Genomic DNA, 72,089 nt, shown 5'->3' on the forward strand with positions numbered 1-72,089 from the left:
AAATTTCAAATCTGAAAAACGACCTTTACCATATCGCTCATATCTCCGTGACCGTTTGTCTTAGAGACTTGCCGTAACTTTCCTCTGAAAGCTGGGGATCTTGGATTTTCAACGAACCTAGAACCGCATTCCTATTCCCTATACTTTTGCTGCAATCGTGGAAAACGCACTCGCGAATTTGCCGCGATTTGCAAATTTCTCCACGTGTGAAAACAGCAGCTTCCTTGCTTTCCTTTGCCAAAAATTCGTTTAACCTGCCAATCATTCCTAGAACATTGCTAAAGTAAGCCTGAACTTATTTAAACCAACTAATCCTCAACCTGAACCTCCAGAGGGAATTAAAATCATTTTAGCACATTTTCCAATATATTGCTATCACATTTTAAAGCATTTTGAGCCTGTGTAAAACTCATATCTATTCTCCTCTAAGCTTGCTGGGAAACTGGAACTCTGTATTACATTGTGATTGTATACCTGAACCGTGTGCTCTTCCTTCCATCTCCTTACATTGTATAGGGGGGGGTGAATTGCCACAAAGGGAAAGTGATTACCTTGTCTTTTGTGAAATCATATCAGTTTATCTTCTATACTGCATTTCATTCATTCAACCTTGCATTTCCTTGAACCCTATAAAACATTCTCTACCACATTATTCTTCTGTCCCTATTTACCAGTGTGATACCTTATCCATTTCATGGCAACTCCTTAGTGATTATAAAGAAGTGGGCTAGTGCCAGATTCTCCGTTGTTAATCTTTATCATATCAGATTAAGTGTGATGTTCAATTATTAATTTATTATAAAGTGTGATATATATATATATTGTTTAAATTCTCAAATAAACCTTTTAACTTGCAAAACAGAACTACTTCTTGGCTCAGTGGGGTCAGGGGGATTCCAAGAGAGGGGTGTTATATTGGGGTAGTCATCCAGAACGCATGAACTGGACATAGAGATATATCAATAAGGGTTTCCATTCAGTATCCCAGACTAGGCATTGACTTAGCTGTAGTGTTGAATTGAATCCTCTTACAACACGACTAATATAGTTAATGACTATGATGAGATGATGAGGCAAATCTCTGACATGTTAATGAATAAGAGGCAATATGAACCCATTCATGAACGTTGTTGTTGCAAAAAAACAAATGGGAACCAACATCACATCTGTGATTCACCCCTTGTTGGGGAGTAAAACCTATTAAAAGAGCCTAAGGCAATGGTTCGACCAACATGAAAGTAATTGTGCAAGGGAGATTTGGATGATAATTGCCATAGCGAATAATAATACTGACATCTGAGAGGAAATGCGGGAGGATAAGAAATGTGACATAACCATCAACTGTGTGCCTGAACCAGCCTGGTTGGACCACATAGCTAAAACATTAGGTGCCGTACATATAAACGATGACATTGGAAAAAAATATTGGCTATTCTGCGCACACAGTTCTATTGCTTTATACAAGCAACGTATCCCCCCATATTACAATATGTATTCGAAATACGGGGACACAGATTTCAGTCTGAACTGAGAAAGTTTTAAGCAAAGATACTTCCTTAATTGTTCAGAATCCCAAACAGCATATCAGTCATATATCTGTTCCAAGAATTCAACGTTAAATGGATTGCAGCAGAATTAATATATACAACTGTGATGTGCTATGAGACATTTCATGCCTTTATGAAAATTGGCACACCAGGAATGATTCAATAGATTCATAATAGATGGTCAAGGAGCTATTTAGGTAATTGGAATTTGCACACTATTATTCATTTTAAACATTAGTTACATGCCCTGATCAATGAGTACAGTAAAGAAAAACACATAATCCTGTAATATACCTTAAGTAATAGTGGTTCCCCCATTTGTTATATAATGAACAGATTATAATTTCCCTTGTACGCAAAAGCCTACCCATCTCCGAATTTTTTTTGCCAATATCTCTTGCTAAAATGTAACTGTTTATGAGGGTCAGAAAAAGTAAATTTGTATGTAAAAGTGTATACTATTAAACCTTTTCAACTATCCTGCTTAACAGATTATACTATGGTTTTCACAGAAAACAAAACAGAGATTTCAGCTTTACTACTTTATACAACTAAGTAACCAAACCAACTCAGAAGAGCATGGTGGATGGGCTCCAGGAAAAAATGCTTTTTCATATACTTGGACTCACTGGACAACTGGCTTACTTATTCTTAATTTGCCTTCCAGAAGTTATATTTATTTAGACCAATTCTACTGGCCATTCCCTTTCTGGTGAAATATTTAAAAACAGCTGCCCGAGCACACCCATGTGCACAGAGTGACCCTTCAGTGCTGTTACATTGTTAGGCAGTTTGGGGGTTTGGGACCAAGCCAGGAGTGAGGTCTGTTTACACTCAGTGTATCCGTCTATGTCTTGCATTTCTAAGTGTAATTTAATGTCATTTATTGGGTCACATCTGATTGTGAATCACAATGTGTGCCCCACACACACGGATAGTATATTGCTTCACTCAATTAAAATATCTGTTTATTCATATTGTACAGGTGGAGAATGTGCTGGGGATACAACTGTTATTCTTAATTATCTTAATTATTGAAATGTCTTAAGGATATACTTTAAAAACCACCATGCCAAAAACGCTTTATCGCAACAAGGGGGAAAACGTTTAATTAGACCTCTCCCTATGTTGAAGGAAACCCTTTTGAAGCATCCTTCCCCCGGAAAATGGTTGGCCGCCACTCACCAGTGATCCAAACCTCTAACCTCACATATCAGAGGCTACTGGAATAAAAACAAGCAAAGGTTGCAAGTTAAAAGTAATGTAATCTTGGTGTCTGATCCATTGGAAAGTCATGGGGATCCGACAGGTTGCAATTTTTCCCCAGTGCAAGACTTACTAAAACATTTTGACGTCATCCCTGATTCCGCCATAGTAGCAGAAATCCCTCAGATGGATCAAGGGCTTGTGCAACTGGAAGGGAATGAGGATTTAACCTTAACTTTAGAAGTCAAAACACTCTGTGGCAAAATATAACATCTGAACCCCACTTTGGGGAACTCCTCCCTGCCGTCCACCTATTGGTGATAATAGCCCAATTTCTTCTCACTGATACATTGGGCCTCATTACAAGTTTGGAGGCACCATGGTTGCCACCAAACCAGGCTCCTTTACAGGGTTCCTGCAATGGGGACTTACCGGGTCATTCCGACATAAGAGGACCCGATAATTCCTCCTTGCAGGAACCATTCCCCATTCCCATTTGAGCCCCCATAGGGCTTAATGGGAACGGGGAGGGAGGTAATAATGGGCACATCGCAAGTGACCCTTTATTACCTCCCTCTTCCCCTCGCGGGACCCGGAATAGACGTCTCGTTTTACCAGACGTCTGGTCCTGGTACCACAAAGGGAACCTCGTAATCGGCACTGACGGAATGAAGGGGCCGGTCCCGTAACGGCCCCCTTCATTACGTCAGCGCCAGGGTCATAATGAGGCCAATTGTGTCCTATTACTCCCCATTTAAGTAAGCATACAGTGATTTTTCATTATGCAGGTAAGTCTTATTATAATGTAAGCAGTGTACCTTGACGTGCTATTGATTTACCAAGCAAGGCTAACTTAAGATCTAGAGTGCTTACTTCCCTTTCTCTGCCAACCACCACTATTAGTTTCAACTCATTCATTAAACTTGTCAGGATGCCCCATACTGTATCCAGATACCTTAAATTCATCATCTAGCTTATCATATTCCTTTCTTGATCCTACTCCATGAAGGTCTTTTGGACTAAACCCGGGGCCCACTCCTGTGATGGAGGTTACGCTTTCAGTGATGAAAACAGATTTATTTGCATTAGTCAAGCTATTTGAAACACTTGATGGGACAGTCGCTGACCAAGCTGCCATTTTGTCTGCCTTGCTTGTCAAGGTAACACAAATGGAGCAGCACATAATCCAATGGGAGTTGGGATCACAGGATCTGAAGGAACATTTGAATGTGGTGACCTTAGTCATACGAATGTCCCGGGCTATCATGGAGCAAGAGGTCCAGGTTCCAATTGTGGAAGATGGTAACACAGGCTATTTCTCAACTTCTGTCCTAGAAGAGACTTCTCCTCATCGTTGTGAGAGTATCCTGGTACAAGAAACACTTGATGAAATGTTAGAGGTGATAGAAAAATCTAAAGAACCAATGTTTAATATATTTTCTAAAAAAGAGGGGGTCCAAAATCTGCCCAAGTGGGGGAAAAATACTAAAAATCAAAGATCTTTATTGATTTCAACTTTGTTTGGGTCACAAACTTTCTTGCAAATGTTTATCTACCCCCTGCATAAAACCCAAAAAACAAAGACTGTAGGGAATAAGACTGAATTCTGGAAACAAAAAATCCAAAGCCAGTCACACTATCGGATGATATTGCCCCGATCAATTTAGCATGGACTCACGCCCAGCAATTGGAAGAACTAGACACACTAAACCAAAATTCAAATCTCCTCAATTTCTCTACGCACTCTGATGAGGAGGGTTCATGTAGTGGGAGTGTCTTAATGCAAACTTAGGTAACCACTAATAAGATCCAATATTAGAGGGACTTACATTACTCAGGTAAAACTGTGCATCATAAGAACCCCCAGTCTCCAGAGATAATATTCACGTTAGAGCAAAAAAGGAATCGTTTTATAAAAGATCATAAGGAATCTGATCAAAGACAAAGGGAAGGAAGTATGCCTAGAGAGGATAGAACGTTTCAAAGAGAGGACCATCAGAGAAGATGTTAGTATTTTGAACAACAGGAGGGAACAAATGTAAGTGGATGAAAGGAAAGAAGGCTGGAGTCACAATCCTCCTTCAGGCAGACACGGTCAATTCCACCTCACTCAAAGAAAAACATTAACAAAATGCATAGTTTGTTTCTGGAGTCTAGAGGAAGATTTGAGGATGAGATTATCTTGAATAGGACCAATATTTTGGGACTCATAGCTGACAACCCGGGGTTGGAGGCTATTCAATCTTTGGCTATTGCCCAGGTTGGATTCCTCAGCATTTTTGATTTGGTCAAAGTTAGATTGGTAGTTTCGTCTCAGTCAGTCAGAAATGCTGTACTGCACAAAGGAAACATTTTTACCATCAGGACTTCATATTAAGGGAGGAGGAACAATTATCCCCTCAACCCGGAGGATGGAAGACTTCCCTCACTCTCCCCAGAGATTGAAGTGATCTACTTTGCCACCATTGAGGTTCTCTTACTCCCAGGGACCAGTCAAAAGCCCACATCATATTGAGCTTCTGCAACTATCCCAGAATCAAAAGGATTCAGATTGGTCCTGGCTACAGGTTGTACAAGCAGCGAAGAATCAGAGCTTGTCAAATTAACTGCCGGTCAAAAAAGAAGCCACAATTCTGAAAATAGCAACTTGGAACACGTGAGGTTTTAAACACCTACTCTAAAAAAAAGTATCCATTGGGGGTCTTGACATTGTCATGCTCTGGAAGACATGGCTCTTAAACCCCTAGTTTGGGACGGTTATGCCATTTCTCTGGTGCACACGATTAAGGTTATGAATGGGTGGACATCGGCAGGACTACTAACAGCTTACAAAAAAACCATCGGAGTGGCCTTAGAGCTGTGGGCATCGCCAAACCCCTTTATACAGTTAACTAAATTACTTTCTTCTATTGGCCATTATGCCCTCCTGAATCTATATTTGAATCCCATGTCAATTGCGATAACCTGTTCTTGGAGGGAGTAGAGGAAATGTTGGACTTTATTCTTCTAGACTCTAACATAAATTCATCTGTACACAATTTCAATGGGGAAGAAATACCCATCGAAGGTGTCACTGAGGTTGACATAACGATAGCGAATCATCTGATGAGACAGGAAGGGTTGATCGCCTCCATTAATGAAATACCCTTTTTCATAGGGACGAATTACCTGAGGAGGCTGTCGCCCCTCTTTGATGTGGTAAATGGAGTATTGTGTTCCTTAGCTAAAAAGCCCTTGAGACCCAATAAAATAATTACCCAACACGACAATGCCACAATGTTGCCAATCAGTTGCCAAATCAGAAAGTGCAGTGGAAGTATATCTTCAGAATGGCTGTATGTCTGGCGTCACTGTCATTCTCATGTGTCAGGATGAATTATGAAGAGAAAAAGAGAAGCAGTCTTTGGAGATTTCTTTGGACCCCAAGAAAAACTGCCAAACAGAAATAGATGGAAACACGGTGCGTTTTTATCTAAATGAAAAAGAACTCAAACCAAATGTCACTCCAGAGGTGAATAAAGAAAAACACATTTCAACATTCTCAGAAATACACATGGGTGAAGGGCAGTCATTTTATTTTATTTATTCACATTTGTATAGCGCACTTGCAGCCCATGGGCATCGAGGCGCTGTTACAAGTAAGTGTTGGATTCTTAATTCAGCAGATATGCATGAGACGAGAGGTCTTATGGATACATAATTACAGGCATAGTTGCAAGTGAAGAATGATAATCATAATACAGTGACAGAATGCAGTCAGGTACTTTTCATACAAAGAGCTTGGTTTTAACAGCTTTGCGGAAGGCTTGGTGGGATTCAATCATTCTGATGTGAGGTGGCAGTGCGTTCCAGTGGGTGGCGGCCCGCGTGGGAAAGCTGGCACCACCGGCGCGCACCTTGCGTGATTTGGGCGTGACAATCGTGTTGGAATAGCACGTTCTTAATGGTCTGGTGGCAGAGTGCTTGGTGATTCTTTGGGTCAGGTAGGGTGGAGCAAGTTCATGGAGGCATTTGTGGGTGAGGGCAAGTGTTTTGAAAACAATCCTCTCTTTCACCGGAAGCCAGTGTGCCTGTCTTCTGACTTCTGAGATGTGGTCTTTTCTCGCGGTGCCTGTGGCAGCCCTAAGTGCATTATTTTGAACTAGCTGAAGTTTGGCCAGGTTCTTATTGGAGGTCCCAACGAGTAGGGCATTACAGTAGTCCAGCCTAGATCCAATTATTGCCCTGGCAATGGTGAGGCAATTCTGGCGTGACAGGAGAGGTCTGGCAGCGTTGAGGACTTTCGAGTAATAGGCTGAGGAGGAGGCAATGGCATTGACCTGTCTATCCATTGACAAGTCGGAGTCTAGGTAGACTCCGAGTGTCTTCACATGATTGGAGACCTTGATGGGAATGTTGTCAATAGTGAAGGAAGAGTACTGTACACCGAGGTTCCCCAGCGTGGAAGGTGCTCCTATGAGGAGGAGTTCAGTTTTTTCACTATTGAGGCATAGCCAGTTGTCTGCCATCCATGATTGGATAGTGGAGTAGATGGTGGTAAGAGTTTTAGTATCCGCCAGGTAGTCGCCTGTGAGTGGGATGAGGACCTGGGTGTCATCCGCATAGTTGGTATACGAGATGCCCAGGGAGTCAAGGATGCTGAACAGTGGCCTCGTGAAGAGGTTGTAGAGCGTGGGCGCGATACATGAGCCCTGAGGCACACCGCAGGTGATGTGGCTAGGGGTGGCACAGGCTGAGTCGGAGAAGACTTTCATGGCCCTTTCTTGGAGGAAGGAGGAAATCCATTCACAAGCTTTGGGGGAAAAGTTAGCTTGGGTAGCTAGATGGTGACACAAGGTGTTGTGGTCCACCAGGTCAAAGGCGGCGGATAGATCCAGGAGCAGAAGGAGAGCAGGTTTCCCTGCGTCTCTTAGATCGTCCATTTGGTTCTTTAGGTCCAAGAGAGCCGTTTCGGTGCCGTGTCGTGGGCGGAAGCCAGATTGCCGCAGGCCAAGGAGACGGTTTTCTTCGAGGAACTTTTGGACTTGCAGGTAAGCTGCTTTGTCCAAGATTTTCAGCAGGAAGGGTACAGTGGTGATAGGTCGATAATTCCCCGGGATCGTTGGGTCCAGCGAGGGTTTTTTGAGGAGTGGGCGTACCCAGGCCTCCTTAAGTCCGGTTGGAACGTGGCCAGACTGGAAGGATGAATTAATGAATGCTGTAAGGAAAGGAGCTAGGATCTGTGCTGAGTCTTTAATGAGACTAGCTGGACAGGCATCTCCCTTACAGTTGGAGGGTTTGATGGACTTGAGCAGGGTGATGACCTCGTGCTCAGTAATATCTTTGAAGTCAAAAGATGGAGAAGGATTAGTGGTGGACGGTGTGGTGGGTTGACTATGTAGGTTAGCTATGAGGCGGGAAAGGGCTTTTTGGTGGCCACGAATTTTAGTTTGAAGAGTGTTAAGCTTGTCTAGCATTGCGGATTGAATGCTATTGCACCAGTTGTCATCTTTGATGAGAGCAGGAGGAGGAGAGGATGGTTTTTCCAGTTCCCTGAATATGGTGAAAATTTCCTTTGACCCAGATTTGGCGTCGTAGATCCTAGCGTTGAAGGAGGCAGCTTTAGCTAGGGTGATGTTAGTTTTGTAGGATTTAGAGATGGCTTTGAACGCATTTTTGGTGGTTTCTGAAGGGTTAGCTTTCCAAATGGAGAGGGCAGTCCTCTTTTGCGCCCGTTGTTCAAGGAGTTCTTTGGAGAACCATGAATTAGCGTGTTTGGTTTTCTTAGCTTTTTTGAGCGTCAGTGGCGCAACGGCGTCAACCGCTTGGGTGATGACTTCTTTGAAAGTGTTGGCTAGGGTTTCTGGGTTGTTGGAGAATGGGGCCTGCAAGGCGGGGTTGCGGAGGTAGGGTGCTAGATTCTTGGCTGTGAGCTGGCGGGAGCTCCTGGCGAGAGTAGCTGGGCAGGGGGCGGGAGGTGAGTTGGTCTCTTTTTTGGTGCGAAGGTTGAATTGGATGTAGTGGTGGTCAGACCATGGGACGGGCGTGTTTTCCGTGACAAGTAGTGAGCAGCCATGTTGACTGATCCAGTCGAGGGTGCGCCCCTTGATGTGGGTGGAGTCAGAGACAGATTGCGCAAAGCCCAGGGTGGATAGGGCGTTCTTGAGGGTTTTGGCAAGGGGGTCCTTAGGGTCATTGAGCCCCAAGTTGAAGTCGCCCAGGAGTATGACCTGTGAAGTCTTTTTGATGTTGTTAGACAGTGCGAAGATGAGGGTGTCATGGAAGTCAGTGCAAGGACCCGGAGGTCTGTAGACAATGTGCACAGTTATGGTGCAGTTAGGAGAAATATTAATTTTGAGTGGGAGGTAGTCACTATTGTGGTCAAGTTGCCCTGCCATTTCCCTAATAGCAAAGGTTTCCCTGGCGATGAGGGCCACGCCACCACCTCTTTGAAAGGTGCGGTCCTTCCTGAATATGGAGTACCCCGACGGAATAGCCAGAGATAGTGCCGGGCCTGAACTTTCATTGAGCCAAGTTTCTGTGAGGAATAGGAGGTCAAGATTGTCCTTAATGATCAGGTCGTTGATGTCGAGGGCGTGGGCAGGTACGGAGCGAGCGTTGAGCAGGGCGCAACTGAGGGTGTGGACCGGAGGAGGTGTGATAGAAGTGGGTGGTCTGGGGGGGGTAGTGGGTGGGTCAGGGATAGGGGGTAGTATGTTTTTGGGATTGGTCGTGGTGTCGGCACTAGGCATAACAGGTAATGCAGAGACAACATTGGGCATAATAAGGGCAGTAGTATCAACAGTGTCAACAATATCAACATTTGGCAAGGGGGCATCACTAGGCATAACAGGCAATGCAGAAACATCATTAGGCATAAGGGCAGTAGTATCAACAGTGTCAACAATATCAAGATTTGGCAAGGGGGCATCACTAGGCATAACAGGCAATGCAGAAACATCATTAGGCATAAGGGCAGTAGTATCAACAGTGTCAACAATATCAACATTTGGCATGGGGGCATCACTAGGCATAACTGGCGGTACATAGTCCACATGAGGTGTAAGTGCAGCAGAGACAATAGTAGCCACATTGGCCTTGTAGGCATCACTTGGCCTGGGCGTAGATGATAGTTCCGTGACAGTGTTAGTAATGGGGAGTTTGATTTGGGCGTCTGATGAGATTGGGTGGGGAAGAGGTGCAGTGGCTTCAGTGTACAATGGTGCCGTGGTGCAGGCAGGCCTGTGGGGCACAAGAGTGTCATCCGGGTAAGTCGAGTTAGAGTTGTGCCTGCGTGACGGTGGCAGACATCTGAGACCTACCTTTAGGTTACGGTCTACTAAAATCGGGGTGTAGGTGATGGTGGGGCGGGTGCGCGACCGGAGTCGTGCGTTTCTGAAGCTGCACGGCACTGTGCGCAAAGTAGTAGGAGGGGCCTTCCCCCATGATGAGTGGGACATGCGGATATTAAGGCAAGTGGCCTTACCTTGTGTTGGACAGCATAATGGCGCCTTGCGCGCCGTCGAGCAGCGGAGAGCTGCAGAGAGCGGCGTCGGCCTTTCCCAACGGCCTTCGCCAGACTGCGGCTTCGCCTGCCGGTCTGCCTCCTCTCCCTTTAAAGCAGGAGAGGAGGGGCTGGCGGGCGCGGCAGGCAGATCAGCTGTGCCTGGATCAGCTGTGCCGAGTCGCTCTGAGTGGGAGGGGCTCTGCTCCTCCATGTGCACCGCGGGCCGGGCCGCGTGCATCGTAATGGCGGCGGGGTGGGGGCTGCAGCTGTGGATCCTGGGGGGGTTCCTGGTGTGAGGCCCTCGCAGCGGAGCTGCAGAGAGCGGCGTCGGCCTTTCCCAACGGCCTTCGCCAGACTGCGGCTTCGCCTGCCGGTCTGCCTCCTCTCCCTTTAAAGCAGGAGAGGAGGGGCTGGCGGGCGCGGCAGGCAGATCAGCTGTGCCTGGATCAGCTGTGCCGAGTCGCGCTGAGTGGGAGGGGCTCTGCTCCTCCATGTGCACCGCGGGCCGGGCCGCGTGCATCGTAATGGCGGCGGGGTGGGGGCTGCAGCTGTGGATCCTGGGGGGGTTCCTGGTGTGAGGCCCTCGCAGCGGAGCTGCAGAGAGCGGCGTCGGCCTTTCCCAACGGCCTTCGCCAGACTGCGGCTTCGCCTGCCGGTCTGCCTCCTCTCCCTTTAAAGCAGGAGAGGAGGGGCTGGCGGGCGCGGCAGGCAGATCAGCTGTGCCTGGATCAGCTGTGCCGAGTCGCGCTGAGTGGGAGGGGCTCTGCTCCTCCATATGCACCGCGGGCCGGGCCGCGTGCATCGTAATGGCGGCGGGGTGGGGGCTGCAGCTGTGGATCCTGGGGGGGTTCCTGGTGTGAGGCCCTCGCAGCGGAGCTGCAGAGAGCGGCGTCGGCCTTTCCCAACGGCCTTCGCCAGACTGCGGCTTCGCCTGCCGGTCTGCCTCCTCTCCCTTTAAAGCAGGAGAGGAGGGGCTGGCGGGCGCGGCAGGCAGATCAGCTGTGCCTGGATCAGCTGTTCCGAGTCGCGCTGAGTGGGAGGGGCTCTGCTCCTCCATGTGCACCGCGGGCCGGGCCGCGTGCATCGTAATGGCGGCGGGGTGGGGGCTGCAGCTGTGGATCCTGGGGGGGTTCCTGGTGTGAGGCCCTCGCAGCGGAGCTGCAGAGAGCGGCGTCGGCCTTTCCCAACGGCCTTCGCCAGACTGCGGCTTCGCCTGCCGGTCTGCCTCCTCTCCCTTTAAAGCAGGAGAGGAGGGGCTGGCGGGCGCGGCAGGCAGATCAGCTGTGCCTGGATCAGCTGTGCCGAGTCGCGCTGAGTGGGAGGGGCTCTGCTCCTCCATGTGCACCGCGGGCCGGGCCGCGTGCATCGTAATGGCGGCGGGGTGGGGGCTGCAGCTGTGGATCCTGGGGGGGTTCCTGGTGTGAGGCCCTCGCAGCGGAGCTGCAGAGAGCGGCGTCGGCCTTTCCCAACGGCCTTCGCCAGACTGCGTCATGGATCCCTATCCTTGTGAATGTGCATCCTGAAATTATTGAAGCCGCTTTGTCGCTTGAACATGAAAGGAGTTTAATTAATGAAAAGATATTCTGGCAAATAATTGACAGGGAGGAGTTCCCAAAGTTCATAATAAAGAATCAACACATTTTTGGCCTAGATGACCCCAAGTTGGGAGAAAGGATTGTGGGAAGATGCATGTTAAAGATTACAATTGGCCCTAAGTGTATTCACCACAATATGTGGATAGTGAGTGGGACACAAACCTAATTCTATCTGGGAAATGACATCATGCACAAGATGTGTATGATATTAGACTTTCTAAATCAAAAAGTTTGGTCCAGGTTGGGTGGAGCTGCACCTGCATTTGAAGACAAAAGACAAGCTTAGCATTGTGCCCAAATGACGCCACATGCAATTGAGCTGCAGTTGAAAAAGGACCATTCCTGCATTCACCAGACAATTTACAGTGGCATTAAAATACAGGAAGGGACAACAGATGAAATGTTCTGATGCATTTGTATGCCTAAATGAATCCATAAGTCAGCAAGGGTTAGTATGTGAATATACCCCACTGATAGATATTGGGGTGGACCCATTCAAATCGCGGTGGACAATAATGGGTGTCAAGACATTCATCTGGAAAAGAAATCAGCACTAGGAATGACAATACAGAAATCTTAATACACTGCCGACTTTAGTAACCCAGTGATCGGGAACATTCCTGAAAGCTATGTGACTGCACAGGGTGAGTTGAAAGAATCATTGGTGTCTAAGCCTAAAGGAATCTTTAAAGTTCAGTCTGTCTACCCTTATGAGCCAAGTGAAATATGGTGCTGTCATCAGGATGATTGTATCCTATTTGATTTAAGTGAATCTAAACGAGAAAAACAGCATATTGAAATGGAGGTCAATATTCCAAATTATTTTAGTATAGCGACCCTCCAAAGAGACACTGCAACGCGATTAGAGAAACGCACAGAGGTTCCTCCTTTGGAGGACTTGCCAGAGTTTTCTGAAATGGTAGAGGAGCAAATTTAAGCTGCAGATGCTTGCGCGAGTGAGGAAGAAAAAGACCAATTGAGAAAAATATTTCAAACAGGTTTTTGACAAAGATGCCTATGACTGTGGGCTGCTCGATTTGCAACACTACCAGATGGAATGGTTGGGCGCCAGTATTCATGTGACATTATAGGTTACGCCTGGCATGTTAGCAATCACTAGTTGAAATAATCAAAAATGTAGAATCCAAAGGTATCATTATGCCTATTTATAGTACATCAAAAACCCCTATATTAGGTGTGCTAAAATCCAATGGCCAATGGCGCGTGTGTGCAGATCTACAAGAATTAAACAAAAGGCTACCTGTTTCAAAGTGGCCCCTTCCATTTATTGATCAGTGTCTTGCACATGTTCATGGGTCAAAGGTACTTACCACATCAGACCTTACAGCTGGATACTTGTGAGTGCCACTAGCTGAACATGTTCAAAATGGATATGCATTTTCATTTGACACATCACAATATGCATGGTCCCAGACCCTTGTAGGGTATGTCAATAGTGGAAGTGAGTTTGGGATATTCCTGAGCAAGGTACTTACTGATGCAGCTGAAAGAGGGACAATGGGCTATGTGGATGATGTGCTAATTAAAAATGAATATCTGAATAGCCACTTCAATGAGATTAGACATGTGCTCAGTCAGCTCCAGAAGGCTGTGGCAAAAGTATCTTTACAGAAAGCACAGTGGTGCAGAAACGAGTAAACTTCCTAGGTCATGAATTGACAGACATGGGTTAAAACCAAAGAAAAAGGTGGAAGCGATTCATAAACTAAAAGATCTCACTAATTTGAAAAGTTTAAGGAGTTTGAAATGTATTGAAAATTATGTAGCGATTACACAACCTTTAATGAGATTACTGAAGCATGGCTTACCCTGGAAATCAGAAAAGGAACAAAATGAGGCAGTGGCCATGCTAAAAGAGCGTCTAAAGAAAGCGCCATGTTTGTTATATGCAATGAAAAATCAGGATTTCTTTATAGAGATATGATTCACAGATCAATGTATGTCAACAGTGTTATATCAAAAACATGATGTGAATAACAAAACCATTGATTGCATATGCTAGCAAAGCATTGTCACAGGTAGAGACCAGATTTTGTGAATGTGAAAAAGCACTTTGGCCACTCTCTGGGCATTACAATATTTCCGCCCCATAATTCAAGGGGAGCAGGTGTTTGTTGAAATAAATCACCAGCCTCTGCAATCTTTGCAAAGTAAGAGAATCAGATCAGGTAATTTGGCCCAATCAAGAATGACTTCCTGAACATTAGCACTTCAGGGATTTCCTGTAGAAGTGACATATGGGCAAAATAAAAAGAACCAAGTTGCTCAAGGACTAGCAGAGTTGCATGATTGTGCAGCTGCCTGTGTGCCTGATGACCTAGAGCTAGAGACAAGTTTAAATGAATTTGAGAAATCCTCACGCAAGGCATTCAACGAAGAAACATGTAAAGATTTACCAACTGTATATTTAGAGGGATGTGCATTCCATGCAGAAAATCATACAGAAAAAGAGCTTGTTACAGGAATAGAGAACATATGGTTTAAATATGGCAACATTCCAAGAGTAAGAATGAGGATAGGTCCCAAAAGCAGTCAAGTAGCAGAATTGTCTGCTATTTATAAGGCAATATCTACAGCAGTACTAAATATACTCAAAGAATGTGTTCTAGTAACTGATTCTGATTATGTGTGAAATGTTTTTTTTGGAGTATTTACCTGGCTGGAATGTGAAAGGCATGCTCACCTACAACAAGAAACCACTTAAACATGGCAAGATGATTCAGGCTATAGACAAACTTGTGTCAGAAAATTATCTGATAATCCATTGGAGGAAAACACGTGGTCATTTGAAAACACTGGGTGAGGATAAGGAAGGAAATTACAAGGCAGATGTATTAGCCAAAATCGGAGCTGTAATGGGGGAGATATTTCCTATTGAACACCTGCTTGGTCAAAAAAAGGTAGATGCGATAGCACGTTCCAAAACCCCAAAACAGTTGAACAGCCAGTGACCCAATGGAGTTTTGATACTCCAGATCAGGACTTGATCAAGGCACAAAAGGAAGATCTTATTTTAGGCCTATTTTACAACCAGTTGCTAAATGCAGAACAACATCCTCTGGCTGAAGAGGACTACAAAGGCAAAAAGGAATTGAGAGTGCTATTAAAAAGCACCAAGAAAATTAGGATACAGGATAGATTGAGGATTAGTGAATCTGTGACAGGCCAAATCCAATGGGTAGGGCCGTTGTCATTTCGGTGATTGATGTTACATCATGCCCATGATGCCATAACTGCAAGACACAGAGGTTCACAGAAAACTTTGGAAATTGTAAAAGATTATGCCTATTGGTCACACATGTCCCAAGATGTTGAGCTCTACACCAGGGGATATTTAGTGTGGGCACAGTTTCAGCCTGCGTCACCAGCTCATAGAGCACCATTAATGAAAAGGTGCTTGACACTCCCATGGTCTGATTTACAAGTCGACTATGTCGGCCCCTGTGGAGATCAGCAAGGGGAAATAGGTACATGCTGAAAACAGTTTGTCAAATGTCTAAATTGGTAGAGAGCATTCCAGCTCCAGACTGCAGTGTGCAAACGGCAGCCACTTTACTTGTAAATCATATTTTTTGAAGATTATGTTTACCTCAAAGAATAGAGTCAGACTGTGCAAGACATTTCACTAGTACATTAATGACAAAAATATGGCAAATCTTGGGTGTGAAGAGGAAGCTACACATTTCTTACCAGCCCTCCTCTTCAGGGGGAGTAGAACGGTACAACAGATTGATAGTTGATATGATGAAAAAGTTTGTAGCTCAAGCAGAAATTTGTTGGGATTTGCGGCTTGTATTGGTACTAATGGCACTCAGGTCGACACCCTCTACATCAACAAATCTCAGCCCCATGAAATTTTGACAGGAAGAAAAATGTTTTTTTCACAACACTTTTACAAAACAAATAACCAGGTGCTTTTAAGTGCATCCACAATTCATGAATATGTGTAAGAATTGAGAATTGGAAGTGCAGCTGTCTTGTGACTGGGTGAGTACTCTCATTCTACCATAGAGGATAATTTTATATGTTCTCGTACATAATGTCAAACTTTTACAAGTGGCGGTTAATAATTTCTTTACCACACAGGTGATTATGACTCGATTCTGCTTTACAAGAAGAGCAGGTCAGTGCACTTCCATTTTTTAGTGAGTTAAATGATAGAGTCCTCTTAATACGTTCCAGGTATAATTAGTGTATCCTTATACTTTGTAGGAATTGTAACTGAACATTGATGAAACTAAAAACACATCCTGCCCTGAAGATGGATTTCCTAATCCGAAACGCGTAGGCACTGATTACCCAATAGGAGTGTCTTTAGGAACTCTGAGCAGAGTGAATGTAACTGTTCATTAACAGAGCAACACCTAGGTGGTGTAGAGCCTGCATACGAATGACCTTACCATTTTTGTTTCTTAACTAAACAGGTTATGTTTGAGTACTGGGTTCAGCTCAAATTTTGCCTTTTGTTGTTGAATTACCAATTGACATGTACAAATTGATTTGTTAAGATGACTACTGCTAATGCGCTCCCATGGAGTATTTTGTTATACATTAAAACTGATTATGTTTGGATTTATCACCTTATGGGTCTATCGTTTTATCTGTTTATTCTCAGCCTGATGCTTTCATGTTTGTAGATTCACAGATTAATGGAGCCCGTGATATACTATTTGCCCTTTGAACATTAGAGAATATGTATTATTACCTTTTTACACATTTCTGACACCTACCCTTGTACCTTAAACACTCCTGACTTGGAGTCTTTAGTATTTACAAGGCATGATCACCATTTGGGACTAGCTCCCGCTAGGAGTGCAACAGAGGGTTACCGACAAGCAACAGTCGGTGTGTGTTTTCTGCTTGAGCTTTGCTGAAACTCGAGTGGCCTCGAGTTTCTCCCTCCTGCACCTGAAGAAAAAGGAATTAATACCCTACACTAATATTGTCGACCCCCTATGGGTTATTTATTTCTTATTTGAGTACTTCGGGCCAATTGGTGTGCCTCCCTACCCAACCTCTTTCCTCTAAGAATTGAGAAAACACTTGCAATATGCGTTCGTTTGCATTTGTACAGTGAAATTTGGAAAAGGCAGCTGACGGTGCAAAGAAATATTATACTAGGAGGGCATCTGTGAGAGAATATGAAATAGGAGACCAGATATATAAGTTTAATTTCAGAAAGAATAAACATAACAACTCTAAATTCCTTGCAGCATGACAAGCTCAAGGGCCATATAGAATTGTAGATACGTTTTCACCTGTGGTCTACAGAATTTCTAAAAAGGAGGGAGAATTAACAGTGGAACAGTTTGTCCATGTTAAGCAAAGTAAACCCTTTTAGCAGAAACATGAAATGAAAAGACTAGAGTGGGTTGAAAATAGTAGGGAGTGAAAAAGTAAAGCGCTTACCTATTAGATAGAATTACCATAGCAGTTGGATAGGTGTAAATAGTACAAAGATGTCAAAATGAGATTTAAAGAGGTAAAAACAATAAAAGGGAATGTATATCAAGTTAGTGAACAAACATGTAAGTGAGTAACTAAGAGAAAGGAGTGTTGTGTTTGAGATTGTTATCTGAAACATACCGTGTGATATTAGTGTGTTTATTCATGTTATTTTCAGTTGGTCATAAGGAGATGAGATGTTATTTGGTATAATCTGCTCTTGTGTGCATAACTGAATTTGATTTCAGATTTCCCAGTGAGAAACAAAAAGTAAAAGTTTGATGTGATTGATTCTTAAGTTGTTTTTTGTTTTACTCTAGAAAATTAATTGTTTTCCCTGTCAGCGCCGGATCCTTGGAGCGGCGGATCCCTGGAGGATACCACTGAATGGAGTCCCGCTGGAAATCTCTCTGGACCATAGAAGGGGGTGAAGATGATGACAAACCCGAAATAAGTCCCATGAAGTCCCGGAATGGAGGTTCATTCCACCAAGAACGGTTTCCTGTGCGATTTTCATAACAAAATGATTTTACTGGTTTTTACATCTGACTGAAGCCAATGACACAATTTTATGGAATTATGTTTTCTTAAAGTGACAATGTTTTTCTTCAATTAAAAAAAATAAATCCCAAAAGAAAGTCCCAAACAAATAACATTTAGAAAAAACAGATCATCAATAAAAAGAAGATAAAAGATAAAGGTGATCAAAAGATTAAAAAAACAAAAAACACAACAAAAATCATTCTAAAAAAGATTTATTTTTTCTTAAAGATTTTGTTTCTTTCTTTTGCTCAAGACTCAAGCCTCTTTTGCTCAAGACTAGACATATATACATAATGTTTCTCATTTATGAATATTACCATAGGGGGCATGGCCTGGAGCTCATGGTGAGAAGAGGCTGAGTTGGCGAGCTCTGGCCGAGGCACCGCATTCTGATCCTTTTCGTTGGTTTAAAAACCACTCTTGACTGAGGAACATAGCCTCGAGGGTGGCGGAATCAGAGCTCAACACAGCTCAACTACTTTGCAGCCGAATCAGACTCCTGAGGTGGATGAAACTCCACTCGACCCAATCCCCCCTGCCTGCGGCCTTATCCAAGATTGCCGCCGCAACTCGTAACCAGCGTCGCCTGAAACTGTAAGCCCGGCTGCCTTCGCCTGTGCGCACCGCCCGCGAAAGTGAAGTTGGGTGAATCCGAAACCTGAGGGATCACTGAGCTCCCCCCGTGGGCGCTGGCACAAGCAACCTGATATGGAGCTGGGGAGAATTGCACAGGGTGGCGAGACGCCGCCGGACGTATGTTGCGGCAGAGGAGGGAAGCCCCACTCACCGAACTGCGACAAAGACAGAGAGAAGCAGACGGGAGCCTTCGCCTGTGGCATCGCTCCGATTCCGCTTGCAGAATTGGGCTCTGGCCCCGCCCGCAGAGCTGGGGGCCGGCGGACTGAAAGAGGCACCCACGGGAGAGGAGGGAAGGCAGAAGCTCCGCAAACCAGATGGAAGCAAGGGGGCCATGTCCCTCGCATAACCCGGAGATTGCTTGGCCTCGGAGAGGCGGCAGCAGAAAAGTCTGAGGTGAGGAGGGCTGTGGGGATGACCAACAACTAATGTTGGCAATTAACCTACCACACCAGACGCAACAATAGCACACGCCAACCCAGGCTCCTGAGGCCCTGCCACCCCAACCTGAACGGCCCAGAAGGGCACTAACAATAAATCCAGGAGCCTGCTGAGAAGTGGCAGCCCCCTACCGAAAAGTACCCGGCATACCAAATCAGGAGGCCAGTTAAACACTCATTGCAATCACAAGACTGAGTCACAAGTACAGGTGACCCAAGGGGCTGGCCCACATACAAGCAAGCTGCCACAGAGGGCTAACCTGAACACATTAGCCATTACCCAAAATCCTTAACTCTGAACAACATCCTGAACTGCAACACATTGCCCCTGATCTAAACCTGGGAACCACACCACCAAAGCCCTACCATGTCCTCCAGAAACAAAGGATAACTAGTCACCATGGACACATTTGTCACCACCAAGACCCAGGTCCCAGCACAACCTCACCCTTCCACTCCCGATATCACACAGACAAAGGAAGCAGAATCCAATGCCCAAGTGCTAGAAGCCATAGCCTCACTGCGAACATTTATAGACTCTAAGATTGACGAATTTAAATCTGAAATGCAACTCATTCGTCAAGATGCCCGGAACTTAACTGAGAGAGTCTCCAATGCCGAGACAGCTATAAGAGAGACATCAGACGACACAATAGACCTGAAGGCTAGAGTGGTTGACCTAGAGAGGAAAGTGGCCACGTTCGAAGCGAGATCCGAAGACGCCAAAGGACAGGCTAGACGGGGCAATGTCAGAATGCTAGGAGTACAGGAGGGAACTGAGGGCTCCAACCCAACGGCTTACATAGAGACCCTCCTACAACAAGAGATAGGTGCAGGAAAACTAACTCAAGGTTTCACGGTGGAAAGGTCGCACAGGTCCCTCCAAAAAAAGCCCCCACCTGGCTCGCACCCTTGCTCTATAATTGCCAAGATACTTAATTTTCAGGACAGAGAAACTATCCTGAAATACTCCAGGGATGGAGGAGCCATAGAACGCGGCAACTCCAAAATAACCATTTACCCAGACTCCGAAAGTCCAAAGGGAGCAAAACTCTTTCGTGCCAATTAAAGCAAGGCTCCGGCAATTGAACTTGAAGTACATGCTGCTCTACACTTCCACATTAAAGGTCATTTTCAAGGGCTGCGCCATATTTCTTGCAACTCTGGCAGCCACCAATATGTAGATCGAACATAATAACCTGTCAGATGGCAAAGACGCCCACCCTGAGGACGATTGAAGCATGACACGAAACGAAATAGCACATGAGATGAGCAAACACCCCCATCCCACACCCATAAAGCAAACACATACTAGCTAGAAACCAAAAAGGTAATTTCACACCAGCTTGCTAAATGGAAGCGGCCCTCGCTCGGCCTCCCACTGGGCACAAGGCGCAACCCCCACAAACAGACTAGGACAGGCCAATTGCCTGTGCGGCCCTGCTCGCGCCCGATACCCAGATGGGCCTAGACGGCACGAGAGCGCCTGAGCAGCGCATGGAAACTGCAGTCGCTGGGCGCACCAGTTACAGTTACGTTATCAGTTTTGTTAGTTACACAGCCTTCAAATTATTAGAACCAAAGTGACATGGAACAAGACGACCTCAAGATTTAAGATCTGGCAGACCTAAGAATACAAATGTGAAACCCCCCTGCTGGCAACAGAGGTCATCCCAGAATGCAAAAAGGGACCGAAAAGACAAAGTCATTACACCAACTAAATGGCAACACAACTCAAAGTTATGACATGGAACGTAAGGGGGATGGGCTCTTACCTTAGAAGGAATAGGATCCTTTCCTATCTCCGTAGGAAGAAAGTCTCAATTGCGATGCTCCAGGAAACCCATCTGAAGAGTCCTCATCCAAGCTGTCTGAACTATGGGGTGGAACCGGAAGAGGGGCACCCTACTCCAAATATGCACGGGCCGTCGTCACGTGGGTGAATCCAAATGTACCATTCCAACTACTGGGCCTGCAGGCTGATAAAGAGGGCAGATATCTAATAATGTGGGGAACCATTGAACACATTACAGTGTGCCTTGTGAACTCCTACTTTCCCACTCACGGAATATCCTCTCATCTTAAAATACTGTGTGCCAGAATAGTGCACCACAGAGCAGGAACATTTATATGGGGAGGAGATTTCAATTGTGTCAGCAACGGATCCATCGACAGGTCCGAACCTCCTCCAAAGCCAAATAACTCTGCCACCCAGGAACTGAACGACACACTTGAGCACCTCAACTTGGTGGACATCTGGAGAGAACACCACCCTGCCGAGAGGAACTACTCCTATTATTTATCCCCGCACAAGGTCCACACGAGAATAGACTATCTGTTTATCGACAGGGAACAAATCCCAATGGCAAAAACCACAGCATACCTCAGCAGGTCAATCTCAGATCACCTTTAATCATGCAGTTGAAGCTCCGGGGGCCGAGTCCACCTATCCCGACATGGAGGATGCCTATCGCAACCCTCACCGATCAGGAATTCAGAGAAAACCTCGGCACCAAACTAGAAGATTACCTGGCCAACAACAAAGGCTTAGTCACAAGCTGGGGCACACTATGGGAGGCCATGAAAGTAGTGACTCGAGGTGAAGTAATTTCAGGAGCAGGGGGCATCCTGAAACAACTGAAGAGAGAATTGGAAGAACAAGAAGTGGAAATTACGCACCTGGAAACCTGCACTGATCCCACACCTGAGGCGGAAACAACGCTGAGGGAAATCTGAGAGGACTGTCGAGCGGCCTGGGACAGGCTAGCCAAGTTTAATTTTGCAACCCACACTGCCAGATCACACAAGGAGGCAGGTAAGCCTGGCAGACTGCTGGCATGGCTGTGTAATCGCAAACATCCTAGATACCTCCCGACTGAGATCACGGATGAAGGAGGGAGAACGCACAAGACACAACAAGATATCAATAATGCATTCTCAGATTTCTACTCCAAACTGTACTCCCACGAAAAACAAGTACCCAGAGAAGAAATCATAGACACCCTAGACGAGATATAGCTCCCAAAATTGACTGCTGAGCAGAGAGAGGCACTTGAACTAGAGATAACTCCAGAAGACGTGTCGGAAGCAATCAGATTACTGTCCACGTGCAAGGCCCCCGGCAGCGATGACCTCCCGCCCGAATTCTATAAAGCATATGAGGCAACCCTCACCCCGATACTACATGAGGTTTTCCTGGAAGCATATGAGAATGGAATCCTGCCCAACACTATGAAGGAAACGATCATAATCCCCATGCTTAAACCAAATAAACCACCCAACGACTGCGACTCCTACCGTCCATTAGCGATGCTGAACTACAACAGCAAGATCCTGACCACTATACTAGCCAAGAGACTCGCAAGGGTTGTAGTAGCCCTGATCCACGACGACCAAAATGGCTTCGTCCCAGGACTTAACACCACTTCCAACCTGAGAAGGCTTCAGCACATCATGGCAGAAACTATCACGAGAGATGAAGACTTTGCGGTACTATCATTTGATGCCATCAAGGCCTTCGATTCCATATTCTGGGAGTGGCTGGTCGAGGTACTAAGAAGATTTGATTTCAAACAGGGCATCGTGAGATGGGTCAAGGTGCTTTACAATTCACCTGTGGCTAGAGTGAAAACTGGAGGAACAATGTCAAAACCCTGGGCGATACAACGAGGCACGAGGCAGGGATGCCCGCTATCACCGATGTTGTACATCTTGGGCCTGGAACCGATCACTATCTACTTCAGGAAACAGTACTTTGATGTGTGCATAAAACTGGGCAACAAACACTTCATAATATCATTATATGCAAACGATGTACTTTTATATCTGAAAGATCCTCAACTCAACACACAAGTTGCCCTGGACATCCTTGACAAGTATTCAAACTACTCGGGTATCAGATTCAGCAAGCTGAAGTCCTGCGCTTTTCCTCTAGCCAGACTCAGAGACTTGGAGGAAGAAGACCTGCCAGATGTCGGGATAAAATGGCATCCTGATATGTTTCGGTATTTAGGTGTCAACATAAAACACACCCCAGAGCTCACACACAAACATAATACGGAAGCTGTAATGAAGAGTTTGCACAAATCCATGACATTTTGGTCAAAACTCACACTCTCGATGATGGGCAGAGCGGCTAGCACCAACATGATAATTCTACCCCGGTTTCTGTACTACTTTGTAAACATCTGCCATTACATCAGAGTACCTTTCTTTAAGAAACTAGAAACATCAATCAGGGAATTTCTTTGGGGACCAACTAGGCACAAGCTATCTTTATTAATCCTTACACTACCTTACAAAAAAGGTGGGATACAACTCCCCGATTTCCGGATGTATTATCTAGCGGCACAGCTCACCCACGTGACTAAGTGGCTCCAAGACGAACCCACAGCAGAAACAGATCTACTTAGACAAATACCCTCCTTGTTATTCCCTAAAGAGACACTCTGGAATCCACTGAACCAAACACAAAACGTCCCCATGATTACATAATTAGGCAGGCAGATATGATCCAAAGCCTGCTCGGATCGGCACCTCAAACACCCCTAATCTCCCAATACCCCCATACTGGCAGACGCATGCAGAACTCGAACAGATCTCACAGCTGCGAGAAGCTGGGAAAGAGCTGGGTTCTACGTATGGGGGACATGTTTGACGAAGGCAAATTCAGGGACTTTGAATCACTGCAAACAATTGAAGGACTATCAAGTGGCCAGTTTTTGTGGTACCTCCGACTCAAACAGATTGCCAAGAAGAAATGAAGCGACTGGCCAGAAGAACCCACTTCAGATCCCCTTCTGCAAGAGATGCACAACCTCACAGATGGCTGTAAACCAGTGACTAGGCTCTACAGCCGACTGATGGATAAACCCAATCCCAGAAGTGCGACACTGAAGGAAAAATGGGAAACAGACTTGGAGTTCACGCTATCTGTTGAAGAATGGGCAAGAGTGCTACTCTACCCCAAAAAGGTATACAGAAACGCCAGATTCAGACAAATAGAATCTTTTATACAGGACTTACATGACCCCTCAGAGAGTGGCCAGTTTCAGCAAGCAGGCATCACCAACATGTCCCTGGTGCAGCAGCGACGAAGCAGATCTGATCCACATGTTCTGGACTTGCACCAGAACTATGGCATTTTGGTCTAAGGTCAAACAGACCTGCATAGAAGCGGGGATAACCAGATACGAATGGGCCCACAAAGAATGCTTACTAGGTGCTCACCCCAGAGTGACCAAGTACAAACACATTGTTAAGTTGATGGACATCTCCTGCATCCTGGCAAAGAGAACCATAGCAATGGCATGGAAGTCAGCGGGGGGCCCGAGATACGAGCGATGGACCAAAGAACTGGACAGATGCTGAAACTAAGGCCTGGCAAGATGGGGCCAACACAGGGGAGGAAAACACAAATGACACTTTCAAATCATGGAAGGCCCTTCTGCGGGATATTCGCTTCACCGCTGACCACAAGCCACCATGACTTGATCACTCTCACCAGAAGGGTCCAGAAAAGGGAAGCTCACCTGAACAATCAAAGACACCTGAAGGAAGTCCCCAATAATTCATGAACTGCCAGACTCGTATACGGCCAACCCAGATCGAATGTTTGAGTTCACCACGATGCAAGCAGAAGACTGTCTCAGTTCCTCTTTTATTTCTCTTTTCTTCTATTTTTTTTTCTTTTTTTCTCTTTGTTAACTGTTATTTGTTATACCAAAGGAAATGGCATTATTAACACATATACAATCTAACTCATGTTTAACAACATTTGTATGCAAATAAGAAAATGTCAATAAAATATCTTCCAAAAAAAATGCAGATTACCATTCATATGTTATTTATTTTTGACTATTAAGATGTGGTTTATTGGGATTAGAACATCTATGTTAGTTTTTCCTCTAGTGATTTCCGGTTATATCCAAGCAGAAAAAAATGAGGGGGCATAGAAAGAATCTAGGCTCCACCTTTCAACATCTAGACTCTGCATTTCAACCTCTAGACTCTGCATTTCATTATTCACATTCATATTTAATGGTTTTGAAATTTAACCAGGGTCAAGGGTGTGAGATGCATTAATGCACTCAAGAGTATGAGTCTCAGGCTGAATTTATATAGATGCCAATGCACATAGCACATAATAGAAAATGAACACTTTGCTCCATGATGCTATTTTAATGAGCTGAGTTGCACTAATATATAATACTAAAATGAATCTAATATACTAATTAACCCAACCCCATCTAACATATAACAGAGTCCCATAATAACATTTAGTGCAAATTAGTCCATGAAATAAGCTGGATGCATATTGAGGAAAATGCATGATGTTCTGAAAATGAGAATTTAAACGTGCAGGCTGGGTCTATGTTGTCAGCTGGAAAATGTGCATTGTGTTGGAGCAGGAAGCACAAGAAAAATTTAGCAAGTTCTATTCAGAAATGCAGTTAGCACAATGAGAAAGGAACAGAGGAAATTGTGTGATGTTTTAGTGGGAGAAACGGCTCGACAGTGGTGTTCTTGACTGACAAGGGGTTTGAGGAAAAGGGTGTGAGGCAGAGTTATTGAGGCATTCCTTTTATTGCACTCACGCACGGAGGAGCAGAAAGCTGGTGCTGGGCTGACTGTCTGTTGGGCTGAAATTGATGCTGTCTCTCTCCTAGGTTGGCAATATTTAGAAGAGCTGCAAAGTCTCAGGCGACCTTAGCTGTGAATGACCCTGGAACACTGCCAAGCTGAGTCAGGGAATATCGCCAGTTCAACCTAGATAATTATCTGTTAATTGAGGTTCTGGTGAAGTGAATGATACTACGTAGCAGAGATTAGATAACTCAGTTCATTTGTAGGCACTGCATCAGAGATATGAATTTAACTTTAAATGTACATGTACAACTGTGTTTATTTTTCTCAAAGTTATGCTTTTATTCAGAGTGTGTTTTTTCTGCCAGCCTTTGTTACGAAGCCATGGTTAATTTGCCAGAGCTTGGCACATTATCACAGATAGAGTGTTGAAAGCTATTTTAAGAAAAGCTTTGCTCACATTGTGAATTATAACGTGGGTGTACGCGTTACTTGCATAATTCTAGCTTATGATAAAGAACACATTTGAAAAGGTAATTTAGTTTCAGTGTATTTCTTCTGCATTCAGTCTCATTAATTTGACATGCATAGAGCGGTAGACATCTGGTAAGAAATATCTCAAAGCACAGTAGCCGCAGCAAATTGTTTTACATAGAGACGCAAAATTAATGTTTTGCATTTGATTGCTATGCTTTAGATTTGTTGAAAAATAGCCAGAAGGGCATACATGTGATGTTGTAAATAAAGCATCCCAGGAGAGCATGAGCCATTTATTCAGAGTGTATTAAGTCCAGTATCTATTTGTTGTTAGCGACCCTGGTAAAATAATTATTAGGCCGTATTCTGAAATTAGTCTCACCACTTCAAAAATACCACAAAAATACCACCATAGCAAAGTACAGCAAAATACTACAAAAATACAATGACATATTAGATCTAACCCCAATGTATATCCTACAGAATATAGCCATTAGTGAGGGAGAAATCTACTTCTGACGACACTGATTCAGCAATAAGGGGGATAATCTCTTTGAAAATGCCAAGAGGAATAGAATCCGCCAGAGAAATGGACTTCAGACTGCGAGTGGCCAAGATAACATCTACCTCAGTGAACGTGGGAAATACCTCCCATAAGACCGGTTTATGTCATACCAGTGAGACTGCCGTATCCTGCAAATTCATAGCCAGAGAATCAGAGAAAGTCTGACAAATAGTACCGATTTTATCTTGAAAATAAATGGACAATGAGGTACAGAGCTGTAATGAATTAGTCACTATGTTCACAGCAGGCATGACTGATAGAGCCTGCACCACTTTAAACAGCTCTCGAGAGGATTTGGCGGCATCTTCAATGTGCACAGAGAAGTAAGACTGCTTAGCTTTAACAATAGCAGATTGATAAACAGACGTGGCCTTGCATGTCAATTTCGCTCCACTTGTCTACGCTGCTGACGGAGACCCGCAAGAGTCTGCTAATCCAGGGTTCCAAAGACGGGCCTGAGGTTTAGAGGGTTTCAGAGGAGCAAGAAGATCGGCAGTAGCCTAAAAGGCTCCACCCATAAAGTCAAGATCCCCAAAGGGGCCCAAGGAGAAAGGCCTCTGTAAGAATAACCACAACTGTGAAGGGAGAGATGTTAGACCTAGCGACAAGCGTGACGGCGAGAAAGAGTGGTTCAATCAGGCCTTATTAGTAAAAGGCAATATCAAATGTTCCCTCCAAAGGACAGAAGCGCCAGGCTGAACTGTGACAATCAAGGAAGGAGCAAATAAAAGGTCCAAAGTGTTCCCAAATACATGTGTGGGACCAGCAATCAGCTGCGGGAAGTTGAAGTCCTCCAGACAGGAAACCAAATTAGCTGCCAGGATGTCCTTATCGTTGTCGAGGTGAAGATTGAAGTCTTCCTGCACGATAAAGGAATGACATTGCAGTCTCAGGTTGGTAAGCTTTACTACAAGGTCCACCACAAAGCTGGCATCAACCCAGGTGGATGATAGACTAACAGGGCATGCCACGTACAGGATGCCGAGGTTTCCATATGTAACAAACAGGCCTCCATACTCAGATCATGTGTAAAGGCTAGCACAGAACAGGGAAGATCCCTGCGGTGTATCAAATCAATGCCTCCACCCACCCGTGGGGAGGTTCTATCGAGTCTGACAATGTTGTATTCGCACAGGAAGAGCTTGAGTCAGAAAAGGGTCGGATGTATTCTTAAGCCAAGTTTCACTGACAAATGCCAAATCAGGCGACATATCCTGAAGGAGGTCAAAACAATGCCCCACATGTGCTACCATAGATCTGGAGTTAAATAAAAGGCATCTTACCTGGGAGTGCAAAAATAAGGATTTATCTGCATTATGAACCGGGGTCACCACATGGGACCAGTCTACCGGGAAACAAGTATCGGGGAGGGCAGTGGAGATGAGTCCCTTGCGAGAAAAGCATTTGCATGTAGAAAACCTGGCTTCGTACCATTGCGCATCCAAGGCGTGGATGAGCGCAGATGGGCAGGACTTAGGCCGTACTTCGGCAAAGGCAAGGCACTTCGGCACAGGCAAGGCATTTCCGCAGTGTCTGTCCGCTGCACCTCTTACTCAAAGAGATATTAGTACGACACATGGAACTGACAGGAGCCAATCCATGTAGAGGGAATCAGAGGCAGGGAGAGCAGACTCGCAGGGTGAATGCGTGTCTGAAACAAAGAAAACAGGCGCACATGCAGGATGAACCCTGCACATGCCAGGAGGACAGGCAATCTCACCCGCACACAGCGTGGAATACAAGGAACACATAACCAATGCACTGGCGTAACAGGGGCCCCTGCAGCCCCCACAGTGCGAGGGGGCCCCGCCAGCACATGTCCTGGGAGGGTCCTAAACTTGTAGAAAAAAAAAGAAAAATAGTTTTTGGGCAAAAAAAAAATGTTTTTTCTTCTTTTTGAATTCACTCTGCATTTATATATAAAGAAATTATTTCTGTAATAGAAATAATTTCTTTATGAAGGCAGATTGATTACAAAAAGAAACTTTCTTTTTGAAGTCTGAGGGATGCGCCCTTCCCATGACATGGAAGACCCCAGGTTGGAGGCCTCCATGTCATGGGGTGGGAGGAGCCCTATGACTTCAAAAAGAAATAGTTAATTTTTGAAGTCAATCTACCTTCACAAAGAAATTATTTCCGTTATATGAAGTCAGAGTGACTTCAAAAAGAAACAATGGGCCTCATTATGGGTTTGGTGGTAACCATGCCATTGCTACCAACCGGGTTGCCACTGGACCGTAATGATTTACCGGCGCCTGACTTCCGAGTAACAATGGGGGATTACATCCCCGGCGGTCTGGGAAGTCAGGCACCGGCAAATGGTAAGTCCCTATTTCCATAAAGTCCTATCGGACTCTATGGGAATGGGGACCACAGAAGCACCAGCACCGTTACAGTGCCAGTGCTTCTGTGAAAACTATGCGGGTGGGTGCTGTTCTTCCCAGCAGGTCTGAGATGTTACAAGTAGTTAACTCTCTCCTTTAAGGTTGAATATAAGTCGTTCATAACGCGCCTGCACACAAGTGTTTCTAGCGCGACAAGACAGGGGATGGAAGATAGAGCGAGGACAAGACAAACGGTCTTATTGGCCTTGTGTCATTTAGATCGTGCAAGTGCGTGAACGAGAAGTGCAAGAGGAAAGGGAGGGAGAAGTACAAGGGAGAGGGGAGAGAAAAACAGGGCAGCAATGCTCTGAGTAAGTGCAGTCAGGGCAGCACAGCTCTGGGTAGTGCAAGGAGAACAAGGGACTGTAGGGTTACAGTTACAGCCCCTAAGTGCATGGTAGGCCCAGAGGCAGTGCAAGGGTGACTGATCAAGAAAGAGTCTCGACTCAGTGAGGCTCTGAGGGTAGCCAAGCAACCAGTTGGTACAGCAGACAGGTAGGTCAGTTAGGCCAGAAGGGGAGGGAGAGAGAGAAATCAGAGGAGAAGAGGAAAGTTTTGAGCTGTTTCCAGAACTTCAGGTGGTCCGCTAAGGCTTGAGAGGGGCAGGGAGGCTATTACAGAGGGATGCACCTGCAGAAGAGAGAGATCTGCCCCCCACTCTCTGTCTGGAGAAGTGTCTAACCCTTAGAGAGTTGTAGGTAGCTGATCGAAGGGATTGAGAAGGAAGCTATTTTGGAAGAGAGTGTTGGATGTAGTGCAGGCTCCGGGCCCAGAAAGCCTTGTGGACAATGTAAAGGGTCTTGAACTTGATATTTGCCACAACTGGGAGCCAGTGGAGAGATTTCAGGGCTGGAGAGATACGATCCCTGTGCTTGAGGCCAAGGATAAGTCTTGCAGTCCTATTCTGGATTAGTTGCAGGGGCTGGAGAGTAGAGGAAGGCAGACTGAGAAAGACGCTGTTGCAGTAGTTCAGCCTAGAGAGAACCAGGGCTCTGGAGACAGTGAGCTTCTGGGGGAAAGTGAGAAAGAGAAGAGTCCCTTTGAGGAGGAGCAGCTGGTAGTGGGACTTCTTGGCGACGTCTGAGTGTTAGGCAGAAACCTGTGCAGTTCCCTTAGGTGTCTACTGTATAGCAAAAAGTTCATAGGCCAGGCTCACTCTTGGAGAGAGCAAGGCGGAATGTGCCCAAGATCACACAGTGGAAATGCACTCAAAGTCTTTGCAGAAAAGTCAAAAGAGGTTGGATCAGTTCAGAAAGGTACAGTTAGCAGGTCCGAGGTCACCCCAGGATAGAGAGTCAAGGACTTATGGAACACCTTGGACAATCTGTTGCAAGGGAGACCAGGCGGAACACAGTACCTGAAATGGTGAGAAAGCTCCAGCGGGGGCAGTTGTTCCTGGCAGCGGGTGCAAGTCAGGGCTTCATCCAGGGGAAGAGAAGATCTCGACATGGAGGATAGCTGGAGGTCGTTGCACTGCCAGGGAATCCACCCTGGCAGAGTCGATCCAGGAAGGTGAAAAAGGCAAACTGGTTGGTCCCACCAGCTCAAAGGGAAGAAGACTCACCTGGAAGAAGATCTCCTCTCTCGTCGGTGGAAGTGGGGATTTCGTACAGCAGGGCTCCACCAGTGGTGTCGTCGTTGTAAATGGCTCAGCACCTCCCCTCTTCAGATTCTTTAGGTCCTGTTGCGACTTCTGAAGTTCCAGTCCCCAAAGCCCTGCTTTTATGCAGCAAAACCCCCATTCATCAGCCTAGCTGTCACTCAAACATGCTAAGTGGTGAGCCGGGCGGCTCACCACTGGGCCAATCACACAAGAGTGCGACTTGAGTTGGCAAGCCAACTCAGTCCAGGGTGCCTAATCTCCCCCCCACACATCCTGTTGACCCCAGACAGAGTGGAACCATTTGGAGGGTTTCTGTGGAGAAACCCGCCAAAAAGTGGAACAAAGCGCTCGACTTGCATTAGAGTTTCAAAGGCGAACACAAATGCCATTTTAAAACTGAGTCCTGGCAAAAAGACCCAACCGGGGAATACATATTAAATAAATAACCCAGCGGTATCTTTAACATTGCACCAAAAAGTGGTGCATTTAAAATGAATGGGAAAATCCCATAGGAAATATTCTGGTTGAATATTTTGCGTGGTATCCACTGCCACCAACCAGAAGCTCAACAAGGGGGGACTGGACAGTGCCCCCTTGGAAAACAGACCCAGGGCCAATCGAATTACCCCTACCAGTACTTCCACAATATGATGGTTTGTACTGGTTCGGTTCACAATTTGACACTAGTAAAGCCAATGGTGACTTTACATGCCCTGGGAGACAGTAGCCAGTCCCAGGGACTGGAGTCTATGTTTGGGGGTCACTATGACACCTCTGTGTTACTGCACTGAGGGTGCTGTGTAACACACATACCAAAAACACATGAAGCCCTATGGAGTAAAAGACCCCATAGCCCATAAAACACATTACATAGTCAAAGGACATTCTCAAATCATGCCTAAGAGTGGGAGAAAAAGAGTCTCACTCTTAGCAGGAGAAAAAAAGAAACCCCAAAAATCCAGCAAAGATGCTGGGGGACTCACTAGGTTTGGGAAATTAGCCTTAACAGAGAATTCTCCCTAACACCGAGATGTGAGGAGAGAAAGGGAGAGTGGAGTCAAAGATGACACCAGTGTTTTTTGCCTCACAGGAAGGCGAAGGAAAAGGGCCCAAAGCGGTCGGCTAGAGTGAGAGAGGGAAAGCAGGGGCAGGAGTCCAAATGAGAAGGATCTCCATCTTACTGACATTAAGGCAGAGATCGTTGGAGGCACACCACACCTGAATCGCGGATAGACAGTCGGGAATGAGCGAGAGATGAGAGGAGTGTGAGGGGAGCCTGTAGGAAAGCGGAGTGTCATCCGCATAACACTGAAAGTTAGAGGAGAATGTAGAGATCAGGTGGGCCAAAGGGGCCACATAGAGGTTGAAAAACCAGAGTGAGAGGATGGAGCAGAGAGAAAGGGACCAAGTTGGACCTGGGAGGGGCAGTCCAAGAGGAAGGAGGTCAGCCACTCAAGGGCCTGATTCGTGATGCCCAGGTTCTCATGGAGTCGATTGATCAGGATTGATCAGGATGGCATGATTGACCATGTCGAAAGCAGAGGAAAGATCAGGAGGATGAGGACAGAAGGAATACTGGAATCAAGGTTAGAGAACAGAACTTCACAGGTGTTCAGGACAGCGGTTTCTGTGCCTCTGGCAGCTCTGAAGCCAGACAGATGGTCATGGAGACAACCAACAGATTCCGTGTGGAGAGTAAGCTGGGAGATAGCCAGCATTTCCAACAGTTTTGCCCAGGAAAGGGGTGATGGAGATTGGGCAATAGTTTGCCGCGCAGGCAGGATCGGCAGAAAGCTTCTTGAGGAGTGGGTGCATGAGGGAGTGCTTAATGGGAGAAGGGAAAGAGTGATTACAGAAATCGGTCAAGGCTGGAGCGAGGGTGTCATTATGGTTCTTGATGGTTCTGGTGGAGCAGGAGAGCACCTGTTTGGATGACACTTTCATAGATCAGACTTGTCTAGAAACCTTGTCAGGAGTTGTCAGAGAGAAAGAGGAGAAAGGAGGAAGAGAGGTAGAGATGGCCAAACAGGGGGCTGAGAGAGGAAGAGGAGATGGAGGACAGGATGGCCTGAGTTTTAGCGTAGAGATTAGATGACAGAACCATATGGAGGGCCTGGGATCCGCATGAGAGGTAAAGACCGCAACAGGATTGACCAGTTCTTTTCAGATTTTAAAGAGTATGGCTGTGTTGTTAGAGGCCACAGAGACACAGGCTTGAATGTGTGTTCTCTTCTTGATGAGTGTTATTGACTGGCATTTTCGTGCAACCATTCTAGATATGTCTAAATGTGGCCTGCAAGCTTTACTATATTGTTATTACATGTCTACACTGGTCTACATTGTGCAGCCCGTTGGACATGTTTTCATTGCGGTATGGCATTTTTAATAGCAAAGCATTAATGTTCATGTGCACTGTTGGTGACTTGCATCTATTGGATTGGTGTTACCCTACAAAACAATTGCAAACACTCTGGCTTTTTAGCCAATTTTTCTCAGAAAATGTGCTGTATATTATATTAAAACACATATTTATATCTTTCTCCTAGTGCAGTGTGCGGCATATCCCTTCAGCAGCACGTTTGTGTGTATTGCGCAAGTGTGATAATATAGGCCGGCCCAGATTGTGGCGGGACCCTTGATTTGTTGCTGAGTTGGGGGAGGGTGCTCAGCATGGCTCGCAGGGGGGCCCCACATTTTGTGTTACGCCACTGAACCAATGTAAATAAAATCAATAAAGATAAAGGAAATAAAACATACAAAGAAGTATGCTGGGTGCAGATAAAAAATATGAAAACTATCTAAGCGTCAAGTCACCCTCCCGAGACTCGAGTATAGAAGCAGACCCGCTTAAAGGAAAAAATTAAAAGCAGAAACAGGAAATTAAGAATATAACAAATGCGAGCAAGAGGTAACGGAGCTCGCATAGTCAAAGCCGACTCGCCAGTGTGGTCGAAAGCCTCAAACACAGAGCTCCAGAATAGGCCAATCCGTGTAGAGGGAATCAGACGATTACATGCAGGTACTATTTCAGGCAATAAAGGTATGCTACATGTCCTTACTGTCTTCGGGACAGAGGTGCTTCCTGTCCTTGTTCCAGCAGTTTTGGAAACAGCTCAGTACAAGGTGACACAGCATGGCAGTTCAGTGCAATCCACTGCGTCCGGGCTAGTGAAAAATAACTAAATGGTGGCAGCTGATGATGTTGGGATTTAATCTATTCAAAAACAAGTTAACACACCTGTGCTAATTGTTAGGTCAGCTCCAAGCATGAATATTCTGATCTGTGTCTATGTGGCAGTTTGTAATAAGGGACAGGGCTTGGGAAGCGTGCAATTCTACCAGGCTACTCCCCAATGGGCATAGCGCATGACAACAGACAGAACAGCGCGGGTTTTAAGACTGAAACAAATTAGCCTCATGTTATCAGAATGCGAGCTATTCTGTAAGCCCTAAAGGCAGGCTTGAATTCATTTTTCAGTAGCGATGAGCTGTTTTTCACAAAGAAGGGACTTTGATGCCTCAACAAAAAAACAGGGCATGAAATGGCAATTTACCGCTGGAGCGAGGGAAGCTCTGTTCTCGTCAAGCAAACGGTAAAAGAACCGACAATTATGTGACTTTGAAGAAGCTGCAATTGATTTCGCAAAGCGATTTCAGACGATTTGAAAAGCAAAGTCCAATTTAAAAAAAAAAAGAAAAATGTTCAAAGAATGAGAATACAATGATTATTATCATCTTCCAATTCGCTCAAGGAAATCAGAAAGAAAAGCCAATGCATAATGATATAATAGTAGACCTTTCGACTTTTCTTTAAAACATGTTTCTTATTTCTATTGGCATATTTCATATTTCTGGAAATGCATTTCTACATACAGATTCTATAGAAAGATGTCTGTCCACGTTGGTTGGCTCAACAAGCACTCATCCATGTTAAATGTCAGTGGCATTTGCAGTAGGCGCACACTGGTTCAAGTTGACTTGTGCCCATCGAATTTAAAAAACTCTGCAGTTCTGGATAACCGTGGTCCTCATTCAAAGATATTTAAACAGGAGTCAACCAGTAAATCCCTGGGAGTTATACGCTCCTGATGTCCTTACCCTGTATCCACAAAGTCTAGAACTGGAGCAGATTTGGAGGTGCTGTATGCATGCGTACGATATAATCCTCTGACCGTCTGGAACTAACCCCCATCAGAGGCTCAAAATGCCCCCACCATCCCCCAACACTATAAACCACTAAAAAAGTCTCTCCTTCAAAAGCAATTGAAGCACAAATAAAACTCCTGCGCTCTCTCTACCAACGGTACTATGCTACTGTGTACAATCCAAACCCAAAGCTGGTATCCCCGAGCCGTGCTCTGGTGCTAAGTTCGCTCTATAAGCTACACGTCAAATATGTGCTAAAGGACATTTCGGCAAAGCTCAAACAATCTCCTCTTTTGCTCCAGTTTTATGCTCTGTAAACCAGCTACGAGGAAAGGGGCAGAAGGGGGGCCGTGTTGCAGACCTCATCTTTGATCACAGTGATACCTTGGACTTTTACAGCACGATGGTGGTGAATGTCGGCATTAAACATTGTCCAATAGAAATACAAACATTGAAACAACACACATCTAATGCATTTCAATCTATTTTTGAAATTTTATGTAGAGCACAGATCAGACCCGTAAACTAAGCAACCATAACTCACACCACCACCATGCACTGCTAATACTAACACCCAGGACATCAAAGATGACATCACAAATGTCCATAAGGTCAGTTTATCAAAGTTTCTTCTTTGAATTTCATAGGTTATTATTAGTCCAACTTAACCATAACGCCCTTTTAACAACGTTTTTTAAGTGAATTTCGAAGGTTTTTATTAGTGCAACTTGACCATAACGTCCCTTTAACAAAGTTTTTTCATTGAATTTCATAGGTTTTTACCAGTGCATACTATTTTCCTACAACTTACTAATATCATACTTACCCGATATAGCAATATTTGTGTCCAATTTCCAAAGTTTCACCTTAAAACTCTACCATTTCCCAACATCTGGAATCATTTTAAACACTTTTATACACTTCTTGCAACTATTTCAACCAGTTTTGCATGCGTAGACGTCTACGAACATCTGACTTCATAGCGGACCTTCCGGACAGTGCCACATGACCATACGCTGCCGTGCGGCGTGATGACGTGTCTGAGAACCCGTCCGCACTTCACAATAAGATCTCTGCTTGGCGGACAGTTCGGAACTGCATTTTCTACTGATCTAGGAACTTCCAACTTCAAAATTTCCCTTGCACAGCTCCAACACCTATTCCTACTCATTATCCATTAACAATCTAGTACACAGTACATACTTTTAGCAAAACTGCTATTTATCTTAAAATGACATCAGCTAATGCCATCCACCCCCCCCCCAAGAGCCACCACCACTGCTGTAATCAAGGAGCATGAGAAACAGTGCCCCCTAACTTAGAAATAACACTCGCTCAACATTTTCCCTTGTCCACCTACCCTTCCATATTAGTGTTTGGTTGCTCTTCCCTCATTTCCCTCCCCACCTTTCGTTCTCAGCTCTCCTGCCAAAAAAATACATCCAAAAACAACAAACGACATATTCCTTTAGGAACCACCTTTCACAGTTAAAACATAGAAATAAAAAAAAAATGTATAGACTCCATGTACTTTATATTTCTCAGTCAAGTACATAGACTAAATAAGATTTTCCAACATTTCCATTTGCATTTTGTGTTATGCTAATGGGAATATTGTGGTGTTCATCCTCTGTTCCAGGGACTGGAATGGTGGATACCAGCCCAGCAGGCCAAGTTATCAGCCCAAGCGAAGCAAGGGTGGATAACGAGGTCTCTGGGCCATTATCCCCCCATTCCAGCCCCTGAAATGGGGGGTGAAGGTCCTTAGCACCCTAGGTTCCCAAATAGGATTTTTCTTTTCCAGGATGGCCACCATGGAAAGGGAAGGGGAGGGTTCCATACAGGGCCCCTCTTCGCTTTCCATAGCAGCCTGCAGAAGGCAAAAAGAGAACCCTATGACCATATTACCATAAGCACATTTTTCTTCCCTTTCAAATCTATCCCATTTTCGAATAACTTTACCACAAAGCCAGTCCCAGGTGAAAATGGCCACTTTAATCCTATGTTTTGTACTTGTGATCATGGCCAGTAGCCAGATTGTCCGGAGCATGACCTTATTCCATGACCCGGACAATCTGGCCACTGCCCATAGCCACAGGCTACCCCTCAGTCACTAAAGGTATACTACTATTTTTTGTAGCTACATTATGACACTTGTCAAATAATAAAACACTGACACATTTGCAAAACCATGCTTGTAGGTCCTTGCCAATGCTCCTTACGCAAGTTCGCTGGAAATCTACCAATGTTTTATTTTTTCAAAAGTGTCAAATGTTTGCACATACAATTGTCATATTACCTAGCCCCCACTTGACAAAATCCATTCAGACTTTAAGAAAAATCTAAATCTAGATCTATAATCTTTTTTGCAAACCTTTGTGTAGATTTGTCAAATGGCACCACAATTATAAGCCTTTATAATATTTTGGGACCCCCACTCTAATGTTGCTCCCTCTCGACAGAATGCCACCAAACTTTGCAAAAACGTGTGTATCATGATCTATTATCAGTTTGCCAAATGAAGTGTAGATTCGTCAAATGGCACCTCATTTATAAGCCTTTACATTATTTTGGGACCCCCCCTCTAATCTTGCCCCTTCTTCACAAAATCCTACCAAGCTTCGGAAAAACATTCATATCTAAATGTATTATCTGTTTCCCAAATGAAGTGAGGATTCGTCAAATGGCACCTCATTTATAAGCCTTTGCATTATTTTAGGACCCCCTCTAATTTTGCCCCCTCATGACGGAATCCCACCAATCTTTGCACACTCACTTAGAATCAGCCCAGGAATAGACATGCACAATTTCATGCAGTTCCAGTAAGTGGCGCCAAAGTTATAAGCCATCCAAGAACTGCATTTCACCTACCCTGTAATGCTAAGGTGTTTGCAAACCTTCACAGGACTGTTCGCGAACATCGGTACTGTACGCGGACTGTTACGACAAAAAGCAGCCATTTTTATGCTTCTTGCAGCCATATCCCATCCCATCCTCAGCATCCATCCCCTCCCCAGAGATTATTTGATAAATTTGACAAGTGGAATGCTGTGTTTTTTCATATGTTTTTACCGCGATGTGAACGGACATCGGCCACTGTCTGCGAATCCAAGACGGCGGGCGTTTCCAAAAATTTGACGCACTTCACGCTCCTCACCATCCAATCAGCGAATATGTCGCATGTCGGCAGAAATGACGCAAGCCGATTAGCCAATGAGGACACTGTCCGCGGAGCGAACAGGGAAGTGTGTCCGCGGACCGGACATAGATATCACTGATTTCTTGTGACCTACTTTTTGGTCATTTTTTAAAAAACTACTGGACGGATTTTCACCAAATTTACAAAAGCACGCTTTTGGGACCAAGCCGCTGCTCCTGCCGCAAATATGGCAAAAATCCATCCAGCGGTTTGGGCAGTAGGCGTGAGCCAAGTTATTTCCCATTCAGTCTATGGGAAAACAATTAATTTTGTGACCCCCCCTATAACTTTGCACCCCCTGGACCAAACCTCACCAAACTTTTGGTGAGGATTCGTCCAGGAAGATCAAAGTTATAAGCTGCCCAAAAAGTGCTCTTCCTATTGGATTAGCAATTTAACCATAACTACACAGCCACTACGGTGGCCGTGTAATGTGGATCAGTTTATTGTGATAACAATGCAGTCCGAGTGGACGGCCAATAGAATTAGAAAGCATGAGTACAATTGCAATTGGTTTATGGCACCAAAGGTAAAGACCTCCTCCCAGCAATAAAGAATAAGCATCCGACGAGAGGATATATACAAAAAATGGTAAGATGGGCGCTGGACGTGGTATGCTGAAGGATGCAGGAGCCTGCACTCATACACTCCCTCTACAAGTCTATTCCTTCCTTCCTTCCTTCCTTCCTTCCTTCCTTCCTTCCTTCCTTCCTTCCTTCCTTCCTTCCTTCCTTCCTTCCTTCCTTCCTTCCTTCCTTCCTTCCTTCCTTCCTTCCTTCCTTCCTTCCTTCCTTCCTTCCTTCCTTCCTTCCTTCCTTCCTTCCTTCCTTCCTTCCTTCCTTCCTTCCTTCTCCCCCGTTTCAAGGAATACCTGCAGAACCTGTAGTGGGAATGGATAAGATGATCCATTGTAGAATGTGGCCTCTGTTTCTTTTTTTTTATTTACATTGTAACAAGAACATTGGAACATTCCATCATACAAAACAACAGGAATACTAACTTAAATTACATAACGTCTCCAAGTAAACACCCTAGCCCCCCAAACCCCATCCTGCCTTAACCCCCTGACTAAGGTAACTGCCACTCCAGATGTCAATGCAGAGTTAAAAATCTTTTCCAAAAATGTTTAAACAGTTTAACTTCTTCCAAATCCTATAGAGTACCCTTTTCAGCAAAGACATTCTGTACATGTTCTGTATTCATTCTTCCACCATAGGGCGGGTTGTAGACTTCCAGCCCATGAGAATCAGCCTCTTAGCCACTGGAGTTGATTAGAACAGCCATCTCATGTGTTGCCTGGAAAGATCGTCTAACAGAGAATCTTCCCCCAAGAACAAGGTCTCAAAATCTAAATCTAAGGACAACCTCAAAACTGAATTAAAAATCGCAATGAAAACCTCACGCTCGTGCGCTCCCATAACATATGTTCCAAAGAACCTTTCAAAGGTGTGCATTGTCAGCAGGCATCCGAATCAGAGAGCCTATGCTTATACAGTCATTCAGGCATACACCCTATGTGAGATTTGAATCTTCCTAGCTCTCTCACCCAAATTTAATCAAGAGACGGCCACATTCCCACAAATCCGCATCCATCACCTCATGCAGTCTCTTAGACCAACTCTTTAATAAATGTGTATTCCCTTCTTTGGCCCCAATGAGAGTCCTCTGTGCTCTATTTCTAAACATTGGAACATCTCTGCCCGCTACCGGCTTGAGCAGTAGGGCGCATGGGCAGAATCGCGTACCAGACACCATGGTCATCTTGGTGCAGCCTCGTCACGAGGTGGGTGCTAAAGTAGCAACCTGCCCTGGATTTAACAGTGCCAGAGGGCGGCACAGGTGGACGATGCCTTGCAACACTATGCAGGGGCAAGCGTTGGTACCGTCAGCCTGTGTTCTACTCCCTAGGGCCATTAGCACCGTGCAAACCTCGAGCAACAACGTAGTAGAGGGCTGGCTGTCTACAAAAGGAGCTTTATTACAGGCAGTTCCCATAGTGCCGCTCCCAGCTGTGACCTACACATTGACATGACTGCTGTTTCATGTGCTTGCTAGTGCACTATGGAACAACTTGTAGGTGTGCTTGTCTGCATAGACAGAGTCGTCCCACCCTGGAAGCGGACCACACCTGGCTGCCAGATGCAAAGAAGCAAGTGCTCATGTTATGCAAGACTCAAATCCTGATAATTTATGCACTTATGAGGCTATGAGCTAGCTCGAGTCAGAGCAACTGCACACGTAATGCATTCTGTGTTCACTGTATTAAATCCAGCTTGGTCATTGGCTATAGCGCATCATATGGAGCATGTTCATCTTTGTTTTGTGAATATATTGAAATCTACACAAAGGTTTGCAAAAAAGATTATAGATCTAGATTTAGATTTTTCTTAAAGTCTGAATGGATTTTGTCAAGTGGGGGCTAGGTAACATTAATCACATGCAAAAACACAAGTTCAAATGCTTACAGATATCTTTGAGTCCACCGTGGTTAAGGGGATTGCTCAGTGAGTTAAGTACTTGCTGCAGAGATCTGTGTTCATATGCACTACAACAGTATCCAATCCTGGAATGTTCAACGTCTTCCCCTCTCTAAGACTGGCATTTGAGAACATCTGCATTTGATGTTGATAATAACACTCACTGTCCTGCCAATAAACATGATTTCAACGAAAAGCACTAGATATAAAAGTTAAGACAGCAGAATTATGGTGCACATCAATTTGCCACACCTAATGACGGGCCTATTGTCTTAGTTGGGAGAGGCGGTTAGCTATGAAACTAGAGACAGTAAAACCGTAGTGATGAGGCCATACCCTGGCTTCGACACCAGACAATACTTCGAACCTGGGTAGATCATCTTCATTGATTGTACAGTGCTAGACTATCTTCAGTGAAAAGGGTTACCTTCTCAGAATGTGGTTGCAATCTTTAGCCCATATCCTGCTCTTTCCTGAAATCTAATTTATTGAGAGACGAGCTATCCAGCCAAACGTCAAAGGCCGCTGGATAGCTTATTTGAGACAAACGCTGTGTCAAACAACGACTGTAAGCAAGTGGCCTTGTCACTCATTTGTTAGGTGTATTTAAAACTTCAAAATTGCAACAAGTAGGACTGCTTACGGATAACATGCTTCTAAAAGGATTTTTGAAAAACTTTTCATATTGGTTTATCATGTGATCAAGATGGGGATAAGGAGTGGAGAAAAGATATTCTTGGATGCCTACATTTTAATTGTTTGACAGGGGTCCCAAATGTAATTGGTCCCAAAGGAGATGTTCAGTCTTCCATGGTATCAAAACTGCAGGAGCAAGGTTTTATGCACATCTGCAATCATGGTTACATGCATGGTTTTCTATCAATTCAGAAATGTCGGAGGAGGAAAATATCTAAAGTTATTTAAACAACATTTTTTTCTCCCGCTGACATTTCTTGATAACCCAAACCCCCATCCCCTTACTTAACTTTTAGCAACACACTTCTCTGCGTGCCGCCGACTCCCTGTCTCCCTGCGATGCCGTTCCCCTTCACTTCTGTAGATGGGAACCAGCGCTGCTGGGTCCTTTGTTTTCTTTTTTTTTCTTCAAAAATTATTATATCGGGTGCGGGGGACAACCCTGCAACCTTTGCTCCCCTTGTTCGCTATAATGCCACAAATGGTATATTTGTTTTAAATGTTCAGCTGTTTGACATTTGTGAATGACTGAATTTTGAACAAATATACCATTTGTGTTTTTTTTTTTTTTTGGTCATTTACCTTCAACAACCAAATCTACCGCTAAAAACAAGGCACTGCTATGGGGGCAAAATTGGCACCCCAATATGCAAACCTCTACATGGACCACTTCGAATTAGAATTTGTTTGGCAACACCCAGCTTTCACATCTCAAAATCAAATAGCCTATTGGGGGTGCTATATTGATGACATCTGTAACATTTGGGACAGAAACAAAGAACCCTGGAGCAATATTTCCATTATCTCAACCAAAACAACTATAATTTACAGCTGACAATACAAGAGAGCACTAACATGATCAATTTCCTGGACCTTGAACTCTACATACAAAATAACACCATTCTCACAACTTTATATGTTAAACCAACAGTATTCTCCACGCAGGAAGCAACCACCCTAAAAATATCACTAGAAATAGTCCTTATGGAGAACTGCTGAGGATTAAAAGAAATTGCACCGAAAATGAAGAGTTTGTGAAGCATGCCAATAACATGATCAGAAAGTTCAAGGATAGAGGACATGCCAAGAAAGATCTAAATAAAGAATGAACCAAGACCTTTTCTCGCACCAGAACTGACCTTTTCACCACCAAGCAGCCAACACTACCAAATGAAACAAACAACAAAGTGAGATTCCTTACAACTTATGGGTCAAATGCACACTCTTTGCAAAATCTATTATCCAAACATTGGCCCATTCTTAAATTAGACTCAGATCTAATGCCATACGTTGAAGCACAACCATCCATCACTTTTCGAAGAGCAACAAGTATCAAAAATCTTATCAGTCCCTCACATTTCATCCTTCAGAAACCAACAGCAGGCCTGCATCAATTGTTTAATCAACAGAACCTCCAAGGAAACTATAAATGCAGAAAATGCAGCATCTGTTCCCACTCAGCAAATGGAGAAAAGCAAATACTTCCCAATGGCACAATACAGAACATCCAACATTTCATCAATTGCAACACTAAATGTGTGATTCACGGCATTCAAAGACTATGTTGGAAGACCTATATATGGAGCATGATAAGACCTTTAGATATCAGAATAACCTAACATTTAAGAGCCATTAAGAACCATGATTTGAAATACCCTTTGGCCTATCATTTTCAACTTGAACACAGAAAAGACCCAGCAGATCATAGCAAATTTTGAAGAATCAATAAAATGAACATACCTCCAAGAGGAGGGACTTGGGAGAAACTACTAAGATGTAGAGAAGCCTATTGGATAAACATCTTTGACCATGCAACACAGGCCTCAATTCAGAAACTGACATGAGCCATTTCATGTAATGACTTGCGATTTGTTGTTATTATTACATCCTATTCTGGCCCATTGCGGCCCTGCCCATTGTCTATCAATGTATTTCCATCTCAACTTTCTTCATTTTTTGATAAACATACACACCATTGCTCATACAAGCCTAAATAATGGTGTATAAAGCACCCCACTTTTGAAATTAAGGTACCTTAGATTTGCCCATAAGAAATTGACATCCTACGGTTAGAATCATCTGCCTATTTCAATTTAGTAAATGGCAATCAAGGCATTTTTCATGTTTTCAATAACTGTAGTAATTAAGAAGAAACATAAAGTAAGAAAAAAGCCTCTCAGTTGTACTTTAGAATTTCAACATTTTCATTAGCAGTATATACTTTTTGATCGCGCATACGTACGCGATCACATGCTTCGCTTCAACAGGAAAACATAAGCACACTACATACTTTTGCTTCAAGGCGAGTATTTTCGCTCTCCAGCATTTGCTTGAACATGCACACATACGTGATTTCGTGCTTCGCTTTAATAGGAAAACATAGGCATATTCCTTACTATATTTTCAAAGTGAGAGACACTAGCCAAAGTCTTTTATCATTAAAACTGCACTTCTGTGTTAGAGAGAGAACCCAAGCATGATGACGCGATCACGCACGTTAATGCACCCACATCCTCACAATATTAACTTTAAAAGGCAGCACCAGCACAGTTGGTTTCATGCTTCTACCACTGCATGAACCATTGCACCAGCCAGGACAATCAGATCCCGAAATGACCAATAAACAATGCTAAGGCTCTTTAGAATTTATTTTTGAGCCTTGTCCCTGCATCCACTCATATTCCTTTAAACAGCAACCTAACAAAGCTGCATCCTTAGTACTTTTTGGTCAAAGAAATTTGAGATTTTTCTAAATAAGTTGTACCTCTAATTCTCGCAAGCAAGCAGGGCGACAAGAAAACTGAACACCCTTTCCAGACATCATGAGCTAACTAACAGCCAGTACTTATGCAACTAAAAAGAGAAAGCAACTCCATGAACCACATCTTTTTGAGTGAGTAAAGATGTTAAACACAAACATAATTTTCCATATTGGAAGATTTGCTAACAGTAAGCCGAATGTTTGTTTTGTTTTAAGAACAGAACATTTCGAAAATTGTTACAAAATGTATGTTTAAATTTCCTTTTCACTTCTAGATCTGAATTCATGTTAAAGTATAAACAACTCTCCTGATGAACCACTGAGAATCTAGTGGTGAAACATGTGTTGAGAGAGAACATTGTAAACTCTGAGAGACAATCTTGTTTATTTAATAAATGAATACAATATTTACAAAACAATTGTAATCCTTCATTGGAAAACTCTCTGAGTACGGAACCCCATTTTCTTTCACAATTCCGTTCATATATTGGGCAGCCTCAATATCAGGTTTATCTACGTTTTTACAGCAAACTTATAAAGTAACTTTACAATCTGGACTCACCATCAGTTTTTGCAAGGCTCTGTATCCCATACAAGCTTATCATGTATGTGGATAGCTACAAGCATAGATAGAAGAGACAACACTGTGTATGAGAGTCTTCTTCTCCACTGCCAGAACACATGCATGCAGATTTTACATAGGATTCTTGGGGTTGGGCAATGACTTGCTCTTAGAAGGATTTTTGGGGATGGGTAATATATTACCCATATATTATATATTACTCATATATATTGCACACAGAAGGACTCTTGGGGGCATGCAATGTATTGCACTGGCTGAATTTCGGGGGTGGTCAATGTGTCACACATAGATTGATTTTAGGGTGGTCAATGTATTGCACTTAGAATGATTCTTGGGGGTGGGAAATGTATTACACTTAGATTCTTGGGGAAGGGCACCACATGAAATGTATACATAGGTGGCTAGCAGGAACTTGGCCACCCACTCAAAACCTGTAATGGCCAAATGCACAAACGCATAATAGCACCTCCCAATTTCCCATACTTTGGACTCTGGTCCCTCAGAGGGCATTCAACCTATAGTGCAGTGGGACCATAGACATGGTGGAAGGCGCTATACAGTTGATGAAATTAAATGAATTGAAATAGTAGGCTCAATGGAAGATGTAACAAAGCATGTGATGTGTAGTAAGCTGAAAACTGAACTTGTTGATTTTAAACCATGAAAAAGAATATCTTAATTATTTACAATGACAGATGGCACTGCTCATAGTAACAGTGATTACAGGACTGCTGTGATGTCCATAAATTGCCCAACTGAGCAAGGTGGTTCCTGTCAGAAATCTGTTTCTAGTGGCACTGTTTCTTATATCAGGGTAGGGGTGCAGAAAATTCCTCTATCTGGAGCAAGGAGGATGAAGGAGCTAATGTCAGAGATGTTGTAGGATGGATGTGGAACAGTTAAGGTGAGAAAGGCCTGTGAGGGAAGCACATGGGTAGAGGATCAGAAATAACCTGACATGTATGACATGACTTATCTGTGGACTGTCATGGTCACAAAGAGAATGCATTTTGCAATGGAACAGTTTGCATGGATAACCACTGTCCATGATGTTAGCTAGGGAGGTGGGTGAGGAATGTAGGTGGCTGTATATGGTGCGATGTGCAGAATTTAGTATTTTCCTTAAGAGGTGCAACATAGTAGAGACTTGTGCAATTATGAGGCTGGAACAGTGATCCACTCTAAGATCAGAGTAGTGATTTGCGTTTTGGGACATACAATGCGAGGTGGTGACAGATTTTTTAATACGCTTGAGAGCTACTGCTCTGAAAGTGAAAACCTATTGAAGTACAAAATTGCTGTAAAAGAGTACCCCAGATTAGGAGGCAACGGGTTAGGTTAGGAGATCAGGTGGAAAGGCTGTAGGATGTAGATGGCTTGCAGAATGATCAATTTGGTTATGAAGCATTGTTAAATTTAGCACTATCCAGAAATGCATGGTGAACAGACACTCTTTTATGAAAGAGGTTAGAAGAGAACAGGTAGACATGTACAGTGTTTGTATAGTGTTATAAGTGAACAGATGAAGAAGAAGGATGTGATGAATTTTCAGAAAGAGGATGTGAAAAAAAATGAAGAGGATGGAGCCCAGGATTGGCACCTTGGGCCCCCCTACTCGATACATAGCCTGAAGAGATAGTAGAATTCAAAGAGATGGATACGCTAGGGTTAGCCAGGTAGGAGACAATCCAAATATTTTTCCGAAACAGAGGTAAACGGATTTGGGAGAGAGAAATGTATCTACACTATCCAATTCTGTTGAGAGATCAAGCAGATTGAGGATGGGGGAATATATCACATTTCAGGAGATATGCATTGGAGTGAGATGGACTGGTACATAGCCAGGTTGTTCCATAGAGTATTTCAGCCCTTTAAGATTGGTATAACAGTACCTTTCTTGAAGCAGGTTTGGATAGTGCCAAGGAAAATGAGTAGGTTTTCTTCGAAATTAATTGCACTTGCAGTTGAAGCAATACAAATAAATAGAATGGTCGGGTACCTTTTATTGGCCCCAGTAGTTTAATTTCATACCAAGAAGTTAATATCTGTTATCACATACAGTGTCGAAACCCTTTTTTTTGACTCAAGGCCCAACGGATAAAACCTGAGGGCCTATTTTGGAGGAGAGTGCTTAGGCTTCCTCAAGGTGTTCCGGCAGCAGTGATAAAATAGGAACTGGGCTACACTCTATTGCAGCAGGGATGACATGGAAGAACTTGAGGTTGTTAGCAGAAATGGTCTTTGCAGAAGAGAACTCCATCTAATGGCACTTAAGGCAACTACTAGATACGCGGCTCTGTAATCACTTGAAAGGGTGGGTAGCAAAGTGCCAAGAGTGAGTCTTGGGATAAGATCTGACTTTAGAACTGCTACAATTCTTGCTGGAAAAGACAAAACAAAACCTGTGGGAGGGAGACTGGATAGATACTATCCATGAGGTCTAAGGATATCGCCTATTTTTGGGAATACTGTTAGACATTATGGTGTCATTATGGTATTGCTTTTTCTATTTTCAGGAGATCATGGTCACTTGCTTTTTGCTTTTTTACTACAAACCCTTCAAGCCAATCCATCATCTTTCCAGAAACAAAACAATAATGCAGGCACGCGCAGTTAAACCCCTGTCCACACGTAGCAGAGCCCATTTAGCATTCTCATATCTCGTATTGCCATTTCATTTACCCAGCATTGTGCTCTGCTCTTTAGCTGGGATTCTGTAATTGGCTTCCCCTTTTTCGTTAATAATTTCATATTTAAGTCCCCACAGATCAGGATTAGTTGCTTTCTTTCCTCTAGCATTGATTGATCTATTTCTTTCATTATAGCATTTAGACAAGTCTCTGATGAGGGCATTTTTTCACTCCAGTATGTGTTGATTATTAGCAATTTGAGGTTCTGGCCTTCTAGTTTGTTGATTTTGAGTACCTGCACGTAGGGATTTGGGTTGCTGAAATCTATTACCTTTAGGTCACAATTGGTTTTTATTAAGGTTAGCAAGCCTGCATATGGTCTCCCCCACATTCCTTTTCTTGCTGGATTAATATACACTTCATAGTTCTCGCATAGCGTTTTTTTGCAAGCACAGGATTTCATATTGACTGAGGGAGTCATCCTCCCCTGAGAACAGATGTGCAAAACCACGGGTATTCCAGGAGGCACAGCTGAATTTCCTCCGCTCTCCTTTCGTCTAAATCTATTGTTCCTTTTTTCCTGTTAGGGCTTCCGCCATCCAGGACCAGTCTCCCGGCCCCTCCTTCTCTTGCTTAAGATGCTTTCTCGAATTATCGATGGTAAATCTCAGATTTTTCCCCAGATCTTTTCCTTCATCTTTACTTGTCCCATTATCCAGGTAATAATATATTATATAGCATCATGTTAAATGCACCTCGCTGCAATTGTTGACAGCTCATAAACTATTATTTAGCTACATGTGCATGTATTATAACATTCTAAAGTAGTTCTCATGCGGTAACACTACTCGGATCACGAGCATTCAAAAATGCATATCCAATAATAAATCCTGGCAGAGCGGCATAGCAATGGTTGCTATGTACACATGCACATGCCATCATGCTTACGTCTGGGCTGCATATATGTTACATCCAAACTGGTGGATGCAAAAGGAATATCAGCAGATGCGGAAAGGCTTTCTTTGATAGGCCTTACTCAGCCTCTCTAAGGTACATTATTAGAGACTCTCTCCACTTTATGTATTGACATGATTCTACATTTCTATATTCGTAATTGTCATCCTATTACTCGAGTCAGATGCTGACCATATCCATTGATATATATATATATATATATATATATATATATATATATATATATATATATATATATATATGCTAGTCTAATTTTTTTTAACTGCCCATAATAGGAAGTTATAACTCACACATACTTAATTGACAGCTTCATCATAGCTCTCAAGAGAGGATCCTAACAAGGTTCGCTCAAGATTAAGGCCCCTTAAAGGATATAAGAAGGGTATCCACATAAGAATTAATAGCACTGGCCAATACGGCTATTTCAAGTGTTTGCATGTCAATTCCTGGGCATTGGTACACTATAGCACAATTCCTGGGACCCTTGTTATACGGATATTTACTATGGGACACTTAGCCTATTCTAATTGGCACCCTGTTTGTCTTCCCACAGATGAAGGGTCCACAATTTCATTAGTACAATACATTACATCAAACAGGACAGCCTCTAGAAAACAATGATTCATTGCCAGGACCGAAGGGCCACCCAATCACATTTTGCACCTTACCAGGACATCTGATATTTATGATACTCCTGTAGGTATAATCAACCTTTCAAGTCCATAAAATCCACTTGCCAATTCCATTAGTAATGTGATTCTCCCTTGTTTCCATTTAGACATCTAACACCAATCTTCATCAAGATTACATCAAGCCTCTCACTTCCACAATGGAAACTTTATTGGTCCATTAGACATCACAATATAATTATTTGTAAGCAAAGTTCTCCATGCCATGAGATGACCACTGTTGCACTGAGCATTGGGCCCACAGAGACCACTTTATTGACCAAACTTAACTAATCTTTCTCCTGGACTTTTTCCTGGTTTTCACCCTCATTCTTGCAACATTATGATCCCAAAACTGGGCTTACAAATCTGATGATTTATTTCTGTTCGACCCATTATTGTTTGATGATACCATCATTTTCTGATAATTGTTGTCTTATTTTCTTTTGGGCATATGTATAATTATGTAAAATACATTTCCATCATCTAATTAACCTTTGGCACTTGGGACCTTTTACTTGGGATGCACAATTTGGATGTTGTTCTTAATTTGCACATACATCTTTGACACATCATGCTTCCCTCAGCCTTGATAACGACCCAGGAGGGTCAAAACATGGGTTGGCTACAGAATGAAAGACTGCTGCTTTGAATTATTCGTGCTTGCCAGACAATGAAATCATACATTATTTACTCATCCAGCACAATTGTGATTAAATCTATACTTAAGATGGAAGGGCACTGTCTCTCTTGAACACTCACACACCGAGCAAGGTGTTCATATTACCTTACTGATAAAACGGTGGTTTCCAATAAAGAGCAATAATGCATATTTTGTTTTGATAGCATTTTGGTTAGTGAAAATCAAACATGTCAGTAGAGATGGAATAGGTATTGAGTATTCCTAACTCTCAGAGTGAACTCAATTAGGGAGCACAGGGAGAGATGTTTGTTTGACAGATGGAATGTTCTCATACACCATTCCAAACATTTGCAACCTCTAATTTGATTAAGCATCTCATCCGATTCCATTACAAAAATGTGGAGAAACCTATAGGAACGCTATTTTTCATCAGAATGTACAAACCCATGGTCTATAATCTGCACACTGTTATCTGCTGTCGAAAAGCACATCTGTTTCACTCTCTTGCACTTCGGTTGCTTCCTCTGTTCCAGCCACCGAACCTCCTCCTGTCCTAACTATACCTAATCTGCATGATTTCAAAGTAATGTGTTAGAAATATGATAACTGCATCATGGTGTGAGATCGCACCTACATGGTTACGGAAGAGCTTATTTAGAACACCAAAGCAATTGCTGCCACTACAAAGATGTATACTTCTCAGTGGCCATTTTTTAATTCCCTTATTTTACAAAAATAAAAACAGAAAAAACTCATGAAAAGAGTAGCCACAACAAACCCATACTTCAAATAGTATTTGTGGACTGAAATTGCATTGCTGAACCCACAGTGTGCTTGCATTTATTGGGGCAATTTGCACAGGAAAAAACATTCTATTCTTTTTTACATAAGAAGAGTTTGCAAAAATAATTTCCATTTTCAATTTTATGAATATACTTACAGCTAAAAGCATTGTATATTACACATAAAAACAAAAATAATGACAATACAAAATATGTAAAATACATGCAAAAATGCATAAAACAAACGTTGATTAATTGATTAAAACACATAAAATCTCATCATTCACTTAGGTAAAATCAGTCAGAGCAGGAAACATTAGAGTTCAAAGTATATGGGAAAGAACAGTAAAAACCGTATTCAATCAATTTTTGATATGAGTCAAATATTTCAGTACATTTCCTGTAAAATCTAATCATGTAATAAATAAAATTTGGATGTTGCCGTCTATGAACATTTTCAACTAAACATTTGGTTCATCACAATTAAAACAGTTACTATAGGATTTCATCATTTGATTTATAATACAAGTTAAACTTTCACATTCTGTCAATATGTGCTCTAGGGATTCAATTTTGTTATCTCCACATAACCAGCAGATGCACTCGTTAGATATAGACCTTCCTTCGCACCTTCACATTCCAATATTTTGCTTTTGTTGAATTTTAGCAACAAGTACCGTCTAATGACCCACGCTTCAGGAAACGCCACAATATAGTTACGGGGGCAGTTTCGAGAATTAATATATTCAATGAAGGTTCCACTATGTGACTTGCTAGAGAGTTGTACCATGTCATTATCACGATCATACAATCTAATCTTCTTTTATAGCCAGTATTTTATTCGGTTAGTATTGTTCTCAGGTATGTTGAATTCACATCCACTTTTGCCATTATTGGAGATAGTGAATATTTTCTCCCATATGCCAATTCAAATAAAATTGTCCAGGCCCAGAAAGGCCTAAGCGTGATCCCCAGTAATGGTATTATTATTTAAAGTCATGTGGTCCACTGAACACATAAAGGATCTGCTGATCAAAATGGATAGAATAATATTCGAGATCAAGAAATTCAACTGTTACAGATTGCGGCATGCAGAACAGCTTTCTTAGCATTCTGGCTTCAAATCTTTTCAACTCTTTATGGAAGCAGTATCCCCATATCTCAATCCCATATGTTAAGACAGGTACTAGTTACATTGTGTAGAGTAATAGGACTGTCTTAACTGAGAAACCACAATTTTTGCCAATGAAAGCACTCACAGCACCCACCAACGTCCAACATTCGATCTAGGTTCTCTCCCAATGTGACTTCCAATTAAGTTTATGATTGACTAATAGTCCTAGATAAGTGTAGGAAGTAACACACTCTAATTTCTTGTTGTCTAGGACCCAACTCATAGTCACCTGTTTTTTCCAGGTTCCTGCAAATACCATTTTACTTTTATCAGTATTGATTCATAATCCATTCAATTTAGCAAAAAGCCCAGGCCATCAAGCAAACTTTAACACTTGCATTAGAATGGAGTAACATCAGCATCTTTAGGACACCGGGAGGAATATTGCATGCCTGCAGTTTGTGTCAGAGATTGTTCCTGACTACAGTGTGGAATACGGCAATGAAGTCTATATAGGCAGCATATATTTTGTTTTTTCTACTTATTCTCGAGAGGATACAAGTGTGAGTATATTATGGCTAGTTTGTGATTCCGCTCTGAATCCTGTCTGGTACTTACTTAATATTTTGTATTTGTTTATCCAGGCATTCAGGTTGATTAGTAATATCCATGCAAACACCTTTGCAGGGATGTCTAACATGGCCAAAAGTCGATAGTTGCGGGGATCACAATGCCAGCCATTCTTATGTATGGGAAGAATATAGCTCTCCCTCCAAGAGAGCGGTAATATGCCAGACTTCCCAATTTCTATGAATAAGTGCCACAATGCTTCCGCCCATATTCAAGGACACATTTTCATAAGGCCATTATTAATCCTGTCAGGGCCACACGCCGAGGAGCAGCTTAAATGTTCGATTATACCACGAATATCTGAGCATGTCGCTTGACATAGCCATGGTGTATCTGGAATTACAATACGTGTCTCAGTATCATCAACAATGCCCAAAGGTTTTGCTATATGATCAACCCATACCTCTTCCGGAATACAATTTAACAGTAGATCGCAATTTTTTTCCCCCTTATTTCTTTCCATATTGCGACTGTATTCTTTGTAATGGTCAAATGAGCAATAGTTAACCATCACTCGTTTTCACATATGCGTTTGTGTTGCCGTAACCAGCTTCTACATTGTGATTTAGCCTTTTTAAGTTTAAGGTTGATTGCCACTTTATCAATTTGTCATGTCGGAGACAAGAGTAGAGTGGCAATTATGGAACGCAGCATTTTTTCTTCCTGATCGATTTTAGTTATTTCGTTTATTCAGTACCACATTGGTGCATTCCTGTGCAGATTTATATTCACATATACAGGCCACCTGGTTCTTAATTTGCTCAATGGTTGACGTGAATACCTCACTTATATTCTGACCACACCCGCTGGCCCTTTGGCAAATATCAACAAAAGTGGGCATGAGTTGTTCACAGATAATTTTTCCCTTCCAAAGATTGTCGGAATTTTCAGCATTTGTTTTTACATTGTTGACGACATCAACAGCACTACGGTTTATGTCACAAAAAAGTGCACTCAGTATTAATGGTGGGCATTCTTAATTTCTCACGATATAGGTCCAATAGAAATATTTCGGACTCATATTTTAAAATGTGTTCTAATATAGAAGTAGAACCAAACAGACATTAGCAAAACTGATCTTGCTATGATCAACTTGGTCTACTATTCTAATGTTATCAGAGCGTATGACAGGCAGGCAGACAATAGAATGACATATTTGAAAAACCGTTGCCCTGTTTAATGGTGGATAAATTATATCAGCTGAGATCGGTGTAAGTTAAAGGGCTTTATGTACTGCCTCATTATTAGGTGCTGTAGCGGATTTAGACTGAGTTGCCATCCAAATGTCAGATCATTTTGTTTGTCCCGTCAAGTCTATGCAATCCTTTCTCTGTGGCATGGGGCTTCCTTTTGATTGGTGCAAAGGAAATACTGCCCCATTCAATGGTGTGGGGCCAATAGGTGATGGATTTAAAGAAGAGCAGAAATTGGAGGGTTTAACATTTCCTTAGATAGCAGTACTAATGTTCCCGGTGTGCTGCTTGGATTCAATCATTTTAATGAATTTGTATCAATAGAGAGGATATCAAGTGGCATTATTGTTTTTCCCAGTACGTTTTTCATATTCGCACAATCAGAGTTGTTTTTAGGTTTTACTCATCTTACATACATAAATGCCTGTGAGACAGATTTGTTATTGTTTGTTTTCCTCTTGGATACATTTTTAGAAATTGTGGGAAGTTTCATTGAACTTGGGTTACTGGCTAATGTATTTGGAGCTAACATTGCAGGTTTATTTGCATGTGTCTGTATTAGTACTTTGGTCATGTGTAATTTTCCTATTCTTGTTAATACATTTGTTAAGCAATATAGACATGTATTTAATAGGCACTCCAAGGCTTGGAACATTTCATTGGATATCATACTGGATTGGCTGGTTTCAGATAACAAAGAATCAGATGTAGCATCACTAGGATTGGTCTCAAGGGTATTAGACAAGCCACCTTGTCCTAGAACTTGCTCAGTATCATTCACGTAGCTTCCCGTATCTGCAGTCATAAGGTGTTCAGATGTTGGTACTTCAGTAAGCGAGGCTTCAAAGAAGGTATGGGGGTCTATGGATATAACACTCGGAGTAGAAGTAGTGTCAAATCCATCCCCCATATATTCAATATCGTCATTCTGCAGTGGTAAGTCGATATTTTCATGTAAGTCAATGAGGGAGGTATTCACCTCATTGTGTATCCTCACTTCAACTCTCGCAGTCCTATGGCATTGGGGTTGTGCCGATAACATTTAATTCTTGGTCCTTATCTGGTGTTTTCATAAGTTGAGCCGTTATGCAGCATTCAACACTTTGCTTACTTTCATAACTTTCCTTGTTACTTGAAAATTCATTCAGGCCACTATTTCTACCTGGTAATTTAACATTGGAGAGCAAAGATATGACTGATTCTTCTGTTAAATTGGGTGCAATAGTGTCAAGAGTTTTATTCTAGTGCATATCTCCAATCAGTTTTGTTCCCAAACAAGATATATTAAGTTAAGATGCAATCACTTGAGTGGCACATCCCTCGTCAATAATACTCAATGCATTTCTTTTAGGAAAAAATGCTGTGATCTTTTTAGTATGAGTTACAATTTAAGAGCCGGAAATAACTTTAGAGGGGCAGATGCAGTGCGAATGTGGCATGGGTCCAGTATTATATTTTTAAGGTGACAGGTTCTTATGTATGCAGGGGACTGTCCTTCGTGTACTATATCACTAGAGGGCATTGCCTGTTGCACAGTGTTTTGTCACGGAATACGTGCATCCCCAGAGGTTAATGTGTTTTATCTTTTGTCTTCCCACTTACTAGAAATGGTAGAAGGTGTTCGGTAGAAACAGTCACAGGGCCTCATTACGAGTCAGGCGGAATGGGTTAACAGGGTCCGCTAATGGGTGCGGACCCGTTATCCCATTCTGCCTGATTACGAGGTCCCCTCGCAGGAGCCGGTAAGGACGCCTGGTAAAACCAGCGAGGGCACCAGGTAGCTAACAATGGGCGGTCGTAATTGGCCCATTGTTAGCTCCCTCTCCCCATTCCCATTGTGCCCTTTGGCAGCTTGAATGGGAATGGGGAAGGAACTGGGGAGGAATTCCCAGGGAGGAATTACCGGGCCCTCCAAACTCAGAATGGCCTGGTAATTCCCCAATCAGGGAACCCAGACCCGGTTTTGGAGGCGGCCGTGCTGCCAATAGCAGCATGGTTACCGCCAAACCCGTAATGAGGCCTACAGACACAATTTACCATCATAGTCACCACAAACCTCTGAGTAAAGAGCAGTTTTTTTTTTTCCTTTGCTTCCTATGTTTCTAAAAGTACTGTGCATCGAATATGATATAAACGCAGAGAGCTTTAGTTATACTCCGTTCAGTTGCTTTATCACTTAGCATGTGGCAAACTCCCAATGTATTAAAAACAAACAGCCTATTTAGTTAGCAAATCCCTGCTGATTCAATTTGGCTCACCTGTGCTTTCGCCAACTCTATCAGAGCTTTATGAAACTTTACAAGGTTTTGGGGATATTTTGCCATTAAAGGGATGTGCAGTTTGCCACGTTGATAGAGATTAAGACAACACAACACACATTAATACATGTTACAATCAGGGAATTCACTCAGCGCCGAAGCATACTGCAAATACTGGACTTATCTTTACTTATCCACGCGGAACACGGAAAGCAAAAACCAACTAGCTGATCACTGCATGCTACTCGCCTCACGCGATCAGCACTTTTCAATGCACTTCCTTCAAATGCGCACACTGGATATATAGGTGGTGCTGGGAAGGGGACATGGTCACCAGTAAAAGACAGCCATAACGTTGCTTCCACAGCCTTCGTTCAGCAGGGGTCTGGGTCAGCACGATCAGCACTTCTCAATGCACTTCCCTCAAATGTGCACATACCATTCCTATATTCTTTATGAGTGTATATTTAAAAATAAAACCAATCATGAAAGTAAATACTAGGTTGCACAAAACAGCAAACAAATACAAAGGATTTTCTCTTTTATATAACCACGCAGTAACACACTCCAGCAAAAAGCATATTTTTAAAGCACACACATTTTCAACACACCCCAAAAAGTACTTTAATACACACCATACGTGATTATAAAAGCTCTGTAAATAAAATGGCATTTCTACTGCTCTGTGATCATTCTTTCATTTTCAGTACAGGATGTATACTTAGTGATTCTATATCATGCACCTCACTGAAATACATTTTCTTTGCTAATAAACAGTTTCCAACAGTTGTTTCCAACCTTGCTCTACATATACAGCAGGACCACTTCATGGTTAACAAATCACAAAGCCCCATTATCAACATATTAACAAATAAAACATTCAACAAAACAATGACAAAGAACTGATAAAAGCTAATAATATTGTCACAGGTAACACAGATTAAACCTTGAGCACAGTGTGAGTTCTGTAGTCAAAATGAGAAAAGTAGGCAAAATGGTGGGTGTTATTCATTCCAAAATCAAAAGCAGAAAAAGAGGACCATAATGTAAGAAAACTAATAAAATGGTTGATACATATTCACTGCAACCTATCACAGAAAAGTACACATTTACAACATTAACACCAGGCAATTAGAAACACTGAAACACATACAAAACCCTGCCCAGAATCTCTCGTAGACACAGCTATTCAATGCAGCTACAAATCTTTCTTGTAGCCATGGCAACACATACATTTTCTACAAACTGAAAACCATACTAAGACAACCTTCAAAACTTCAAATAAGAAAAGGGAAAACCTAAGCACACAAAATAACACACATACAGATACAATTCTGACCTGTATCACCCACAAAAAATATGATTATTGCACAGTACATTTATGGACCAATATAGGCAGCTATAACAGTAGCCGTATCTATCAAAACAACCAACGAAAAGGCGAAAAAGCATTGACACACCTACACACATGCTTACTATAGCCACGGTTATAGAGAAGCCTGCTGGTTCGACTGTTATTACTGGCGGCAAACACATGTCCTCAAACAATCGATGTGCAATTTGCTGGTATATAGCCACGGCTGCACAGGGTACCACTTTTAACGGTGGGTAGCAACGATGCGCATCGGGTGGGTGCTGGGTAGCCGTGGTTATTAGATTTAAACAAAAAAATACCAGGGTATGGAATATGAATGACAAAATCGACAGTAGTAATACAATGGCAGTTAAAATGATTTATGTAAAATGCATGATAATAAAGAGAGCATGTCAAATATTCTAAAATACTACACTCAGTTTACTCAAAAACAGTCCTTTTAAGGACTACATATCACATATGAATATAAAAATACAATGAGATAACCTCCATCACATATAAATGCACAAATACAATTAAATGATATAAAAAAGAAATCTAAAATGACTCATCACTCATAACCGCGGCTAGAGTTCATTGAGTTTTTCCGAGCCTTGGTTACAATATCAAACTTGGGGAGGAAGGTCACATAGATTTTCATACATATATGTAATAGATACTTCTGAGAAAGGACTCTTTTGGCTAAAACACCATACCTATTTGCATATTGAGGCATACAGCCACAGTCCAAAAACAACCGAGGCTATGACCCTTCCCAGTCGTTGATGCGGTTTACTTCACCTCCGGAATGCAACACCATATTGGCCGATATCATAGCCGTGTTTATTCAACTATGTTTAAAAAAAAGAATATTCTTCTATGTAAAAAAAGAAAACATAATTATTTAAAGAACACACACACTTTAAGGAACACAATTTAATACACAAGTTGTTATGACTCTCATATCTTGAGGACTTTCCTGGCTTGGTTCACATGAATACTTGTGTGGGCCTATGTCGGCTCTGCTTGGATCATAATCAGCTTTCTACACACACTCATACCATTGTTATGACTCAGTGAAGAGGCAGGGACAGGCTAAGCAAGACTAGAGTAGCAAAACAAAGGACTTGTTAAGAAATACGAGTCTCCCAATCACACTCCTGTAGGGGCAAACCCCTTTTCCAGATTTTAAATTAATTAATGCTTTCCACACTTAAAAATGAGTTGTTGATCCTTTTTATAAAAATATTCAAGCTTCAAGACAAATCACATTAAACAATGTTCTTCGTGATCTTCAATGTAACCTTTCACATTTATGTATTTCACACATACATATGTTGAATTGCTTATCACAATAATGCAGCAATACAAAGAAAGGTACCGAAACAAGTGGTATGGACAGTTAATTTGACTTCCTTCCTACACATAGATTATTAATCTGTGGCTTTAGAGTAATCCATTTGCATTTGTAAATTTGGATACCCAACGTTTTTCGGACAGTAATATATCCTTTCTCAAGGGAGCTCTTGCCATATCATTCAGTAGCCTAGATAGGCAATATCACATGATTCAAAAACATTCTTTCTAAACATATTCAATGTTCTTGAACTACTTAATTGATTATTTTTGTTCTGTTCACCAATGTCGGTAGAAAATAGGTTCACTGCACATGTTAATGCAAGTTTCTGAACATTTGAAACACAAAGCCATCAGATACGGTTCTCACACTACTGAGCTGAGCTCATAAAATGTAATATTGCTCACCTATGAAGGCTGCATCCATGTACATAGGTTGTAGCACAAGCTATAAAGCTTTCCAAGAAAGCTAAACCACAACATCAACTTCACTGGGTATCAGGTAATATTATCCCCATATATATGGTCGCCGTAAATAATATGGCCGGGAAAAAAGTTTTGGCAATATTATTTGGGTGACCATATATATGGGGACAGGGGCAGCGGGGGTTGCGGGGGTGTACCCTGGTCCCCATGAAGAAAAAAAAGGATTGGGGGTTGTGGGGGTGTCCCCCGCATGTTCCATGTAATAATGTCCCCACAAAAAAAGGCCATTTTTCGGCGATTCTTTTGCATGGCGATATTTTTGCGGGGACATTATTGCATGGAACCCTTCACTGCTCCCATAATGGAGCAATTATCCCCAATTGCCAAACCTAGACTTAAGTCAAAATAAGTGTTAAGAAGTAGCTCACCAGTATGTTTGCCATTTCTTCCTAGGATCCAAATAAATCTGCACAGATTGTTTTTCTTTTTCACTTTGCATTTTGTCCTGCCACATCAAAATAATGGTGACACTAGACACACAGCTATTTGGAGATAAACTTCCACTGCATCATTTGATTTGGCAACAGTATGGCATTCATTTACACTGCTGTTTTATGACTTTATTTTCTTAGGCCTTAATGGTTTTTTGGTTAAAGACCGCAGAACTCCATTTATCCCATCAATGAGAGGAGACAATCTTTTCAGGCAATCTGTTCCCATCAAGAATGGAATTTCACAAATAGATGTGATCAATACTTCCTGTTGCATTCTGTCTTTTCCTATCTTTATGTCAACTTCAGTGACACCTTCAATAGGCACCACCTCACCGTTAAAATTATGTACTAGGCCTTCACTTTGTCTCACTTTGATCTGATTCTGTGGAGATCTCCCTTCACTGATACTTTTTACCAATTCTTTGGACATAATTGTGGCCTGTGCACCTGTGTCAATCATTGCAAATGTATGGCACTTCTCTTCCACAGTAATAGGAGCATACTACCTGTCCTCAACTTCCTCCAATACACACAAAAAGTGTGAATCTTTACTGATTATAGTTCCTGGTCTCCTGAACAAAACATTGTGCCATCACTACAAAGACCAGCATTCCTTGAGACTGTAATTAAAAAAGCAAACGGCAACAGCTGAAAAGAAACACTGCCTCCCCGAAGAGAGTTGCAGACTCGAAAGTACTTGGAGGAGCAGAATTTATGTGCATTTGTACTGGCAGTTGGGATTTTTTTTTAACCTTTTGTGGGATCCAACCCTTTTACCACTTACATTTGGGATTTAACCCTGTTATTACTAGTTTAAGGATTAAAAATACAGGGAACTAGAGTGCAAGCCTGACCTTTTCTTTTTTATTTACTGATTTCAGGACTCACTTTTCTCAGACCCTTCTCACTCTTGGCTAAGCACATTGGTAAATAAAACATTGTTTTTCCTTCCTTTCTTTACATTTCCATTTGAGAAACCTTGCCCATCTCCCCATGTTCAGAGGTCATTTGGAGTGTGGCTACTGTTTAGCCCTTCCATGCAGGAATCATCTGAGTTCAAACTGCAATCCTCCAACTCAATATTTGTATAAACACCACCTGATAGGTTGTCATTTTCTAATTCTGGACATTTATAGATATTTGGCAGGATATCAGTCTTTTAAATTTCTTCAAAAATATGTGGCTCAAAGAACTCTTCAGGTGACTGATCTGTACCCTCCTTTTTGGTACTTATTTTCCTACCGGCATTCTAGTAGCATCTTCATTGTTTAGGGAGGGTGTTCTAACATTCACATCTACTCCCTCATCAATTATTTTATCAGTGCATAAGTTGTCTTTCTTAAATCTGCCTCTTTGTTCCTTTGGAACTTTATGGTTTTCCCCTTTTCCTTTTTCATTTGTACAGACTTCCAACGTTTGATTCAACGTTAGGTTAAACCAAACCTCTTTTTTAGATGTGTTCACAACTTCTGTCTCATGTTCATTTGCAAGTATTTTCATGTTTAAACTATCAAGCAGCTCAGGACCATTATGCAAAACCGGCTCGTGGGAATCTGTCTTTTTATCATTGAGGGTGTCATGAATATTTAGTCACTTATTTTCAGAAGGCAACAGGTCACTTCTATGACCTTCTGCCCCTTCATTTGATGACTGTTTTTGAACGGTACAGAGTTTTCCTATTTGTTCAGCAAACATTTTTACTTGGTCCTCGAGACACTGGAACCTTTCCATTTCTCTAGCATCTTCTCTTTGCGGCCTAGGCCGGTATTGGTTGTTCTCCCCCTGGTTAAATCTATTCTGACATCTCTCAGGAGAGTGATTCCTATTTGAATTGCTTCTCAACTCTGGATGCATTTGAGGCAGGGAGCAGGGTGTACCTATTCTTTGGTTGTAATGCCCTGGTGGCGGTGATTGATTATATTGACGTGGAGCATAGTTCATATTCTGCCTCGTGTTTTGTCTCTCATTTTGTGAGTACTGTTCCCTATGTTGATTCCCATTTTCAACAAATCGATCTACATACTGTGGTCTGTCCTGGTTGCCATATATCATGGTGCTGGGCAGGGGTGGACTGGCCTTTAGGGAACTCTGGAGATTTCCCGGTGGGCCTCTGCACCCTGGACCTCTTTTCTGTGGTATTTCCAAATTTTCTCATAGGAAAAGCATTGGGATTGCTGAAAATGTGTCATAAAGGGCCACTTTGAACTTTATTTCGAGGGCCTCTTTTGGTCCCCAGTAATTATTTCTATGGCCTCTTTTAGTTCCAAGTCTAGCCCTGGTGCTGGAGTCCAATCTGCTGTGTGTCCCCAATATCTGGTAGGCCCTATTACTTCTTTAATCTTGATTTTGTCTCTGATTGTGGTTCATATCTGATATATCGGGCCGATATCCTGCCCGGGGTCTGTCTCCTAGGTACCTAAGGCTAATGTAACTCTCTCCATTATTAGGATCATGTGACTGATACATCGGTACCGAGGGCGGCAACCTCTGTGGAGTACCCCTCTGTTCCGGTTTCATATTATTTTTGCCTTGACTTTGAGCGGACTTGTGACATTTTAGCCAACCTGATCTCCATTACTGTTGCCGAGGATTCTTTAGATTTTGATCTTGTTTCTTTCATTTTATCACCCTCTCTACACTGACAGTAGAGCACTTCATACAGTTTGGTACTGTGGTGCACAATCCATTCAAGGGACTTCTCATGATCAAACTCGCGGACTAACTGTGATATAATATCTTTCTGCAAACCATAACAATATGCAGTTTTAAACTCATTGGAATTGGGATTAAAAGATACATCAAAACGAGAAAATTCTCTTTTTAAGTCTTGAAGAAATTGGCAAGGTGATAAATTTGGCCCAGCTGTGGTCATATACGCAGCTTTTTTCGCCTCCTGTAATGACTGAAATTGAGAAAAATGACACCTAACCTCTTTTTCAAATTCTGCCCATGACATGTTCTCCTGTTCATTCAATCCTCTGATGATACTCGCTGTGGGAGCATCCAGAGTTAAGTGAAAGTATTGTCTGTATTGTTCCTTGGGTATGTTTAGGGCTTTAAATATATCATGAACCTCTTCTAAGTGGTCCCCTATACAGCACTCCCCTCCTTTTTTGAACGGTTTTATCAGGGCCTTGATTGACTTCATTATCTTGATAGGGCTACTTGGCGCTATATTTGGAATTGCATTACTTTGTGGTTCAACCCTTGTCTCAGGTGTGTGGGACTGGTGGTAACCCCCAGTGGGTGAGTCAAACCCTCCAAAGGCGCTGCAACCAAGTCCAGACACTGGCACAGCCACCGGGACCCCATTTCCCCATGTAGAAATGAAATTCACCTCAATCCCATTGAATTTGGTGCCCTGTCGCTTGCCCTGACACCTGAAATCGCACATCTGCTGTTCCAAATCTTTGCACTTTTTAAGGAGTCTGTCTGCCTCCTTACACAGGTAAGTGTTTTCATCGCCAAATTTATTAATCACATTTTGCATATCGCTCATCTGTATTTGACATTCATTAAACTCTTTGTCCCGCTAGTCCCTTTCTTGAAACATTTTAGCTATCTCTTGTTCAACAGTCTGGAGCTCACCTTCTTTCTCTAGATTCTCTCTTTGTAAGACTTGATTTCTAAAATAGCCTCCTCTTTATCTTATCTAATGTGACCTGACCAACCAACCCTTTCAGATGTTTTATTTTTTGTTCACTGTCCTCAAACTATTTTCTCCTTTGAGACAATTGAGTGTCGAATTCTTTACACTTTGATTGCATGTCTTGACATACCTCCAGTTCTGCTCCTAACTTTTTCTCCTGTTCACTAGTCCCATCTAATTCGACTTTTAGTCTGCTAATCAGCTTAGCATAATTTTCTTGCATTCACAGAGACCTATTTAAAATGAACCACGTTGTGGCACAGAGCCGTATCAAACAGTCTTTCTCTAAATGTTTGTCAGCCGCATTAAATAATCTCAGAAGACATATGCTGTCCAGTGGTTCTTTCTGAACTTCCCCATATATACGGTCATGCCATTCTGTAGCATCATTTTATAACCATGTTCCATGTGCATATAATTTTGACTCCAAATATTTCACCAGCTCTGGGAATGTGGCATCAATTTGAGACATTCTGAGGTTCACTTTCAGTGTCACACTGATCTCACAAAGTGAGATCCCTTTAATGCAGGTATGGCGGTGTGGAACACACTTGCCACGCCCAGTAGTTGCTCTACAATCTGTTCCCACAGGCCCAACGTACCATTTTTGTAGGAGGTTTTGTCTTTTTGGGGCAAATTTGGAAATTGGCGGTATTTTATTACCGTGATATTTTGGAGGTAAATTGGTGGTAAACTGGCTTTACCACTAGAGATAGTTTAGTATTACCCTATTTTGGTAATAATATAGTCTTAGCTTATGTTGGCGGTAATTTTTAGTGGTATCTTACTTTTGTGGTATTTTCAGAATTACCTTATTTTGTGGTATAGTGGTGAGCATATTTTTTTATACTATTGCCCCATCATAAAGCAAATCTTTCCTCCCAATTGGAATACCTCTTGGTCGCCTGTAGAGAACCCCTCAGGACATATCACATTTTCAGGGAACACAGTGAGTTTATTCAGAATGCCAACTTTTGTATGTGGCTTGTATTACTGGCTTATTTACATCCAGTAATCTATGTGTCTCATCTGACACTGCTTTCTTTTCCGCATGCAAAGAAGGACTCTTTCACACCCACACACCCTTCTACCTGGCAGATAGATATATCTATATACCTTTTCTTGTTTACTACTTTTAGTACAGGTGATAAAATGGTAAGTAATTTAGCGCCTCAGCATGAATAACAAACCTTTTATGATTTTCCTTTCCCTTTGAAATGACCGATAGACTCAAGAAATAAAGCACGAAAGAAAAACTAAAAATGCTTTCAGTACACGATATATTACACAATCAGGTTAACAAGGTTACATTATGTATTGTTACAATCATTTGCTCTTACCACATTGGTCATAGCCTCAAGTCTACAAAAGATAACAGAGAAGAGAGAAAAAAACGACAACAGAAAGAAGCACTTTGCATGGAAACTATGCATGGAGAAATCGGACGCATTTTATATCAAAATATATCATTTTTTTGTTAAACCTCCGGCAACCTTCGGTACACATCTGCCATTCTCACATACTCCTCACTTAACTTCACTCAAACAGAGCTCATCTTCGCGACCTCACAGGCAGAATTTGGAATTCCTTCGGCTTCCATGCTAGCAAGCGTCTTTTTTTATGGACTGCCAGCTGTGTTCAAGGTTGAATTCCCTGAGTCCCCATTCAAATATATCAGCAGCTCCTGGATCCCTGGCTGTTTGCATTCATCTCTGAACTATTCATCCCACTTTTCCCATTAAAAAAACTCTCCCTGTCCATCAACTGACATCAGCCACCTCTCTTTCCCTACCAATCATAGTGCAAGAAGGTTTTGTAAAAATAATTCTCTCTATGCTCCAGAACAATGAAAGCTTCAGCCCAGCAAAGCAATTGTTTCAATTTCCTTCCCTGCTGGTGCATATTTCTGCTTTTCATAAAACAATTTGAATGCATCTCACTGTGCACACGAACTGCAGTACAATGTTAGAGAGATTGTGGTTAATATATTAGTAATACAATTAGTATAAGGTTAGTTAATTATGTATTTCTAATGCAGTTCCACACAGATGAAAACATCCCAATTGTAAAATATGCACACTTTTAAAATGACAGAACACTGTGCTAAATGCTTCCATAACTAAACTCATTTTGCTGGTTTAGCTAAATGCTTTTTAAAACTAAATGATGCTTGCTGAAAAATTGTGCCAGGCACCTATTTCTAAATGTCTGCATTTCCATACTGCATCTTGCTTACTGCCAATAAACTACATGTTTTTTCAAAATAATGCTTACTGAAAAACTGTTCCTGGCTGCCTTTCCATACTGCATACTGCATACTGCCAGTAAAATCCTCATATATATCCTTACACATCCCTCCTCCCCAAGAGCCACCATCACCACCTTCAGCTGCACAGTACTTCCAAAGACAATGAAGAGGACCAAGAAGATGAGGTAGAGGAAGTGTCTTCCTCTAGCACCCAGAGAGAATCATGGGTGTGGCAGTTATTTACCACTGTTGGGGATGTACTAAAGGCTAAAGCTACCAAAGTGAAATGCACTGAGTACTCAGTCATGGATTACCTGGACAGTACTCTTACAGGACCACATGCATGTGCCACCACACCCAATACAACGACTGCAATGCTCTCAGAAATGTTGTGCCTTTCTTAGCAAGTAGTAGGCTGTATTCCTCCATTTCATCTTTCTCGAGCAATACTGTAACCACACAGCCTACTTCTATGAGACACAAAATCCCATCAGCGACCTTGCAAGCGATAAAAGAGGCTGTTGATCCATATCTTTCGAAGGCAACAGTACTCTGTATATACTGAAACACACCACTCTGCAGGGGGGAGCAATTTCAAAGGTTTTTGAAGCTGTACTCAAAAAGCTTGAGAAATACTGCCCCTTACCTTAAATGTAACTCACGGTCAACATCTTCCCATATCCACCTGCCCCTCATTATTTGTAGTTGGTGCCTCTTCCTTCCTTTCCCTCCCCACCATACTTTCTGACCTCTCCTGTAAAACAAATAATAAACAAACAACAAAAAAGGTTACTTTAAGAACCACCTTTCACAGTTAAAATTGAGAACTAAACAAAATAATCTTAACGACTCCATCTACTTTAAATTTCTCAGTAAAGTAGCTAGACTCAATACGATGCTCCAACATTTCCATTAGCATGTTGTCTTATGCTAATGGTAATAATGGACAATTGTATACTAGAGAAAAATATAAAAGGACAAAACTTGTCTCTAGCATACAATAAGGACCGTACTAGATGCACATTCATAACTACCTGCGGTCTCCACAGTCCCCTTTCCAGGCCATTGATCACTAAAAGACTGCAGCCCTTCTACCCTTTTTAATTTCATTTTTGAAACACTGCCTCAATGCCTGCTTTCAAACAGTCACACATCCATCCACCAATCACTTCCACAAACTGTACATATAACCCGATGACCACATTAAGCTTCCCCACACTGACTGTCACTTAACAATCTTCTACAAATAGTTTCTATTTGTATTTCCCTTACTTATACAATAAAACTGTACACAATGCTTCTATACATGCATATATGCATTGTGCAGTGAGAGAAGGGCATACATAGAAGGGGCAGTATGAATGGGCAAGTGCTCATGAGAACTCATGAGGAAAATGCCAAGATGGGATGCCACTGGATACTACTGGAGCAGAGGAGTTCCTTGGGTGGGATGCACCTTAACAATGACATTCCTTCCTTTAACGTTTCTTCTGTCAATTTAATAGGTTTTATAAGTGAAAATGTGTCATGGTGTTACATCAATGTATATACGTTATTATTAATTCCTCTTTTTTATATATATGAAATAACTATAAACCTCCTTTAAGAGACATATTTTTTGCAACACATACTTATGTCTGTCGTTATCAGCAGCACATGCTGGGGATGCAAATGTTCGGTTATAGTCTATGCCATAAGGCTCAACCATGACCCCAGCCCAACCAAACCAACCCTATTATTCACTGCACTTACCCTGCATCCTAGCTCAGTGTCCACTATAACCTAATAAAGTAACCAATGGACAGTGCTCATGGCTTGCAACCATGGCCAGTCTCCAAATCCATGGGGCATTGGCTTTGGCCCTGCTGCATTGCCCAAGAAGCAAATCAGAGTACAGATTTGTGTTTGCCGAGAGCCAGGCCCACTACCCACACACCAAATATGTATCAGTAGTTTTTCTACTTACATTCTTAAACTTTGGAAAAATAAAACACAAAACATCTTTCCAAAAACATGCTTTCAGGTCCTTGCTAATGCTTGTCGTGCAAGTGTATTGTAATCTAGTCCACCACTTCATGCTGTAACTACAAGCAGAATATTTTTTCCCATTCAAACCTATCGCTTTGCCCATGCTGCAATAAGCAAATTACAGTTCACATTTCTCTTTGCTTGCGGCCAGGCCCAATGTTATATCCCTGTGTTATGTACTTAGATTTGCACACTTGCACATCAACCTGTATCCACGAGTAGATTTTTTTTCCCCATTCAAACCTATCCCAATTTCAAAAAACGTTACCACATAGTGGCCCCGGTGGCCATGCCTTCTTTAACCCCGTTGCTGGTCCCTCGTGGTAACGGCCAGTAACCAGATTGGCTTATGGTAAAACAACCCCAATTTCCTGTAATAAAATGGACTACAGTCTCACTGCCTGCCTTACATGTTGGGAAAACATTTGCCACCTCAGTGTTCCATTCACTTAATTTGCGTGCTAATGGCAGAATGCCAAATAGGAACTTCATGAATAAAGAGTGCAAACATAATGGTTCTATTGAATCTATATAGATCCAACTCAGTAGATGTCATTTATGTAACAAATGCTCTCTAGCAAGCCAATATCTCTCATTTCAAAAATCTAATTACATGTCATCTTGAACTCACTGGGTTTCATTACAATTTGGGTGGTGATGACAGCGTTAATTCCACATTATTGACTGGCAGAATTACTGCTGTGTTATAAGATGATGGGGTTTGAGCACACACCATCCGCAGTAACAGTAATTTTGTCTAGCGGAATTATTGACATGAATCAACTTCATATGGTAATTCCGCCCAACATCGGCAGACTTCCCATTGCCGCCGTTCAACTAGTGGAAATCACGGTATCGCAGAAACAGGAAGCCTGGTGGTGGCCATCTTTAAAAGTCCAAACGACCCTGAATCGCCCATTTCCTGGTGCTATCCAAAGACAACAGTCATGTGGAACATGTCTCAGAAAAGGGAGAAAGGCAAGGTGCTGGATCTCAGGCTGCGAAAGCAGCTGCAGATGGATGAGGTGATTGCTCATGCTGATAAGCTGTATGGCACCAGACACCTGAGGACCTCTGACCAAAGGAAGGATGCTATCTGGGCCAGCATCAGGGACAAGGTTGTGGGACAGCGAGGACTGCTCTGCTGCAATCTAAGAAATTACCTCAAGGCTAGGGTCCAAAGGCTCATTTCCAGACAGAGCTGTGAGACTTCTGCCAAACTAGGTGGCAGCATTGAACCACTCATCATGAGCCCATGGGTGGAAAGGCCAGCAGCATCCTCCACATAAACGGGATAGAGGGAGTTGGCAGTGTTATTTCTATTGCGCTCATGCACAAGTATTGCAGAGCGCGACAAAGCAAGGGAGTGGAACAGGGGAGAACAAAACAACGATCTTACTAGGCCCAGTGACATTGAGAACGTGCAAGTGCATGGGGAGGGGGGGTAACGTGCATAGAAGGAGGGAGAAGTGGAAAGTGCGAAGCAATGGAGAATCAGATAAATCAAGGGGTGCAAGGGGTGGCCTGGAGCCAGTGCAGGAGGGTGGCAGGGTGAGCAGGTACCTGGGCCCGGAGGACAGAGGGTGGCCAGGTGCACAGTGCCAAGAGAGAACAGATCAGCAGGGGAGAGGGGGAGCGGAGGCAGAAGAAAAGAGGAAGTTCTTAAGGTGCTTTTGGAACCGGAGATGGTTCTCCTCAAGTTTTAGAGTGGCAGCGAGGCTGTTCCAGAAAGAGGCCCCAGCCGAAGACAGAGATCTACCCCCAGCTTGTTTTTTGAAAAACAACTGACCCTGAGGGAGTTAGAGGTAGAGGAGTGAAGAGCTCGAGAGGGGAGGTATTTGCTCAGGGATAGCTGAAGGTATTTTGGACCCAGGCCCCAGAAAGCCTTGTGGACAATGCAGAGGGTTTTGAATTTAATCCTTGCATCCACTGGGAGCCAATGGAGGGATTCCAGAGCTGGAGAGATGTGATCCCAGGGCTTGAGTACAAGTCTTGAAGTCCTGGTCTGGATTAGTTGCAGAGGGTGGAGATTAGAGGCAGGTAGACTTAGAAAGAGGCTGTTACAATAATCCAACTTAGAGAGAACCAGAGCTTGGGAGGCCATGAGCTTCTGGGGAAAGGAGAGGAGAGGCGGAGTACCTCTGAGGAGTCTCTAATGAGAATAAACTGGGCAAAATGATGTGTCCCCCCACATAGATGGTCCCAATGGAGAGAGGAATGGGCAGCCACATGGAAAGCTGTACAAAGACACTGTGACTACATGCAGGTGCAAGGGAAGGTTGGATACTGTTCAAATACACATGCACCATAAGGTACATGTGTGTGTGAAGCCATGGAACCACGAAAAGTACCCATATGTGTTATGAAATTCCAAGTGAAAAGTGAACACCCTGCACAACTACATCAATAAACCACATTGGTTGGCCTGCAGGCAATGAGCCCATACATTGCTGTGTACACCCTCAGCAGACACTACTCCCACCTTGCATAAGCTCTACACATTGCCCTGCAACCAACCCTGCCTATCATACAAAGTGTGTGTAGGATGACCATTCATCATGTTGCATGAGTGTCTCATTAACCCACAAACTAGTATCCACGATGACAGCATGTCATTAACCACTCAACAGGTTCAGAGTTGACTTAGGCTGATGAGGTGGGGCCCTTTACTTCCAAGGAGACCTCCACTGGTGACAGCTCACCAATCTCCAGCCCTGCACAGGCCAGTCATGCGAAAAGCAGGAGGAATAGCAGGAGTGAGGCACAAGGGCCAGAGTACAGCAGCACCATGAGAGCCGTGTCAAGTGGTGTCCCCACAAGTCTTCCCAGTAGCCCCTCCACCACCACTCTGCATGGAACAGATGAAACATTACCTGATGGAGGCACCTCACATGCAGTTGGAGGTGTGGTGCCCCCAGCAGCTGTGACTACCACACCACAGCCAGCCACTGTGGTGATCCCTGAGGAGCAACAACCCGACAGTATCACATATGGCCCAACACCTGCAACCACCCATCTGCCACCAACTCTCACTAGTGATCTGAGGCATCATCACCTCATTCCCACTGCCAGGGTGAGCTGGATACAGGCAGTGATGGCAGTCGTACTCCTGATGGAGATGAAACTGACTTCAGGTCCTCCTGTTTCAGCCCAGACCCACTGCATAGTCCACAGGCTAAGCAGCAGAATTCACTAGATGTAATCTGGGGAAGGCTGGACACCATGAGCACTGCCAGGTCACCATTGAAAGCTTGACAGAGATGCAGGTGCACAATCTGCAGGCCACACAGGACTCGTGGAGAATAGCCAGGCCATTGAACTACCAGTGGTGCCCGTTGTCCATGACGACTGCTGCAATGACAGCTGTGGGCCAGAGGATGAGGGAGCACACAGAGGGCATGTTGGCATTTTCCAAATCCATGCAGCACATCTGGCCCATTGTGCATTGCGGCCTGTACACTGCCCGAGGAGGCCAGCAAAATGGCTTGAATTTACATTGCACTATTTCACAGGGCACAAGGGAGGTGGGTGGGAAGGGGTGTTGGGGATGGGGGAGGTGGGTGATAAGGGTTGTTGGTGATGGAGAGGTGAATGGGAAGGGTTGTTGGGGTTGGGGTGGCGGGAGAGAAGGGTTGTTAGAGGTGGGGGGAGTGTGAAGGGTTGCTGGGGAAGGTGGGGGGGTTATGAGTTGTTGGGGGTGGATGCTTACTGAAGCTCTCAATAGTTCACTTGAAGAAATGTAAGGACAATGCATTTTGAGTTAAGGTGATATATTTGCAATGTGTCTATATACAAATGTGTGATGTATGTTAAAAGTAATGTGTCTACAAAAAAAGTTCAATAAGTTATTGCCGTACCAGACATGGATCCCTGGCTTCCTCGTGGTCACTGTGGGGCAGCATTGCATCTGTACACAGTGTTTCTTTGTCTGCTGCCCAAGGCATATGCAAATCAGGTGGCAGGGGGACATTTCACAGGAGGCAGATGTGTTGCAGCATGGCACAGGCAGCATATATGTGGCCAACCTTCCATGGCCTTTACATCCGGCCCCTCTGGTATGGTTGACGCACCAGAAATGTTCCTTCAACATTCCAAAGGTCCACTCAATGCAGAGCCTAGTCCTGATGGGACCCTCATTGTAGGCCACTTTCTGTGGCATACGTGTATTGCACCGGCTGCCATCAGCTGTAGGTGTTTGGGGTAACCAGAGTGACTTTCAAGAGCATAGGACACAGATATCAGTCACAGTGCCTTGCGGATGTGTGGCATGTTACACATCTTGTTGATGGACACTCTCTTGATGCAGTAATGGCTCATTTGTACAACATGGTTTTCATTCCCAGTAATTAAATGAGGTGTGATATGCTAGGAGTGTACATGTACATTTTCACTTAGTGATACACTGCGTACACAGCTCACACACACCAGTTGTGCCAGACATGGTCTGTTATGTGATTTTAGATGTGCATTTTGTCTGCATTGGGCCTGTGCTGTAAAGCATGTACCCTGCTGGGTGATTGGTTGTTCTTGTGAATGTTTGTGGTCTCTGCATTCCTGTCACAATGGATTCACATACATGGTTTGAAGTGTACATGCCATCAGTGTCTGGAAGTGTTGCATTGTCAGTGGGCAGTGTTGAACCGTTTCATTGGCTGTGTAGGTATGTGTGCCATATGAATTGTGGTTCCTGTAGTCCTCTCTTTGCGTATGAGTTACTTGTTTGGGCAATATGCATTGACAAACTACTGCATAGTCAGGCATTGATCAGTAGTAGTAATGTTCCATCCCCCATCACATTGCATTCAACTTGTGCTGCAAGATGTATTTTGTGGTGGCACTTGTACGCACCTAGCATTCATGATCATTGCCCTATGTGGCTCTCCATGTACGCAGGCAGGGCGCTATTATGCAGGACCATAGTGTTGTGGGTGTATCCAGCAAAGTGGGCGCCGCATTGTGTTATTGTCAGGTCAGTGCTGCACAAAACCTTCACATTCATTGAGTGGAACTTCTTCATTTTGCAGAATGCCTCTTCAGATACTTCAGGGGCAATTTGCCCTTTTTGCATTTATTTGTGCCTGGGTGGTGAGCGGGGAGATAAGCAGGGATGCATGGCACAGGTATGCATCAAGCAACTGTCCAAGCACAACAGAAAATGTGGGCTGGGACAGACTATGCTGCATGCCCATAGTGTGCTGAAAGGTGCTAGTGGCAAGAGAATGTAGCAATGACACAAACAATAGAAT

Source organism: Ambystoma mexicanum, chromosome 5p, assembly GCF_040938575.1.
Source record: "Ambystoma mexicanum isolate Mex_15411 chromosome 5p, UKY_AmexF1_1, whole genome shotgun sequence".
Lineage (NCBI taxonomy): Eukaryota > Metazoa > Chordata > Amphibia > Caudata > Ambystomatidae > Ambystoma > Ambystoma mexicanum.